General features: G+C 49.2%; 4 protein-coding genes across 4 annotated transcripts; 1 reads left to right on the top strand and 3 right to left on the bottom strand.

Moving 5' to 3' along the window:
• The first annotated feature begins 1,870 nt into the window (after positions 1–1,870).
• On the top strand, positions 1,871–9,408 carry LOC131564517 (solute carrier family 22 member 13-like). The gene is made up of 10 exons (XM_058814975.1): positions 1,871–2,242; positions 3,231–3,334; positions 3,672–3,826; positions 4,151–4,319; positions 4,750–4,870; positions 5,680–5,774; positions 6,071–6,285; positions 6,744–6,852; positions 6,978–7,188; positions 7,924–9,408. Exons 1-10 carry the CDS (start codon positions 1,871–1,873, stop codon positions 8,017–8,019), a joined length of 1,647 nt encoding a protein of 548 aa, XP_058670958.1. The 3' UTR covers positions 8,020–9,408.
• Positions 9,409–16,229: 6,821 nt separating this feature from the next.
• LOC131565904 (solute carrier family 22 member 13-like) lies at positions 16,230–23,876 on the bottom strand. Its single transcript, XM_058816991.1, has 10 exons — positions 23,505–23,876; positions 21,949–22,052; positions 21,357–21,511; positions 21,085–21,253; positions 19,913–20,033; positions 19,007–19,101; positions 18,285–18,499; positions 17,427–17,535; positions 16,509–16,719; positions 16,230–16,384 (listed from the first exon to the last, which is right to left on the bottom strand). Exons 1-10 carry the CDS (start codon positions 23,874–23,876, stop codon positions 16,358–16,360), a joined length of 1,578 nt encoding a protein of 525 aa, XP_058672974.1. The 3' UTR covers positions 16,230–16,357.
• Positions 23,877–26,954: 3,078 nt separating this feature from the next.
• LOC131566831 (solute carrier family 22 member 13-like) lies at positions 26,955–40,485 on the bottom strand. Its single transcript, XM_058818253.1, has 10 exons — positions 40,114–40,485; positions 38,558–38,661; positions 37,966–38,120; positions 37,696–37,864; positions 37,144–37,264; positions 36,237–36,331; positions 35,522–35,736; positions 27,769–27,877; positions 27,443–27,653; positions 26,955–26,960 (listed from the first exon to the last, which is right to left on the bottom strand). Exons 1-10 carry the CDS (start codon positions 40,483–40,485, stop codon positions 26,955–26,957), a joined length of 1,557 nt encoding a protein of 518 aa, XP_058674236.1.
• A 1,786-nt stretch (positions 40,486–42,271) lies between these two features.
• Positions 42,272–46,911, bottom strand: LOC131566871 (LIM domain and actin-binding protein 1-like). Its single transcript, XM_058818320.1, has 3 exons — positions 46,805–46,911; positions 45,107–45,398; positions 42,272–42,442 (listed from the first exon to the last, which is right to left on the bottom strand). Exons 1-3 carry the CDS (start codon positions 46,879–46,881, stop codon positions 42,272–42,274), a joined length of 540 nt encoding a protein of 179 aa, XP_058674303.1. The 5' UTR covers positions 46,882–46,911.
• Between the last annotated feature and the right edge of the window lie 4,613 nt (positions 46,912–51,524).

A 51,524-nucleotide genomic window follows, 5' to 3' on the forward strand; every position in this document is an offset into this window, starting at 1 on the left:
CTGAGGAAGGTTAGGACTCAAACTGCTCAAATGGAACAATGCAGTATCTATTTATTGTTATTCCCCATTTTCCCAAAGCCAGGACTTAGAGAGCTTGAGCTCACGCTAAGCCAAGGTTCCGTAGTTCTTTAATGGAGAAAATAAGCAAGGAAGAAGCTGATGGGTTTTGCTCTATGGATCTCCAGATCTTTTGGGTAGGGATCCAGAATATTTACTTGGGCTATTACAGTGCTAGACAACTGTCTTTTCTGATGTTGTTCCAGTAAGTGCCAATGCTGTTCATAATTGTTTTCCAGTGTCATTAAGAATTTGGTTTTTGTGCAAATTTCTGATCTGAACCTGGAAGCAGGTGGTAATTTTAAGTTAGTTCCTACTTTTAAGGACAATGCTCTGTTAATGAAAACGGATCCTCTTCACAACTTTGGTGTATTGTAGATTATAATGAAAGATGTAAAATAGTCAGGCTTTTTTTCCTTTTTTGGACTTTGTATTTTACTGCATGTGTCTAATTTTTAATCAATAAAGAACAAATTGTCCATTGCCAGGTGTGTGATGTGTGGTTTGCTTGTCACTGGGTTGGTTGGTTTGTCTGAGTGATGTCTGCAACCCCTGGAGCGTTTGGTTGGGGTGGTGGGAGGTTTGACAGCCCCCAGGAAAACTCTGTAGGGAAAGGGAGATCAAGTCCAGGCTGGATGGGGCTCTGAGTAATGTGGTCTGGTGGGAAGTGTCCCTGCCCATGGCAGAGGTGGAACTGGATGAGTTTTAAGGTGCCTTCCCACCCAAACCATTCCATCTCTGTGCATCAGCTGTGTGCAGAAATGGAGCCTGGAGGGCACTCAGGATGGTGCCCTGAGAGCTTGTCTGTAGCCAAGAGGTTTGCTTCAAGCTCTGCATGCCCTGTGCAACTGGGAATGAGCTTCCCCTGTCCAGGAAAGCCTCAGGATGACACAGGCTGGTGTGAAAGTGGGAGGATTTGTACCCTGACAGGTGGTGAGAGCATGAACTGCACTCCCTCCTCCACAATAATTGTTCTTAGTGGGTGCCCTGGTCAGCCCCAGTGGGGCATCCGTGGTGTTTTCCAGCATGCTTTACAATGCCCTTCTCATGGATTTGTGGGCAGCAGGAGTATCCAGGTGGCTTTTGGGCACCTCGTGGACATTACTAAGGGGTCCCAGGCAAATGCTTTACCTCCATAAGGGATGGGCTGAGCAGTGCTGGATTTGTGTTCTCAATGATCATTTTAGGCATTTCAGCCTCAAGCACCATTGCCCTGTTTCAGATTTCTCCATCCCTTTGCCCTTTCCCCAAGTCCTTTCTGCATTTAGCCCCCAGCAGCTGCAGGGTGGCCCAGAACTGGTGGGAAGGGGGGACATCCTGTGCCTGGCTTTCTTGTGTTGCAAAGGGAAGCTGCAGAAGGTGAAGGGAATGGCATCTCCATCCCCTGGAATCACAATGAACTGGCTGCCCTTCCTCATTTCTTGTTCTGCCCATCATTAACATCATTCCCTTTATTCCTCTGGGCTTGTTGCCAGCTCTGCATCACTCTGGTCTCATTTTGGCCCCTCTGAACCTGGCTTTCCTGAGTGGCTCAAATGCAAATGCAGCTGTTGTAATGACTGTGGAGAAGAGTCCGTTCCCTGTCCATGCCACCTGGCCCTGGCACAGCAGCTGGCCCAGGTTCCCTGAAACAGGGGTCCTTCTGCCCCAGCCAGCACTGGATGTTTGTGGGTGGCACAGGGATGATTAATATATTACATGGTGTACTTCTAGTGACTGCCTATTACTGCAGAGCTTATCTGAGGTTTAAACATTAATTCCAGCCCTCTGAGAAGTCTGTCCCAGCACTGTCCTGTCCCAGACACAGCCACCAATGTCAGGTGTTGGGGAAATTTTGAAAGCAGTTGGTGATTTTGGGCGATTCCAGAAATGCCTGGTGCTGCTCTCTGTGATCCCCTGCCTCAGTGTGGCTTTCCACCAGTTTTGCCAGCTTTTCATGGTGGTGGAAGTGCCTCACCACTGTGACACCAGCTGGATCCTCGCCGTGGGCCCCAACCTGACAGAGGAAGAGCAGCTGAACCTCACCCTGCCCCGGGGCCCCGACGGGCACTTTGAGCAGTGCTCCATGTTCTCCCCAGTGGACTGGGACCTGGATTCCATCCTGGCCTATGGGCTGAACCACACTGAGAAGTGCAGCAGTGGCTGGGTGTACCCCTCCGAGCAGCCACCGTCCCTGCTGACCGAGGTCTGTACCTGCTGCTGCATCTGCTGGGCTGTGGAAGGGATGGGGCACCAAATGGCCACAGCTCCCCCAGAGCTGGTGCCTGACCATGGTGCAGCTGGGATTTACAGCAGGTGTGGGTAGGGGACCTTGGCTTCACCACGCAAGCCCCAGGTGTGATCCTGGAGAGGGTGCAGGCTGTGCCAGAGGTGCCAGTGGGGAGATGAATCACTCCTGCAGGGACCTCCTGCCCCTGGGATTCCCCATCCCTCTGCATCCAGGGAGTAACCTTACCAATTTAATATCATGGAATGGTTTGGCTCAGAAGGGTCCTTTAAAAGTCATCTAGTCCAACCCCCAGCATCACAATTGTTAGCTGAGAAAGATGCTAAATTAACATAAAGGTGAGTAGGTTTAGACTAAATGTTAGGAAGAAATTCTTCACTGTTAGGGTGGTAAAGCCCTGGCACAGGTTGCGCAGAGAAGCTGTGGCTGTCCCATCCCTGGAAATGTTCAAGGCCAGGTTGGATGGGGTCTGATTTATCTGATCTAGTGTAAGGTGCCCTGCCCATGGCAAGAGAGTTCAAATTAGATGATCTTAATGTCCCTTCCAGCCCAAACCATTTTATGATTCTATGATCCTTCCTATGTCACTCCTTCCATTGATGCCCTCTGGGTGCTGGCAATTGCAGGACATCTCTTTAACAGAAACTGCTTGTCCCAGGAATCAGCATTGCATCTTTTCTCCTCTGGGAGCTCAGGTGGTCTGAGGAAGCAAGCTGCTGCTTCTGTCCCCAGGCCCACCTAAAGCAAAATTTGCTGACCAGGAGGCTCCCCTGGGCTGGCTGGGCTGGACAAGGGGGACTCCTGCAGGTCCCAGTACATGGGAGAGGGACCCCAGTGAGTGCCCCAAGGGCTTGTCCCACCTCTGCCTTGTGTGCCCTCTGCATACAGTGGGGATTCACATCCTTGGAAGTGGGTTTACCAAAGCATCTCTTTCTCTTTTCTCCAGTTTGACCTGGTGTGTGACAGGAAGGACCTCAATGACATTGCCCAGGCCATCTACATGGCAGGGCTGCTCCTGGGATCCATGATCTTTGGGCCTCTGAGTGACAGGTGAGGAGCCACAAGCTCCTGCCCAGGGTCTGTGCAAAGGCAGGACAGCACAGACCAGGTGGTGTGAGCCCATCTGGACTGTGCACCCTGTGCATTTTGTTACCGCTTCTCACTGCAGGGACCCTGACCAAAGTCCTCGGGTCCCATGAGGACATGGCCACACAGGGAGGTGGAGGGAGAGAGACACAGCATGTGTGCACAGTGCTTCCCTTGTTACCCCACAGTCTACTCTGAGCCTTATCAGGGTGATAAGAATCACTGTCTAACTTGCTGGGCTCCTTGCCATCTCCATGGGGTCTCTCCAGACACCGATTTTGTGTTCCCTGTTTCTCCCCAGGATCGGCCGCCGCCCGGTCGTTCTGATCTCCGTCTTCCTGCAGGGCTTGTTTGGCCTGGGAATTGCCTTTGTGCCCCATTTCTATGTGTACATGGCCTTCAGGTGTGTGGTGGGGGCCTCCGTGTCAGGGATCACCATGACATTACTGGCCTTAGGTGAGTAGGATGCCCTTGCACTGGGGCATCTCAAGATGCAATAGATAAGTCTTCAAAGAAATAAAAATATCCGTGTTTAACTAGAAAAACAACATGGTGAGGACAGGTCTTGATCTTCACTGTACTTTGGCAACTTCTCAGCCCACAGTTAGAGCTTTGGGGAGCATCTCTCTCCAGCCAGTGCTCAGAGGAGGGCAATGGGAGTGTCCCAGAACAGGAGGTCAGTCTAATCCTTACCTCCAGAATAATTCTTCTCCAGGGAAATACCTGTTTGCCTCAGGGGAAATAATTTGGATGACTCTGAGCCTTCCTTCTTCCTTTCAGCTACAGAATGGATCGGTGTCTCCTCCCGGCCAAATGCAGTGCTCACCTCTCACTGCTGCTTTGCCATCGGGCAGATGATTTTGGCTGGTTTGAGTTATGGGATTCGCAACTGGAGGCTGCTGGAAATTGCAGGATCTGCTCTTATATTTGCCTTTTTCTTCTGCATGGGGTAAGCAGGATGTGGACAGAGCTCCTGCAGATGTGACAGCAGTGTGAGGGTATGAGTGAGGAGGAGGCAGCAGCTCAGAACCAAGCTGGGTCTTTCCCATCGGAGTGCAGGTGCTGGAGGAGCTGCTGCAGAGCTCAGCACATCTCCCTGGGCCCTGCACTGCTGAGAGCAGCAGCTGCTCTGCTTCAGGTCCCCACATGTGGCCTTTGGACCCTAAATTTAGGGTGTTTAGACCCATTGATCCCTGGTCCATTCACTTTAGAGTGGGGCTTGATGATCCTTGTGGGTCTCTCCCAAGGCTGAAGGTTCTGTGGTTCTGGGATCTGATCCTGTGGTGATTCCAAGGCTTGCTGGACATGGTGCCAGAGGAAGGGGCTGTGGGGGATCTCAGCAGGACACAGCAGCATGTGCTGGCCTCCTCTCGTGGCAGGGTGCTCCCAGAGTCAGCTCGCTGGCTGGTGACCAAGGGCAGAATCGAGGAAGCCAAGAAGGTGCTGCAGAAGGCGGCAGCCACCAACAAGCGCAGCCTCCCACCAGAGCTCCTGGAGCAGGTACTGGGGGGTCCTGGCCTCAGACACTGCCCTGGGCCTGGCAGCAGCTCCTGGAGCAGGTACTGGGGGGTCCTGGCCTCAGACACTGCCCTGGGCCTGGCAGCAGCTCCTGGAGCAGGGACTGGGGGGTCCTGGCCTCAGACAATGCCCTGGGCCTGGCAGCAGCTCCTGGAGCAGGGACTGGGGGGTCCCGGCCTCAGACACTGCCCTGGGCCTGGCAGCAGCTCCTGGAGCAGGTACTGGGGGGTCCCGGCCTCAGACACTGCCCTGGGCCTGGCAGCAGCCCCTGGGGCTCAGCTCATCCCAGAAACCTCTCTGCATTCCCACTGGGGCTGCTTGGGCCATGGGCTCTGGGGAACTTCAGCTCCAGCTGAGTTCCACAGGGACCAGGTCAGGCAAGAGGCCCAGCCTCTGCTGAGGCTCAGCCTGGGGCTTTCTGGGCTCCCCCTGGGCATGTGGGAAGGACTGAAATGCTTCCCTGGCTTTTCTCCTGTGAGCATTCCAGGAGTGTGACTGATGAGCACAGAGTCTCTCTTTAGTCTCTGGGTTTGCACGCAGAAATGCCTGAAGGGGAGTTCCCTCCTTGCCCACCCCAAAGTCCCCACACTGGGGAGATGTTCATCCTGAGGAACCTCTCAGTCACCACCCCCTGTGCTGGGCACACAGAGGGCAGTGGGGCTGCCCTCCCTGCCACAGCACTGGGGTCACAGGCCTGCCCCACTGAGGCTTTCCCTGGTCTGCAGGTGGAAAAGGAGCTGGACATGGGTTTCTTTTTGCTGCTCTGACTCCTTGTCTTCTGTGTTTTGAAGTTGAAGCCTGAGAAAGAGGTCAAGTCTGGAAGTTTCCTGGATCTCTTTTGGAAGAAGCACCTGCTGAAGGTTACTTTAATCATGTCATGTGCCTGGTAAGTCACTCCCTGGTGCATTCTTCCAAACTTTTAGGTGAAAGAAAAGAAGGGATTGACAATTAGTTATCAGGAAATTCACCTTGTGGCTTTTGAGTGTTACTTGATGGATATTTCTTCTTCTGCCTGTTTAAAATTCTTTGTGGGAAAGGTTATATCATTTTCAGCTTTGGCAGGCCTGTGGTATTCCTCTGATTTTATATCTCTTGGGAAATGCTTGGTCCAAATAATTGGAGATCAATGCAGCATTTCCTCGTGGCTGACACCTGCTCAGTGCCACCCTGCCTGGCTTTCAGGTTTGTGAACAGCTTTGTCTACTACGGGCTGAGTCTGAATGTGACAAATTTTGGCCTGGACATCTACCTGACTCAGCTGGCCTTTGGAGCAGTGGAAATCCCAGCCCGTTTTGCTTGTATCTTCACCCTGCAGAGGTTCGGGAGGAGGAAGACGCAGGCTGTTCTCCTGGTGCTGAGTGGCCTGGTGTGTCTGATCATCTCTGGCATCCCTGAAGGTGAACAACCTCATCCCACACGGAGAGGACATCCTCTGGGACAGGGAGGCACAGAGCCTCAACCCTTCTCTTGCTCTTCTGTCCTCCCAGCCAGGGTGGCTCACATCCCTCTAGGCCTCAGCTGACCCTGGCCACATGGGCCTGGCTGAACCCACAGGGCCCAAACGAAAATTTTTCTGTTGATAGCACACAGCAGAGGGCAGAACTGAGTCCAGTGGGCCCCTTGTCAACAGAGCTGTGCTCTGGGAAAATTAATCCCCTGGGGAGGTGAGATGGTGGGTGCAGAGCACACTGAAAGTGGCCACCAGGCCAGAGCAGCCTGGCCCATGCTCAGACACTGTCAGAGGCCACGGCTCCCTGCAGGTGACACAGTTGTCCCTGCAATCCCCAGTCACCATCTGTGAGTGGTGCTGAGCCCTCCCCCATCCCACACCAGCCGTCTCTCCTCCTCCCCTCAGACCAGCCCGTGGCAACCACCGTCCTGGCCACCATTGGCAAGTTTGCTGCCTCGGCCTCCTTCTCCACCTCCTACGTCTACGCTGCTGAGCTCTTCCCCACGGTCGTCAGGTGAGCTCTCCCCACATTTGGAGTGACCAGGAGTAATGGTGGTGGGGCAGGAGTTGTCCCCATGGCTCATCCCCGTGGTGGCCTGGGGGTGCTGACCCCAGCCCACAGCTCCCTCTGTCCCACAGGCAGACGGGCGTGGGGCTGTGCTCCGTGTCGGCGCGGGTGGCCGGGATCCTGGCCCCGCTGGTCCGGCTGCTGGGCCAGCACCACCGGGCCATCCCCATGGCCGTCTTTGGCAGTGCCCCCGTGCTGGGGGGGCTGCTCTGCATCCTGCTGCCCGAGACCTGTGGCACCGACCTGGCAGATGACACAGGGGATGGCCACCCTCCAGCTCAGGTGGGTGCTGGTGCTGCCTCTGGGGTGGGGACGTGGGCAGCCAGCGCTGGGGGAGCCCCTTGGATGTGTTCTTTAGGAGTTACAGAGGGAATTCATGTGGAAGTCACCCATTCCTGCATGTCGAAGTCATCCATGTCGCTATAGGACATGAAACAACATGAGTGCACACACCGCTGCTCTCAAGGTGAAGAAAAAGGGAAGTTTATTTTCTGACTCCAACATTTATAGTTTCCCAAAAATGACAGTGGATTGGAGGCTGAAAGTGCCACCTCTCCAATGACACTGGACAAACCAACAGTCTGTCAAATTTCTCCTCCTCCATAAAAAAATGCAAAGCAATAAGTTATTTACAGACAGTGTGTGAGAAAGTTCATTACAAGAATGTAAACATCAGAAGGCTTAGAAAATCTTAAAAAATCAGTGTGACACATCCCTTTATTCCCATCCATGGGATACAACAGCCAGTGCTTCCTCCCTCTGCCCTCCTCAGGGAAGTGCTAGTGCCTTGTAGCCCCATCCTCTGGCTTTCACCCTCTCATAGCTCCCAGCCCTCATTCCCCATGGGGCCAGCTGGAATTGCACCCCAATACTTCTGTTGTCTTGCAGGGAGAAGGGTGTCCACAGGGACAGTCAGGAATGGGATCCAAATTGCTGAAGGCTGCTTGTCTCAGGGCCAGCTGCCATCAGCCCATGGCACACCTTTCCTTGCTTTCACACCCTTTTCCCTTTCACCAGGTCTGTGAAAATGCCACCAGCAGCTCTCAGAATGGGCAGGTGAAAGGAAAAGGTGCTGACCAAGACAATGAGAGCACGAAGACCACCTACTTCTAGCTGGGTCTGCAGGTGGCTGTGGATAAAGGCAGCCCAGTGCTCTGTGGGCACAGAGGACAGGCAGGGTGTCTCCTCCACAGGACACCACCTTTGCCTGGGCCATCACTGCCAATTCTTGGGTTTCCTTGTCTTTTTTGCCTTCCTGTATCTCCCTCTGTAGCTTGTCCTCAGGCACTGCAGGCTGTCACTGGTGTCCAACTGTGCTCTCACTAGGGAAAATTAGGTGCTTTTTACTTGAGGGGAAAAGAGAAAGAAATCAAGAATTAGAATGGAGGCACTTCCTCTTCATTTTTCCTGCTATGTCTCCAGGAAGGTGAGACTGTAAACTTTGTCCAGTGAAACACCCACTAGAGCATTGAATAAACTTGCAAGAGAGAACTGGGCTCACTAACAGGAGAGCTGGAGCAGATGCAGCACTGAAAATAATCTCACACTTGCAAGGAGTGATTTATTGTGGCTGTCTAGCAAGATCATCCCATCATCCCGTTCTCTCATCAAAACACTCCTTTTTATTTTTTTGTAAATTTGAGATACTCAGCTGAGAAAAAGAAAAAAAAAGTGACGGAAGAAACAGCATGCAGGGAGCAAGGATGTCTAACAGGCAGCAGAATTTTCCTTTCAGTGCTGGTGGCTTTGAATTGATGCCTGTCATGATGCTTAGGGCATGGAAAATGGTGCTGTTGGGCTGCAGTGTGGGACCAAATTGATTTGTCCATTCCAGGAAACCGAGGGATGCTGTGGCAGTTGGTCTCTTAGAAAAAAGTACAAATCTTTCTGGGAAATGTCAAGTCTTTTCTACTCTGTTCTAATCTATTCATTTTTTGCTGGACCCATTTTGTCTTTAAGAGATTTAGGACCGCTTTTGTCTTATACTGTTAAGAAAAAAAAAAGTGTTTTTTCCTGTGCTTCCTTTCATATTATCTCAGGCCCCTCAATCCAACTTTCTTTTCCCACTGGATGGGTACAGAAGAAGCTTGGGACCTGCACATGGTGGTTCTTCCTCTTTGACTGTAAAACTCAAAGGTTATTTTCTGGTAGTGTCAAGAAATGTTAAACCACAGTATTTCTTCTCTCCATTGTCATGACTACCTGTTTTCCATGGACCAAAGTACCTCATGGATGTTCAGTTTGATCAAGACAGAGTTTTGGATAAAATCAGTGCCAGTGACATTGTCCTGCCAGGAGGGACTGGCTGTGGTGCTGTTTGTTCTCTGCCCTGCTTTTCAGAGGATTTGCTGTGGTGCTCATCTTCAGTACCCTGAGAAAAAAGGAGTTCAGTCCTTTGTCCTTTCCTTGGAAAAGGCTGGGGAGTGCCTCCTTCAGGCTTTTATGGAAAACAAGGCATTGAGGGCAAAGGCTGAGGGAAGAGCTTGGAGCCAAATGTGCAGTTATTGGAGGAACCACTTTGGGAATTGTACTCAGACTCTCTGTTTTAGCTCATTTCATAAATAAAGGCATCCAAGCACAGCTGATGTACTTCTGCGTCCTGCTCATTTGTGCCTCCAGTGGGCTGAAGATCCATTTCGTGGAATCTTGGATGGTTTGGGTGGGAAGGGACCTTAAAGATCATCTCGTTCCATTACCTCCCTGCCACATGCAGGGACACCCTCCACTGTCCCAGGTTGCTCCAAGCCACATCCAACTTGGCTTTGGACACTTCCAGGGACAGGGCAATGTCCTGGTTTAGGGCAAATTTGGCGGGAAACTTCCGAAGGGGTCCCTCTAGAAAGCAGATTCAAGTGGCCCCTCCCACAACTGGTTCAGGAAAAGATTTCCTTGGAGAAAAGTGAAAAAAGCTGATTTTATAACAAGCAAACTATTCACAAGCATAAAAATGGAATAATTTTAAACAATAAAACCTCTCACTGTTCTGAAGAGATGGCAAATTTAGAAAGTCCTTGTCGTGGGGCGTAACTTGGCTCATTCAGTCTCTTATCAGTCCCTCCTGTGCTGGAAATGCCACATCCTGGGCTCCAGTGGGCCACAGGTGTGAGCTCCCAGTGCTCTTTTTCAGTCCAGAGAAGGGCTGAACAGCTCCAAGAAAAAGAAAAAACACAGCCTGAGGAACCATTTCTGCCACAGCTAGCTAAAAACTAACTAAAAGCAAAGGAGAGCTGTGGTCATGTTTGCAGGGATCCCAGGATGAGGGAAGAGATGAGAATCCTGACTCCATGTTTCAGAAGGCTGATTTATAATTTTATTATATATATTATATTAAAAGAAAATTATATACTAAAACTATACTAAAAGAATAGAAGAAAGGATTTCATCAGAAGGATAGCAAGGAATGGAAAGGAATGAATAACAAAAGCTCGTGACTCTCAGAGAGTCCGAGCCAGCTGACTGTGATTGGCCATTAATTAGAAACAATCAACACGGACCAATCAAAGATGCCCCTGTTGCATTCCACAGCAGCAGATAATTATTGTTTGCATTTTGTTTCTGAGGCCTCTCAGCTTCTCAGGAGAAAAAATCCTAGCAAAAGGATTTTTCATAAAATATGTCCATGACAGAGAGCTCTCTGCCACTGTCTGTGCTGCAGATGACACAGTCCAGGAGAAGGATGTGGGGGAGCAAGTGCAATTTCTGATAAAAAACTATGCTCTTCTTCTCTCCCTCTTTGCTCTCAGAACCAGTCTAAAGGTGCAGAACTTAATATCCAGCATAAACAGAACAGACAGTAAAGCCACCCTAGGACAGGCAGCCACAGCTTCTCAGGGCAAACTGTGCCAGGGCATCACCATCCTCACAGGCAAGAATTTCTTTCTGTAATCTAATCTGCATCTCCCTCTGTCAGTTTTAAGCCATTCCACCTTGTCCTGTCACTCCATCCCTTGTCCCAAGTCCCTCTCCAGCTCTCCTGGAGCCCCTTTAGGCAATGAAAGGGGCTCTGAAATCTCTCCCTGGAGCCTTCTCTTCTTCAGGCAGAACAATCCAAACATTCTTCATAGGAGAGGTTCTTCAATCCCTCTAATCATCTTTGTGGCCTCCTCTGGACTCACTCCAACAGCTCTGTATTGTATTTTATCTGCTCTTCTCTGGATCACTGAATCTTGTGAGTTTGAATACCCCTGCACTTGAAGAGCACCTGAACAGCTTGACTCACGTTTTGCCCAGCTCAGCACAAGTGGGACGATGTCCAATGTTTTTGCAGTGCCTCAATGGCACTCCTAGCCAGCCCACACATGGCCTTGCACTGAAATGAGCAGAGGTGACAGCACAAAGTGGAGCCAGGGGTGCTGGAACAGCATGTGGGAATGCAAACATAAACCTGTGGGAATGCAAATACACTTCTGCATGCACACAGTGGGGAGTTCTGGGCTCTCATGATTGTGAGGCCATGGGCAAAGGGTAAAATGGGACCTAAGGAAAAACTAAGAATGATTCCATATTGAAGGGAGGGAGCCAAAAATTTGACAAGGTGATGAGGACAAAAGGGGGTAGAGAGGTTTAGCTGGGAAGAGGAGGTTTTCTCATTTTAGAGACAAATTTAGGAGAAAATGCTCTGGAATGAGTGTTTCTGCTAAAGAAAAAATGCTTCAGTAATCCCTTTTGCTGTCAATGAGAAAATGGATACCAGTGGGTGAAAGTGAAAAAAACCAATTGTTCATTGACAAAGTGCCCATGTGGCAAAGGAAAAAAATTGAACAAATGCTAGATATTTAACCATCAGAACCTTACCCCCAACACACACAAGCACCCACCCCACAGCAGACCAAAAAACCCCAAAATTCTGGGGAAAGAAACAAATAGACCAGCTGTGTGGCAGGGGGAACAAAATGGCACCAGCTTTTTTGTCTCAGGGAAAGACAAAAAGCTCATGCAGCAGCTTGGGCAAAGCAGATGGGAACCTGTGGAACCTCTGGTGTTGGTCTCTTCCTCACAGCAAATGAAGCTGGTGGATTTTGGTGTCTTTTCTCTTGTTGGTTCAGCTTTTCCTGAGGTGTCAGGCCAGGCAGAGCAGCTCCTGCCGGATTGGCTCCTGGTGATTGTCTGTTCTTGGACCAAAACCAAGGTGAACAATTAAAAAAAAAACCCAGAAGCTGCTGAAGGATTGCTGCTGCAGTCTCTTCAGGCCAGGAAAAGAGAAAAAACCCCACCACTTTCTTGCTTAAGTTAACAAAAAAGCCAAGCTAGCCAAGCAACAGTCCTGGGGTGATTTTATGATGATGCTCTATTTCCTGTCTGTTTTATGCCCAGAAATGGCATAAAGCATTGCAGCTTTAAGATGGATCTGGGGGGAGGATCAGGAGCCTGGGAGCCCCGGTGAGGGCTTTGTTCAAAGACTGTCTTGGTTTGAACAGACAGGTGTCTGCTGAGGAAGGCAGGAGCCTGCCCTGAAATGGAAAATGTAAACCCTCTCCCTCTGAATTATTATAATTTTGAAATTAAGGGGCTCTCAGGCCCTTTAAGAGATATGGGAGTAGGAATAACAGTTCTTTATTAGGGAAATTAAAATAAAAATGCAATGATACAAAACAACCCTGCCAGAGTCAGAGCAGTCCCTGCCCCCTGTGTGTCAGGGGGTGTCCCAGCCCCATCCCAGGGGGGCTCAGCCCTCCTGCAGTGCCAGCTGTGGCTCTGCTGCAGCAGGGATCCTGCACAAGGGGGGAGTTTTCCTCTGCAGCCCCAGGGCTGCTGCAGATGGGCCTGGGCTCCCTCTGGCCATGCAGGGCAGCAGAAAGCTGCTCCTCTGGCAGTGCAGGGGGCAAAGGCTGCTGTGCTGTGCCAGGCCCAGATTGGATCCAGGTAGGAATGCTTGGCTCCTCCCCTGGGCGGAGCATCTCCCCATGGGATGCTGGGATTGGATCAGCCCTGCAGGGACACTCAGTGGCCATGGACAGCAGAGATCTCCTGCAGGGAGGGTTGGCTGTGGGAGAGAGAAAGAAAAAACTGCCCCATGAACAGAAGAGAACTGCTCCACCTGGTACTAAGAGATGGCAATAGAATACACATGCCAGCCACATCTTGTGTTGCAATTTAAGGCTCACTCCCAGAACTGCTCAGTGCCCCTCTGTGGACATTGGCAGCTACTTTATTGCTTAGCTAACTTTTTTTTCTTTTGGTAGCTTAAGCAAGAAGTTTCTTTTTTTATTTCCCTACTCTTTTCCCTGATTTGCAGCAGCGATTCTCCATTTTTTATTCTTGAACTCTTTTGGCTTGGTTTTTGGTCTGAAATCAGACAATCAGTGAGATGGACCAGGACCTGCAGGGGACCGACAGGAGCTACTCTGACCCCGAGACCTCAGAAAAAAAAGCTGAACCAACAAGACAAAGGACACCAAAATCCACCAGTTTCTTCTGCTGTGAGGAGGAGACCAATGCCAGAGGTTCAGCAGGTTCCCATCTGGCTGCTACGTGAACTCATTTTTTTTTCCCTTCCCTGAGACAAAGGGGCCACTGCCATTTTTGCCTTCCCAGCCCGTTTATTTCTTCCCTGGGCATTTTGAGGTTTTTTGTTGTGTGGGGGGGTAAGGTTATGAAAATAAATATCTAGCATTTATTCAATCTTTTTCTGTGCCTTGCAGGCACCTTGCTTTGTTGATAAAGAGGGGTTTTTTTTTCACTTTCACCCACTGGTATCCATTTCTCTCATTGGTAAAAGGAATTACTGAAGCCCTTCTCTGGAGGAAACATTAATTCCAAGGTGTTTTCTCCTAAATTTATCTCTAAACCAAGACAGCAGCAAAGTGACATCCAGTCTGCACTGCACCCAGCATGCCCTTGAGTGAGTCTTTGAACAAAGCCCATGCAGGAGCCCCCAGGGCTCACACTCATCCCCCAGACCAACCTTAAAGTACAGCAGCCATTTCTGGACATAAAGGAGATGATCAAGAGTGGAGTATCATCATAAAATCACCCCCAGACAGAGAAGCAGGACCAAACCAGCTCCTGTTGTCAGAGGAGCCCCACGGGGACCACTGAGATAATCAACACATTTTCAGTGTCAATGACACCAACAAATTGTGCTGAAATCCTGGCTGTGGGGCAGATGTGTCAGCATCCTGGACCTTCCCCTTTACCTAGAGGACATCACCCTCTCCTTTCACCTGACCCCATGCTGGGAAGCCCTAGGTCCATGAGAAAGCAAAAAGGGACCCAGCAGGGAATGGCTGAGCAGGTGAGGAGGTGAGCATTGAAGCTGCTCTCCTGACTGAGCAAGAAGCCATAGAATCATTGGTTCATTTAGGGTGGAAAAGACCTCTAAGACCACCAGCTCCAGCCATCGCCCCAGACCCACCATGAAAGCACATCCCTAAATGATGCAGCTGTGTGTCTTTTACATACCCCCAAGGTGGTGACACCACCAGAGGCCTGGAAAGCCTGTTCCAGTCTTGGACAACCCTGTGGAGAAGAAGTTTTCCCTATTATCATATTTAAACCTCCCGTGGTGCAACTTGGGACCATTTCCACTTGTCCTGTTATTTGTTACTTGGGAGAAGAGACTGAGCCCCACCTGGCTGCATCCTCCTGCCAGGGATTTGAAAAGAGTGAGAAGGTCCTTCCCGAGCCTCCTTTTCTCCAGGCTGAGCTCCCCCAACTCCCTCAGCTGCTCCTGGTGCTCCAGCCCCTTCCCCACTTCCTTTCCCTCCAGTGCCAAAGCCCAGATCTTGCAAAACACCTGATCCCATCTCTAGACCAAGTTCCACATGGCCAAGTTCCACATAATTGGGGTGATTTTGTGCACCAAAGCCAAAGCACAAAATGAATATCAGCTCCAGGCACATCTGGCCTGGACTTGGGACACCCCAGCCCTCAAAACACCATTTACTAGAGCACAAAGGGGCTGGAAACCAAAGGGTGCAGCAAATCTGAGTGAGCAGCCTTCTCCTTTGAGAGTAGTGATGTGCTTGAGGAGATGGATTCATCAGAGGGCACTGAAATATGTCCTCTGCTGGCAAACAAATTAGCAGAGAACAGGAGCCCACCCTTCTCTTCCTTTTGCATGACACTAGATGACACTAAAATGTCATGACTGAGCTGGCAGTAGCCAACTAAAGGTCGCTGTAAAAGGCTCACCGTGACTGAGGAAAACTGCCCAAATGCCCACACAGTTTGGCATCAAATTGCAGCATTCCCATGCAATCCAGAAAGCTTCTACAGCTGCTAGTAGAGAAAATAAATGCAGATTGATCATTGGAAGACTTTGAAAAAAGTCCTTATCAAACTCAGCCACTCTGCTTTAACACTCTGTTTTTGCATTGTTTGTGTCTGATTGAAACAAAGCTCGTTTCCATCTGCATGTTAAATTACAGACTTACAACTTCTGTGTAGAAAACACTCCAGAGCCAAGAGCAGTTACAAAGGCCAACTGTGAAACAGTAGGAAAAAAAGAGTCAATACTATTTATTATTCACATATTGCATTACAAGTGTCTCTTATCAAACTCAGAGCATAATTTATATTATTCATGTAGAAACTCAACTTCAACACCACATGGAAAGAAAAGCTAAAGAAGAAAAGCTGTGTGTGACAGGGGTGCAGTGACATCCTGATCAGATGTCAAGGCTTGGGCTGAGGTGCAGCCCGACGACCCAAGGGATTGAGAGCAGGAGGGACAAACCCAGTGCCCGCTTTTGCCCAGTACAGCCACTCTACTGGTGATTCTTTATTGCATTTGGGTAAAACCTTACAAAAGAAAGTCCTTGTAAAATCATAGCTCAGGCCTACTGCTTCTTATGGGTACAGCTAACAGCTGGTCTGACAGGTGAGATTCAGCCTGGCAGCCTTTACCTGTGAGAACCATCTGACACCTGTGAAAATAAGAAGTCTGAACTTGTGAGAATCCGTGAAGAAAAAAAGGAAAAATCTGTAAAGAAGAAAGCCTTTATCATGCACGGACATGAGCAACTACAAACCAATGAACTGAGTTGCAATAAGTTACTAACCAATTAGAATTAAACACAATGCTTTTAGAAAATCATATGAATGAGCTGTGAAGAATAAGGTTTTGATATGGTGGATGAAGAAACGTGTCTTTACTGCAACAGTGATTTTTATTGCTGTAAAACACGACAGGGATGGTTCCACCGGTACCAGCTTGCAAAGGACTGGGGAACACATTGGGACGCCAGCCAGGCATGACCAAACTGGGTTTCAGGGACACTTGGAAGTGCATCTGTTCCAAAGGCAGAGTAACATAGATCTCCTCTCCCTGTGCCCATGGATATTGCGTTCACCATGTGAAAGACCAGTTTCCAGGCAGCAATGCCTCCCTGGTCTGCTTCAAGAATGATGGACTCAGACTAGATTGCTAGTGGCGCCTGTCCCGTCATCACTTGCTCTCTGAGCATTTGCAGACATCCTTCTCCAAGTCTCTGTCATCATCTCTGGTGTCTCAGAGAGACACTTCAGTTTTCTGCTCCTGAAGACAAGAAGGAAAGAGGATGAGATGAGACTGTATTCATCCCTGATTCTGATAATTTCTTTGCCTTAAATTTGCAGTTTTGGATATTTTTTCGCTTAAATTCAGAGTTTCCTGTACACACCTCATCTGGAGGTTCTTTGTTCCCTGTGTCATCTGCCAGGTCAATGCCACGGGTCTCGGGCAGCAGGATGCAGAACAGGGCCACCAGCACAGGGATACTCCCAAAGATGGCTTTGGGGATGGCCCGGTGGTACTGGGCCAGGGGAATGATCAGCGGGGCCAGGATCCCGGCCACCCTCGCCATGGTCGAGCACAGCCCCACGCCCGTCTGCCTGCAGGAGAGAGGGGCACAGGGAGGGCAGGGATGTTGGGGAAGATGAAACAGGTAAGCTTTATAAATATGATTGCCTGGCAAAAGATTTTGAGAATATGGAAACTATAAGCGAGATTGAAATGAAAGCAAGCTTTGAGATCCCTCAGTTACTGAACAACTGAAAAACAATGGTGTGTGGCCAGCTGCACACCCTCTGCTTGCAGACAGGCCCAAGGGTCAGAGCAGACCCTGCCAGCTTGGCAGAAGGGGCCCAAAGGGGAGTTTTTAGGGTTTAAAATGTAACACAGTATGGTAATGTAATGATTCTTATAGGCTGTATCTAAATGCTATAGGATTTGTATCTTGTACTAGATTGGTTAGTGAGAATTAGAATATTCAACACAGAAGAAGATTTATTGCATTGTAATGGGAACCTCTCTCTCTCACCCTCTTACTCTCTTACCCTCTCATCCTCTCTACCCCTCTCATCTCTCGGGCCTGCTCCGAGCTGTGCCTGGCAGCTCCCAGCAGGGCCCTGCACCCAGGCCCTTTGCAATAAACCCACAAGTTCCACGACCTGGCTTCAGAGATCTCTCATCTCTGTCCATCCCAACCATCCTAGCCCCCGATGCTCGTACAAGGGGTCAACACTCCTGCACTGAATGTGGCCCCATGGCCACCTCCAGCCATGGCAGAAGGAAGCTCTGATTTGGGGGGACATCTCACCTGAGGATGGTGGGGAAAAGCTCAGCGGCGTATACGTAGGAGGTGGAAAAAGCAGCCGTGGCTGTGAACTTGCCGATGACAGCCAGGACAGTGATTACCACGGGCTGTTCTGAGGGGAAGAGGACAAACAACCAATGTAATCTCCAGGGGAATGGTTCACTTGGGACCAGAACTCTCTGAAGTGGGATTTCTTGGGACAGCCCTTTCTAATAGACTTGCTAAGCAAACCTACCACCTAACCCATTGGAAATGATCCCCAGTGTACCCATACCTTGAAAATACTCTCTGGCAAAGAGAACTCAGATTTCTCCTGAGGCCTTGAGCATTTTCTAGATGTGCAATTGAAGTGAGCTGCTGAGTCAGCTCACTTCAGTGCTTGGTTGGAAATGCCATGTCCCTGACCTGGAAAGCATTGGGAAGCCCCACTGTTATCTGCAGTCTCACTCACAGCCCTGGCAAAGCAGCAGGATGGGGTATGGACTGGGGCACAAACAGATGCAAACTCATGAAGGGGAGTGGGCATTTGCTTTTTCTCTTCATCTAAGAAAGGGAAACATGGTGGATTTCAAAGCACTCCTTCTGCTATAGCTATCTGCCAGGGGGTGGTGGTGTCCAGTGGGTGGGTGGTGGGCAATGGACACTGCCTGCCAAGGGCCAGGAGCTGTGGAGAACCAGCACAGCCCCGAGCGAGAAGGAATCCAAGGTGAGGGAAGCCAGAATGCTGGGGATGAAGCAGCCTGGGCTGTGACAGTGGGGGCAGCTGAGGGGGGGGCCTACCAGGGTGGGAGGATGGCTCTGAGCAAGGGTAGGGATGTTCAGGGCACTGCCCAGCCCTGCTCACAGGCTGGGAAGGTTCACCTTCAGGGATGCCAGTGAGGATGAGGCATATTGTGCCAGCCAGCAGCAGGAGAATGCCCTGCACTTTCTTCCTCCCAAACCATTCCAGCAGGAAAATGCAGGAAATTCGAGCTGGAAGTTCCACTGCCCCAAAGGCCAGCTGTGTCAGGTAGATGTCCAGGCCAAAATCTGTCACGCTGAGGCTCAGCCCATAGTAGACAATGCTGTCTGCAAACCTGAAATTCAAGTAAAGCAGGATAGAACATGTCATCAAATGGTTTTCTGGGGGTTTATCACCAAATATTAGAAAGGTTAGAACACATGCAAATTACTTAAATTCCCAGCAATCTCTGTTTTGGTTCTAGTCACATCCTTTGACAGTTGTATGGGTCATAGTAGCAGGAAATAAAGCAGAATGAATCTCAATATGGTCAGCAAATTCTAGATTGAACCCAAAGCTCCTAGATAGGTGCAAAAGTCCTCCAGGGCCCAGGGATTGCCAAAGCTGGAATTACTCAAGCCTTTCTAACAAAACCCACAGTATCCTGGATAATCATCTTTTTCCCATGCCCAGACATGGTAAATCGGTATTTACCATGTATTTGGAGTATAGAATGACAGCAGATCAAGACATTCACAGGTGTATTACCAGAAAAATCACTTTAATTTACAGTTCTTGTCAACCATCAACTTCTTTTCTTTCACCTACTAGTTTTAACAGAGGGGACCAGGGAATGTCTTACCAGACACACGGCATGATTAAAGTCACCTTCAGCAGGTTCTTTGTCCTGAAGAGATCCAGGAAACTTCCAGACTTGACCTCTTTCTCAGGCTTCAACTTCAAAACACAGAAAGACAAGGAGTCAGAGCAGCAAAAGGAAACCCACGTCCAGCTCCTTTTCCACCTGCAGACCAGGGAAAGCCTCAGTGGGGCAGGCCTGTGACCCCAGTGCTGTGGCAGGGAGGGCAGCCCCACTGCCCTCTGTGTGCCCAGCACAGGGGGTGGTGACTGAGAGGTTCCTCAGGATGAACATCTCCCCAGTGTGGGGACTTTGGGGTGGGCAAGGAGGGAACTCCCCTTCAGGCATTTCTGCGTGCAAACCCAGAGACTAAAGAGAGACTCTGTGCTCATCAGTGACACTCCTGGAATGCTCACAGGAGAAAAGCCAGGGAAGCATTTCAGTCCTTCCCACATGCCCAGGGGGAGCCCAGAAAGCCCCAGGCTGAGCCTCAGCAGAGGCTGGGCCTCTTGCCTGACCTGGTCCCTGTGGAACTCAGCTGGAGCTGAAGTTCCCCAGAGCCCATGGCCCGAGCAGCCCCAGTGGGAATGCAGAGAGGTTTCTGGGATGAGCTGAGCCCCAGGGGCTGCTGCCAGGCCCAGGGCAGTGTCTGAGGCCAGGGCCCCCCAGTACCTGCTCCAGGGGCTGCTGCCAGGCCCAGGGCAGTGTCTGAGGGCCAGGACCCCCCAGTACCTGCTCCAGGGGCTGCTGCCAGGCCCAGGGCATTGTCTGAGGCCAGGGCCCCCCAGTACCTGCTCCAGGAGCTGCTGCCAGGCCCAGGGCAGTGTCTGAGGCCAGGACCCCCCAGTACCTGCTCCAGGAGCTGCTGCCAGGCCCAGGGCAGTGTCTGAGGCCGGGACCCCCCAGTACCTGCTCCAGGAGCTCTGGTGGGAGGCTGCGCTTGTTGGTGGCTGCTGCCTTCTGCAGCACCTTCTTGGCTTCCTCGATTCTGCCCTTGGTCACCAGCCAGCGAGCTGACTCTGGGAGCACCCTGCCATGAGAGGAGGCCAGCACATGCTGCTGTGTCCTGCTGAGATCCCCCACAGCCCCTTTCTCTGGCACCATGTCCAGCAAGCCTTGGAATCACCACAGGATCAGATCCCAGAACCACAGAACCTTCAGCATTCGAAGGGACCCACAAGGATCATCAAGCCCCACTCTAAAGTGAATGGACCAGGGATCAATGGGTCTAAACACCCTAAATTTAGGGTCCAAAGGCCACATGTGGGGACCTGAAGCAGAGCAGCTGCTGCTCTCAGCAGTGCAGGGTCCAGGGAGATGTGCTGAGCTCTGCAGCAGCTCCTCCAGCACCTGCACTCCGATGGGAAAGACCCAGCTTGGTTCTGAGCTGCTGCCTCCTCCTGTCTCACACCCTCACATCAGGGCTATGTTGTCGGAACTCAAGACATCCCTCTGGCTGTCCTGGATTTCTAGGACCCCTGCCAGGGGCCTCAGAGGCCCTGGCACAGAGCCCAAGACTCCTGTGGGTTTGATTATGACCCATGTAGCAAGTTGCCAACCTTATATGAAGATCAGCAAGCCACAAAAGTATAAGTAGAATAACAATTAGTTTGTCGCGGGGCGAAAAATAGATTTTTGAGGTTTTCAGGATGGGGGTTCAGGGGGCAAGATGGAGGGATCTGGACATTCCCAGCCTTTCTCCTTCTTATCCTCCATCTTCTGCTGTGATGTTGGCACTTTTAGATTGGGTTAGAGTAGAAGCTCACTGTCTAACATAGGTGGTAGGTATTGGACAATAATTGTAAATATTTTACACGTCATTTTTAGTATAAAAAGATAACACTATCCTGCAGGCAGGCAGAGTGCCTCTGTCTGTCCTGCTGAGCAGATATCATCAGGCCTGGAGAAAGAATTTAATAGATAAGATACAATAAACAACCTTGAGACCGAGAAATGAAGAGCTCTGACTCCTTTGACACACGGGCTGGGAAAAGAGACTTTCTAACAGCTCTCGGGGTCACTCTGACCAGCTAAACACCCAGGATTGAGTCTTCCAGAAGCTCTGCCCTTCTCCTCCTTACCAAATGTAGAAGAAAAGGGCAAACATAGGAGCAGATCCTGCAATCTCCAGCAGCCTCCAGTGGCGAATCCCGTAACTCAAACCAGCCACTGACACCTGCCCGATGGCAAAAGCTGTGTGAGTGATGAGCAGCGCCTTTGTCCGGTGGGAGACACCAACCCATTCTGTAGCTAAGAGGAAAATCAAAGGTTCAGGCTTTGTTTTGGGTTCTCTTTTGTTACTGTGTCTTGTGAGGTGACATCTGCTCCCTCAGGGCAAGGGCCTCCCACTCACCCAGGGACACGACTACAATCATAATTCCTGACACGGCAGCTCCCACGACACACCTGAAGACCATGAACACATAGAAGTGGGGCACAAAGGCAGTTGCCAGGCCAAAGACGGCCTGCAGGAGGATGCAGATGAGAAAGACTGGCCGCCTGCCTATCCTGTGGAAGGAGAGGGAAGAATCAGTCAGTACTGGGAGAGACCCCAAGGGGAGAGGGAAGAGCCCAGGAGGGATGCAAAGTCATTTGAGAACCAGAGGAGATTTGACACCCATGTGAACATAGCTCCTCTTTACACCTCAAGAAACAATGTGCAGAAAAATCAGTGTCTCCAGTGTTGACCCATCATGGTTCTGGCAAAGCCTGAGACACCATCAGGGGCTAAACTTGTGATTGCTGAAGAACCCCCCCACAATGCTGTATCTGCCTCTCTTTTCAACCCTCAGACATTTCCAGAGCTCTCATGTGAGCCCAGATGCCCAATCTCAGGCAAGGGGATTGCATCCTGTGAAGGTTCAGTGCATGGACAGTCTGCCCCCTGATCTGGGCTGTCCCTGGGTGCTGGGCAGTGTCTGTGGGAAGGAGTTGTGTTTCCTCACCTGTCACTCAGCATCCCAAAGACCATGGCTCCAATGAGAAGGCCAGCCATGTAGATGGACTGGGAGACATCATTCAGGACTGCCCTGTCACACACCAGGTCAAACTGGAGGAAGGAAAACACAGAAGCTGTTGCTTTGGACAGACTCCAGCTGCTCTCTGGGCTTGGGCAGCCTTTCTGGGTGGAAAGAGGAGAGCAGTGCTTTTTACTGATAAAGGAGGAATGGGAAGGGATGCAGCTGCTGACACCTGCAGAGAAGCCTTGTCTGGAATGGACTTGGTGCTCCAGGGACACCAAGGAGCTTTTGCAAATGCCAGAAGCTGGACTTTGTCGTGTGTCCCAGCTGCATGGAAGGTACTTGTGAGAAAGTGCTGGAGCTGGCAGGTAGGAAAGGAGGGAGAAGGGATGAGGGAAAGTGAGAAAGGAGCAAAGGTCCACAGAGAGAGCAAACTTGATATTCTTGGAGGTCTTTTCCAACCTATATGATTCCACAGAATCATGGAATCATTAAGGTGGGAAAGACCTCCAAGAGCATCAAGTACAGTGTTTGACAGACCACGACCATGTAAACTAGAAGGTGGGAGATGAGGCAGAATGGAGAAGTTGAGGATGCTGATAAACAAGGCTTTTGCTCTCAACTGCAAAGCCCTGGCATGTCTTGTTGCCTTACTGAGGGTTCCTGGAGGCCCAAGAAATATCAATGACAAGCACGTGGAAGGTAAATGTCTTTCACGGAGATGCTGTGAGTAGAAGCAGGCAGAAGAACAGAGGGTACTGTGGCCGGGATGCCCAGAAGGTCACTCCAGGCAGCTACATCATGAAGTCAAGGGTCTGGAGAGTGGAAAGGGGACAAGTGATGGGCAGAACATGTGCTGGACCTCACACCCCCATAGTCCCTGCTTGTGCCCTCCCCAGGCATCCTCACCATGGCCTTGCTGCAACAAGCTCCCAGGGATTCCAGCTGCCATCTGTGTGATGGAGGCAAAGCCGTGCAGTAAATCTCAACCTGACCGCCCCACAGCTGGCATGGGTTGGCCAAAGCATGGGCCAGGATATTCCACCCCCTCCCAGAAGGCAATGAGGCTTGTGGTCATGGTTAATGTTGGCTTATTGCACTTGTCTTGATTTGTACCCAGGTGAAATGTCAAAAACAGTGCCAAACATCAAACTGAAAATGGATCTCCGGAATCTGCAGATCAAGACATTTACAGTGGAGAAATTACTAGAGCCACTGATATAACACCATTCAGGTATTTTAGAGCTGCAGAAAGTAAGCTGGATAACCATAGAGGGAAGGGCATAAGGCTGAAGAATTTTGACTAAAGAAAGCTGGAGAAACATAGAGGGAAGGCAAAAAGGCTAAAGAACTTTTGACTAAAGAAAGCTGGATAACCATAGATGTAAGGGAAAAATGCTGAAGAACTTTTGACTAAAGACATTATTCTGAAAGTCTCACCCACAGCTCTTCTGCACCACAGCGGGCACTGGCTGACCAAAGCACAGCCCAGGATATTCCCATCCCTTCCACACCCAGCAGATGCAGCAGCAGGTACAGACCTCGGTCAGCAGGGACGGTGGCTGCTCGGAGGGGTACACCCAGCCACTGCTGCACTTCTCAGTGTGGTTCAGCCCATAGGCCAGGATGGAATCCAGGTCCCAGTCCACTGGGGAGAACATGGAGCACTGCTCAAAGTGCCCGTCGGGGCCCCGGGGCAGGGTGAGGTTCAGCTGCTCTTCCTCTGTCAGGTTGGGGCCCACGGCGAGGATCCAGCTGGTGTCACAGTGGTGAGGCACTTCCACCACCATGAACACTTGGCCAACCATTTGGAAAGGGTTGAGAAGGAGTGGGAGGGAGAGGAGCAGGATCAGCAGTTTCTGATAGAGCCCAAACTCCCCCAGAGCCTTTAAAAAGTCCCCAAACTCAGCCATGGCAGCACCTCTGTGGCCAGGCTGTGCCGGTGCCTATGGCTTAAATAGGCAAATATTAATGTTTAAACTGTGTGAGCACTAAAGCCCTAATCCAGTGTGATAAAATGAGCACCTGCACTGGCACACCAGTCCATTCTGATGATACAGTGCAGTGCTGCAGGCTGCACTTTGTCACCAGCCATTCCCTCCCTGCTCTAGAGAGTAGATCAAAGGTGCCAGAGCACTGTCACTCTTGGGGATGGTATAGGGACATCTTGTCCTTCTCCAGCCTGACAAGTGCCACAAGGCCTCCTGAATGCAGCTGTGCTGCAGCTCAGGGTTTGTGTCTGAGGCATGAAGCTAGGATTCTACAAATGAGGGTTAATTTTTCTGGGGGTGGGGATGGAGACAGAGTAAATTTGCTGCTCCCATTAATGGTTTAATGACTATAGAGCGCATCCTGGAGACAGAGATATGTGAGAGAATATGGAAGAGAAGCAGAAGAGCTCTGGAGCAGGAAATATGCCTGGTAATCCAATAGACTTGCTCTTGACAGCTGTGTCCCAAGCTCTCTGTTTTCATTTGTAGAAACCCTGGTTAGTCATAAAACTAGATCTAAACTACTCCTGGGTCACACAATCTGGATTGGTGTTTCAGGAGTGGGAATAGCTCTGTTGTGCTTATAAGAGTCAGTAAAGGATAAGAATATTTTATTTGAAAGCATCATCCCTAAGCTGGAGTGAGAGAGTGAGATCCCAATGGTTAGTGCTGTTCAGAATAAAGGAAGAGAGGAGTAAATGTTACTTAGAGTTGTGTAAAATCACACCAGTGCTGTGCATTTATCATCTGCACACACCACACAGCCAAACATCACTCAGCTCTGCATGCACATCCTTGGATGAGTGGACTTGGTGTTATTCAGAGACATTTCCTGAGCAGGAGGCTGAGCTACACAACTTCCAGAGATTCCTTTAACCCTGAATGCATCTCTGACCTTTTGGTGGGATGGCTTGTCCAAGGAGATCTGCTCTGGCAGAGACATTTGTCCTTGTCCTGCCTTCTCTGCATCAATCTCAAGTCTTCAGGCTCACCCTGTTGTGTGCGGCTCATGGTGTCCCCTCCCATTCCTCCTTTTGGCACTGGTGGGGCAGGGAGATTATTGGGCCATTTAAAAATTTTATTACATTTTATTTTATTTTATTTATTTTATTTTATTTTATTTTATTTTATTTTATTTTATTTTATTTTATTTTATTTTATTTTATTTTATTTTATTTTATTTTATTTTATTTATTTCATTTAATTTCATTTAATTTCATTTGTTTTCATATAATTTCATTTCATTTAGTTAATTTAATTTCATTTTGTTCTGTTTCAAAAATTAAGAATTTTAACACCTTTATCTTTTTTTTACAGACAGCTGATTAAAACATGTGAACTGATATGATTTATGGCCCTTTTCAGCGTGCACGTGTTCATTCTGTGGCCCTCTGGGGTTTCTCCTGAGCTTGTTTATCATGAGTATAATTGTTAACTCCTATAACATTTATGTCATGTAATATTTATGCAAAGGGCACTCAGGGAGGAGCAGAGTGCAGGGGCACAGGGAGAGCAGATTTAGCAATGTCCCCACACCCCAAGACTTCAGGACACCAGGGTTCATTTCCCTCCTCTGCCCTTCCGACCTTGGCAAACTCATTTCACTTTTCTTTGCTTATCATTGTACAGCTGATTTCAAGAATCACTTTTGGTCCTGTATCAGAAAACTTGTGCTTATTTTAGAACGTTAAAAAACCCACACAGCTCTCCCTGTTGGCTTTTTTTTCCACCTATATAAAGAACTCCTTCTCTGAAAGATCATAATTTAACATCCCCAATCTTCAGAAGACAGACTGTCATAATCTTCCTTGTCTCCTGATGTTTTTCTGCCCCTGTTCATTTTTTCAGAAGCATCCTGGTCTGTTTTGGTGGAATCAACATGAAAATTATCAAGGACACCCTGACTGGAGATTTCAGAAGCACAGCTGCTGAACATGTATGTTGAGGGACAATTGTCATCCTGTGGAGGGAGATGCTTTTTTGTGGAGCCTTCAGCACTGGGACCCATCCCAAACATTTCTTCTGCTGCCTTTGGAGCCTGGCGTTGTGGATCCACCTGCAGCAGGAGTACACAGCCCTGAATCCCTTCCAGGTCTCTCACATTATTCTCATCCTGCCTATCAAGAAGCGAGAGGCTGGAGGTGTCCCAGGGCTCTAGTGAGGTGTTTGTTTCTAGTGAGGTTGGTGTGTGGTGTTTCTGGTGTGTTCAGTGACCCACAGACCTTGTTTTGTGTCACTGGCACCTCTGTGGCAGGCAGAGTGCAGCCCCCTGTGCCCCCCAGGTACATCCTGGGGATGGGTTTGGTGCTTTGCTGTGTGGGGTGGGGAGCCAGTGAAGCACCAGGCAGGGCTTTCACAGGCTCCAGGATGGGAGGGAGGGAGGCATAGGCAGGTCCTGTCTTCAGCTGGGCTTGGCCCTGCTGGATTGCAGCCACGCTCTGGGACACCTTCCCACCCTGCTTCCCTTCAGGCACATCCCCATCCTCAGCCTCTGCAGGGCCTCTCAGCTCTCTGTTCTTGGGCCAGGAACAGCCCTGCTCTCTTTCCTTGGTGTAGGTGATTCCAGGTAAGAATCTTCCCTTCTCCACTGCTCCCTCCTGACCCCTGAGCACCATCCTGCCTGCAGCCTGGTGGGATTGCAGGCTCAGTGCAGGCTTTTTCCAGGAACATACTCCAGAGCCAAGAGCAGTTAAAAAGGCCAACTGTGAAACAGTAGGAAAAAAAAAAGCCAACACCATTTATTATTCATATATTGCATTACAAGTGTCTCTTATCAAACTCAGAGTATAATTTATATTATTCATGTAGAAACTCAACTTCAACACCACATGGAAAGAAAATCTAAAGAAGAAAAGCTGTGTGTGACAGGGGTGCAGTGACATCCTGATCAGATGTTGAGGCTTGGGCTGAGGTGCAGCCCGACGACCCAAGGGATTGAGAGCAGGAGGGACAAACCCAGCGCCCGCTTTTGCCCAGTACAGCCACTCTACTGGTGATTCTTTATTGCTGTAAAACACAACAGGGATGGTTCCACGGGTACCAGCTTGCAAAGGACTGGGGAACACATTGGGACGCCAGCCAGGCATGACCAAACTGGGTTTCAGGGACACTTGGAAGTGCATCTGTTCCAAAGGCAGAGTGACATAGATCTCCTCTCCCTGTGACCATGGATATTGTGTTCACCATGTGAAAGACCAATTTCCAGGCAGCAATGCCTCCCTGGTCTGCTTCAAGAAAGATGGACTCAGACTAGACTGTTAGTGGTGCCTGGTCTATCATCGCTGCCCTATCTCTGGGCATTTGCAGACATCCTTCTCCAAGTCTCTGTCATCATCTCTGGTGTCTCAGAGAGACACTTCGGTTTTCTGCTCCTGAAGATAGGAAAGAAAGACGATGAGACTGTATTCATCCCTGATTCTGATAATTTCTTTGCCTTAAGTTTGCTGTTTTTTTTTTTTCCCCTTAAATTCAGAGATCCCTGTACCCACCTCATCTAGAGGTTGTTGTTTCCCTGTGGCATCTGCCAGGTCAACGCCACGGGTCTCCGGCAGCAGGATGCAGAACAGGGCCACCAGCACAGGGATGCTCCCAAAGATGGCTTTGGGGATGGCCCGGTGGTACTGGGCCAGGGGAATGATCAGCGGGGCCAGGATCCCGGCCACCCTCGCCATGGTGGAGCACAGCCCCACGCCCGTCTGCCTGCAGGAGAGAGGGGCACAGGGAGGGCAGGGGTCAATACTCCTGCACTGAATGTGGCCCCATGGGCACCTCCAGCCATGGCAGAAGGAAGCTCTGATGTGGGGGGACATCTCACCTGAGGATGGTGGGGAAGAGCTCAGCAGTGTAGACGTAGGAGGTGGAGAAAGCGGCCGTGGCTGTGAACTTGCCGATGGTGGCCAAGACAGTGATTACCACGGCCTGGTCTGAAAGGAGGAGGAGAAATGACCACTGTAATCTCCAGGGGAATGGTTCACTTGGGTCCAGAACTCTCTGAAGTGGGATTTCTTGGGACAGCCCTTTCTAATAGACTTGCTAAGCAAAGCTACCACCTAACCCATTGGAAATGATCTCCAGCATACCCTTACCTGGAAAATACTCTCTGGCAAAGAAAACCCAGATTTCTCCTGAGGCCTTGAGCATTTTCGAGATGTACCACTGAAGTGAGCTGCTGAGCCAGCACAGGTGTTTGGGAGTGCTTAATTGCAAATGCCACGTCCCTGACCTGGAAAGCATTGGGAAGCCTTGTGGAGTCTGGTGGGCTAACAGGGAAAAAGTCCATAACACCCCCGGGTGAGAAAACTCCTCAAGCTATAACCACCTGGTTAGGGTGAGGAAAAAGACTTCTCCCAGCATGCCTTGCTGTGACATGAAGATTCAGTGTATCCCATTGTCCCTTCTCCCTTGCTCCACCCCTGTGCCCTCATCCCATTGGGCTGGGTGTTCTGCCCCACCCCTTAAAATCCATATATACATCCCTGCTTTCCCTTCCTGAAAGGCTTTTCATTCCTGTATTCTTTCAAGGAAGAAGCTCAATAAGGACTGTCCTTGGAACCCTACACAGAGACCCTGTCTCTCCATCTGCATACCTTGGATTACTCAGCGTGAGCACAGATGTGCCTGTGCTCCTGAGTTGTCTTTTTCAAGACACTTCTTTGGGACGGTTGTGGCACTCTGAACAATGCCCTCTGTGAGTAGTGGCGCCCAATGTGGGGCCTTTGCAAAGATGTCCCCGAAGATGCGCCTCCTGCAGCTTCCCGCTGCAGGAGAAAAGTCGCTGTTGGTGCAGCCACTTCCCCAAGGAGACCCTCCTGCATTTTGGTGAAGGCTCTCTGAGGGGTGACTGGGACCCTCTGAAGACCTCGAAGAAGAGGCTGGAGGCCGGTCAATGGGCTGACCACCCATCCAGCAGGTTTTCATTGGCCCCCTGGGCATTGCTAGCCCAAAGAAAAGTTTGTGCATTTATGTTGGGGTCTTTTGCCTTTCTTTCTCTCTTTTGCTGCTGGATGTGGGATAGAAGTTTGAGGATGGTCAGCAATCTTACTTGCCCTAAGCTGAGCCCTTCTCAAAGAGACATCTTTTTCCAAGTTGTGGGTGCCCATGTAGCGGGGAAATTTAGGTTTTCTATGGGGAATCTTAAGAGATTTATAACCTTAACCATGATTTTGTTCTTTCTAATTAGTTTTGGAAATTGTACCCTTTGTTTCACATTATTGTTTAGTCAATGAAGAAAATGGGGAATGATTTGGGAAAAGTTTCGGGTCCCCAGTTCAAAACCAGTTTTTCTTCATCCTCTCCCCAAGCCCCTAAACCCTCTTCCCCGCCAGAGGGGCAATTGGCAGGCGGATGTCACTATTCAGCAGAGGGTTGCTGCTGTCTCCCTGATGCCTCCCCATCTCTCTCCTCCCCTTGCCAGGATGGCACAGGCCATGCTGCTCTGGACTTTCCCCTCAACTTTCTTCCTATACCTGCATACCCTGTTTTGTCTCTTCCTGTTGTTGTTACCCTGCAAAATGGTGCTGGTAACATGGCCAGCCCTGCCATTTTATCCTCTCCTTGCCCAAGTTTTCCCACCCTCACACCCCAAAATGGCCACTTTCCTGCCTCTCCTCTGCCTTTTTCTGTGCTCTCCAACTTGATCAGCTTCTCCGTTCCCCCTGCATCGATGGGTGTAACAGTGCTGGGACACTCAGCTTCTGTTGGGAATTCCCTCCCCATCCTGGACCCCATCCTTTCCTGTACCCCATCTGTTTTTGGCTCCTCCCCAGATGGTCACTCCCCTTCCAGTTCCTACAACACTGGAGCCAGAAGTAGCAATGACAGTGACCACAAGGAATCCATATTGGCCTCCATTGCTGCTCACCAACTGGAGGATTCTGGTTGCCCAAGAAGGCCCCATGCAGTCATAAAGTGCCCTCCATCCTCCTTGGAGGATGAGTAGCGATTCCTCAGACTCAGATTCCAGTCCCAGGTCTGAGTATTGCTGGGCCAAAACCCAGAGCAACGCCACTTAGGAGTAGAATCCAGAACTGGCCAAAAAATCTTGGCCTTCCTAGTTGTGTGTAAACTGGGGAGAAGGACAACATCACCCAGCTTCTGGGAGACCTTTCCCTACGGGGAACTTAAAGAGCTTTGTGAGGCAGCCAAAGAGCATGGCCAGGGGTCACGTTTCTTTAAGAACCTACTTGAAGATACATTCTGTGCTCATGTTTTAGTACCCCAGGACATTAAAAGCATCATAAACCACCTCCTCTCCCCAGCCGAGTACATGCTGTGGGAAAGCCAGTGGAAAAAATATCTAAAGTCATTGGCAGATACATATTCCAAAGATGCGAACAAACCAAATTTAACAATTGAACAAATGGCAGGAGAAGGTAACTTCCAAAAACTCATGGACCAAGCAAAAGACTTACCAGAAGCTGCACTTAATGATATTGCCACAGCTACCAAATCATCACTGCTTCTCACTCCCGACGGCACCATTCCAACACAGAGCTTCATGAACATTAAACAAGGAGCGAATGAGACTTTCATAAAATTTGTTGATAGACTTAAGGTTGCACTTGAAAGACAAATAAAAAGTCCAGAAGCCTGAAAGGAGGTTTTGAATAAACTGGTCATGGCCAATGCAAATATAGAGTGCAAAGCAATCATAAGAGCCCTTTCCCTTGACATTGAACCATCCATTGAGCAAATGGTGGAAGCCTGCACCAAACACAATTCTACGGAAAACACTGTTGCCCAAGACGTTGCAAAGGGCATTGCAGAAGGCATATCAGGAGCCTTTGCAGCAATAGCTTCAAAAGAAAATTGTAGATGTTTCAACTGCAGCGATTTCAGACAATTTCTAAAGCACTGCCCCGAGAGACTACTCATCAAGGACAACTGGAAAAGCCATCAGTGGCTCCAGAATCAGCCATGTTACTAACAGAGTCCAGGAAACTGAAGGAGAATGTGGGACAGCCCCATGCTACAGCATCAAATCAGAGGCCGTCCCGTCCTGCTCTCCCTACCACTTGTGAAGAACAGGAGAAGCAAGGACCACCTCTAAGTGTTCCACCCCACATGCAGGAGATTCAACATAAAGAAAGATACAGGTGGGCACCCAGCGCCAGTTGGTAACTGTGCTGTCAATTGACTTCACCCGTGAAGGTATTTATAAGATCCCTACAGGAAAAACTGGTCCTTGGAACATCCTAATCATAGGACATACTTTGAATGGACTGGATGAAATTCATGTCATATCAGAAGTACAGACTATAGAATCCGAAGATGAAATTTTGGTCTCAATCTGTTGCACTGAACCACCTTTCCCCCTTTCCACTGTGACGCCAATTGCACAGGCTTTTCTATTACCCAGAGACTGCCTGGAACAGGTTCCCCTCAACCCCACCATCATGTGGGTGCAGGTTGTGGGCTCAAACAAACCCATCATTGAGTGTGGCCTGTTCTGCAAGGGGGAGAAGATCTACCGGCTGGGCATGCTGGACCCTGGGGCTTATGTCACCATCATCGCCTGCTCTGAGTGGCCAGCAAATTAGGAACTACAGCCCATGGTGGGGATGACCTTGGGGATTGGAGGTGCAGCAGCTTCCATGAGAAATAAAATAAATATTGTCGTAGAAGGTCCTGTGGGCAAGATGGAGACCATCAGGCCATTTGTAGTGAAGACACCAACCACCCTTTGGGGCAGGCACCTCATATCCCAGTGGGCAGCCTCTCTAAAAATCCAGTAGAGATTTTTTAGTTGGGGCCACTGGCAAGTACACCAGTCCTACCATCCCTCAACTCATCTGGAGACAAAATTGTCTGGTGAGGGTTTATCAGTGGCCCATCTCTAATGAAAAGTTGAGCACACTAGAGGCCCTTGTGGAGGAGCAGCTTGCCAAGGGCCACATCACTGAGACCAATAACCCCTGGAATTCCCCTATCTTTGTTTTGAAAAAACCTGGCAAAGATAGGTGGAGGCTCCTCTCTGAACTCAGGAAAACAAATGACGCAGCTGAAGACATGAGTCCCCTGCAGCCCAGTTTGCCCTCACCTTCTATGCTGCCCTAGGACTGGAAACTTGCTATCACTGATATTAAAGACTGTTTCTTTAATATCCCCCTCCATCCTTGAGATGCCCTCAAGTTTGCGTTTTTGATCTCATCCTCAAACAGGCAGGCCCCTCTAAAAAGGGGCCACTAGCTGGTCCTCCCTCAAGGAATGAAAAACTCCCTGACTATATGCCAGTGGTATGTAGTCCAAACCCTGTCGCCCATGAGGGGCCTGGTCCCTGATGCGGTCTTCTCTCACTACATAGATGACATCCTCATCTGCCCACCTGAAGAAAATTGCCTTAAAGTAACTTTAAAAAGAACTATCAGAGCCATTGAGGAGGCTGAGTTAGAGATCCATGAAGACAAAATCCAGCATGCCTGCCTCTGGACTAACCAGGGACTCTGGATCCATGAGTGGACCATTGTGCCCCAGCAACTGGCCATCCAGGATGACCTGAAAACCCTGTGAGACCTACACCAGCTCTGCAGGTCCATCAACTGGGTATGTCCCCTGCTGGGGATAATGATGGAGGTCTTTGCACCACTCTTCAACCTGCTCTGTGGCAGTGAGGACCTGGATTTGCCATGCATCCTCACGCCGGAGGCCTGGGAACCCGTCATCAAGGTCCAGGAGGCCCTGTCTTTGTGTCAAGCCCACCATTACGAGCCAGCCTGCCTTTCCAACTGATTGTCTTAGGTAAGGCCCCAAGGTTCCATGCCCTAATTTTTCAATGGGATGCAAGTTTGAAAGACCCCCTTTTAATTAGTGAGTGGGTCTTTCCCCATAATCAACCTACTAAGACCAATACCACTCCTCAAGAAATTATGGCGAATCTAATCAAAAAGGCTAGGACTCACCTCTGCATGCTTGTGGGGTGTGAGTTCACATACATTTACCTTCCATTGATGACTGGGGATCAATGAGATCTTCCAGTTCACCCTAGATAGCTTCATGGGCTAGATTTCTATTCATCTTCCAAAACACAAACTGTTCAATTTGGCTGTCAGTCTGGTCCCTAAACTAACGCATAGTAGAACATCTCTCAAAGCTCTAATGGTTTTTACTGACAACTTAGGAGGATCCCACAAGTCAGTAATGACTTGGATGGATCCCAGGATACAGAAGTGGCAGTCTGATGTCCAAATGGTGGAAGGATCCCCACAAATTGCAGAATTAACTGCCATCGTTAGAGCTTTTGAGAAATTCCAAGAACCTTTTAATCTGGTAACAGATTTGGCCTACATAACCAGAGTAGCTATGAGGGCAGAACATACTCTTTTAAAACAGTTCTCCAACCCAAATTTGTACCGCATGCTTTCTAAATTAATATATCTCATCTCCCACAGAAAGCAACCATACCACAAAATGCATGTGAGGTCACACACTGACCTCCCAGGGGCCATCATGGAGGGAAACAAGAAGGCAGACTCACTAGCCATGTCTGCTAAAACTGCCAATGTTCCTGACACCTTCGCCCAGGCAAAGTTGTCACATGGTTTCTCTAATCAAAATATCCCAGCTCTCATGAGGATGTTTCACCTGTGCGGAGAGCAAGCAAGAGCTGTGGTAGCCACTTGCTCAAATTGTCAAGCCTACCAAATTCTATTGTCGGCTCCAGGGTCAACCCCAGAGACCTCGAGAGTTGCCAATTGTTGCAGACCGATGTGACCCACTTCCTATCTTTTGGGAGGTTAAAATACGTTCATGTATCCATAGATACCTTTTCTGGTGTGGTGTTTGCCTCAGCACACGCAGGAGAGAATGCTAAACATAGTGTTCAACATCAGGCGCTTCCTCCTGGTGCTCACAACTCTGGGAGTCCCAGAAAGCATCAAGACAGATAATTTCCCTGCTTATGTCTCCAACAAGCTAAGAGTTCTTCAACCAATGGGGTGTAAAGCACAGTACAGGCATACCACAATCTCTCACAGGGCAATCAATTGTAGAAAAGACTCATGGCACCCTTAAAAGGGTCCTCAATCAGCAGTGGGGAGGAACAGAGATTATAGCTCCCATTGAGAGGCTCTGTAAGGCTCTTTACGTTATTAATTTTCTAAATTGTTCCTTCTCAGAGCCAAACATCCCCCGTACCTCAGCATTTCTCAAATTTGGCCAGAGCTAAGCTTGAAGAGAAACCGCTGGTGCTGATTAAGGATCCTGAAACCCAGCAAATATCTGGACCTTTCTAACTGATTACCTGGGGAAGAGACTATGCCTGTGTCTCAACACCATCAGGCCCAAGATGGCTCCCAAAAATGCCAAAAACTTAGGCACAGCAAACACCACCTCCACGGACAATAACAAAAGTTCTACTGAGACAAATACAGGTCTACCAGAAGACCAGAGGAACAGCACTTGGCGACGAAGATGGCGTCATCAACTACAACACCAAGTCAACCTTCCCATCACCAGATAACAGACGATGCAAAGTACCAGACAAGTTTAAACAAGTTATTTCCCCAGAATCACACTTACCTTCATACTTATCTTGGTACCATGTCCCCTCCTCTGTCTTCCTCCTTCCCAGTTTTTTCCCTGTTTTCCATAACCTCCTCCCCATACTAATTTCTCACCTCCTCCCGCAAGGCTTTTTATTAAATAAAGAAGGGGGAGTTGTGGAGGCTGGTGGGCCAACAGGGGAGAAGCCCACAATGCTCCCCTGGAGGGGAAACCCCTCAAGCTATAACCACCTGGTTAGGGTGAGGAAAAAGGCTTCACCCAGCATGCCTTGCTGTGACATGCAGATTCACTGTATCCCATTGGCTGTTCCCCCTTGCTCCACCTCTGTGCCCTCATCCCATTGGGCCTGGTGTTCTGCCCCGCCCCTCAAAATCCAAATATAAATCCCTGCTTTCCCTGCCTGAAAGGCTCTTCATCCCTGCATTATTTTGAGGAAGAAGCTCAATAAAGGTTCTTCTTAGAACCCTGCACAAAGACCCCATTTCTCCATTTGCGTTTCCCAGATCACAAAAGTTCTGAAATCACTCAGCATGAGCACAGACATGCCGGTGCTCCTGAGATGTCTTTTTCAAGACACTTCTTTGGGACGGTCACAAGTCTTTGAACAGCGACCGCCCTGACAAAGCCCCACTGTTATCTGCAGTCTCACTCACAGCCCTGGCACAGTAGCAGGGGATATCTACATGGATTAGGGCACAAACAGATGCAAACTGATGAGGGGGAGTGGGCATTTGCTTTTTATCTTCATCTAAGAAAGGGAGACATGGTGGCTTTCAAAGCACTCCTTCTGCTATAGCTATCTGCCAGGGGGTGGTAGCGTCCTGTGGGTGGGTGGTGGGCAATGGACACTGCCTGCCAAGGGCCAGGAGCTGTGGAGAACCAGCACAGCCCCGAGCGAGAAGGAATCCAAGGTGAGGGAAGCCAGAATGCTGGGGATGAAGCAGCCTGGGCTGTGACAGTGGGGGCAGCTGAGGGGGGGGGGCTACCAGGGTGGGAGGATGGCTCTGAGCAAGGGTAGGGATGTTCAGGGCACTGCCCAGCCCTGCTCACAGGCTGGGAAGGTTCACCTTCAGGGATGCCAGTGAGGATGAGGCATATTGTGCCAGCCAGCAGCAGGAGAATGCCCTGCACTTTCTTCCTCCCAAACCATTCCAGCAGGAAAATGCAGGAAATTCGAGCTGGAAGTTCCACTGCCCCAAAGGCCAGCTGTGTCAGGTAGATGTCCAGGCCAAAATCTGTCACGCTGAGGCTCAGCCCATAGTAGACAATGCTGTCTGCAAACCTGAAATTCAAGTAAAGCAGGATAGAACATGTCATCAAATGGTTTTCTGGGGGTTTATCACCAAATATTAGAAAGGTTAGAACACATGCAAATTACTTAAATTCCCAGCAATCTCTGTTTTGGTTCTAGTCAGCACCTTTGAAAGTTGTATGGGTCATAGTAGCACGAGATAAAGCAGAATGGATCTCCACATGGTCAGCAAATTCTAGACTGACTGCAAAGCTCCTAGATAGGTGCAAAAGTCCTCCAGGGCCCAGGGATTGCCAAAGCTGGAATTACTCAAGCCTTTCTAACAAAACCCACAGTATCATGGATAATCATCTTTTTCCCATGCCCAGACATGGTAAATATGGTCCAGTATGTGGAGGTAGAAAGATAGCAGATGAAGACATTCACATATATACTACAAAAATATCATTTTAATTTATGGTTCCTGTCAATCATCAAATTCTTTTCTTTCACCTACTAGTTTTGACAGAGGGGACCAGGGAATGGCTTACCAGACACACGGCATGATTAAAGTCACCTTCAGCAGGTTCTTTGTCCTGAAGAGATCCAGGAAACTTCCAGACTTGACCTCTTTCTCAGGCTTCAACTTCAAAACACAGAAAGACAAGGAGTCAGAGCAGCAAAAGGAAACCCATGTCCAGCTCCTTTTCCACCTGCAGACCAGGGAAAGCCTCAGTGGGGCAGGCCTGTGACCCCAGTGCTGTGGCAGGGAGGGCAGCCCCACTGCCCTCTGTGTGCCCAGCACAGGGGGTGGTGACTGAGAGGTTCCTCAGGATGAACATCTCCCCAGTGTGGGGACTTTGGGGTGGGCAAGGAGGGAACTCCCCTTCAGGCATTTCTGCGTGCAAACCCAGAGAATAAAGAGAGACTCTGTGCTCATCAGTCACACTCCTGGAATGCTCACAGGAGAAAAGCCAGGGAAGCATTTCAGTCCTTCCCACATGCCCAGGGGGAGCCCAGAAAGCTCCAGGCTGAGCCTCAGCAGAGGCTGGGCCTCTTGCCTGACCTGGTCCCTGTGGAACTCAGCTGGAGCTGAAGTTCCCCAGAGCCCATGGCCCGAGCAGCCCCAGTGGGAATGCAGAGATGTTTCTGGGATGAGCTGAGCCCCAGGGGCTGCTGCCAGGCCCAGGGCAGTGTCTGAGGCCAGGACCCCCCAGTACCTGCTCCAGGAGCTGCTGCCAGGCCCAGGGCAGTGTCTGAGGGCCAGGACCCCCCAGTACCTGCTCCAGGAGCTGCTGCCTGGCCCAGGGCAGTGTCTGAGGCCAGGACCCCCCAGTACCTGCTCCAGGAGCTGCTGCCAGGCCCAGGGCAGTGTCTGAGGGCCAGGACCCCCCAGTACCTGCTCCAGGAGCTGCTGCCAGGCCCAGGGCAGTGTCTGAGGCCGGGACCCCCCAGTACCTGCTCCAGGAGCTCTGGTGGGAGGCTGCGCTTGTTGGTGGCTGCTGCCTTCTGCAGCACCTTCTTGGCTTCCTCGATTCTGCCCTTGGTCACCAGCCAGCGAGCTGACTCTGGGAGCACCCTGCCATGAGAGGAGGCCAGCACATGCTGCTGTGTCCTGCTGAGATCCCCCACAGCCCCTTTCTCTGGCACCATGTCCAGCAAGCCTTGGAATCACCACAGGATCAGATCCCAGAACCACAGAACCTTCAGCATTCGAAGGGACCCACAAGGATCATCAAGCCCCACTCTAAAGTGAATGGACCAGGGATCAATGGGTCTAAACACCCTAAATTTAGGGTCCAAAGGCCACATGTGGGGACCTGAAGCAGAGCAGCTGCTGCTCTCAGCAGTGCAGGGTCCAGGGAGATGTGCTGAGCTCTGCAGCAGCTCCTCCAGCACCTGCACTCCGATGGGAAAGACCCAGCTTGGTTCTGAGCTGCTGCCTCCTCCTCACTCACGTCCTCACATCTTCGTTGAGTCTTCCACAATCTCTGCCCTGCTCCTCCTTACCAAATATAGAAGAAAAGCGCAAACATAGGAGCAGATCCTGCAATCTCCAGCAGCCTCCAATGGCGAATTCCATAAGTCAAACCAGCCACCAACATGTCCCCGATAGCGGCAGCTGTGTGAGTGATGAGCAGCGCTTTTGTCCGGTGGGAGATACCAACCCATTCTGTAGCTGAAAGGAAAAACCAAGGTTCAGGTTTTTTTGGTTTCTCTTTTGTTACTGTGTCTTGTGAGGTGACATCTGCTCCCTCAGGGCAAGGGCCTCCCACTCACCCAGGGACACGACTACAATCATAATTCCTGACACGGCAGCTCCCACGACACACCTGAAGGCCATGAACACATAGAAGTGGGGCACAAAGGCAGTTGCCAGGCCAAAGACGGCCTGCAGGAGGATGCAGATGAGAAAGACTGGCCGCCTGCCTATCCTGTGGAAGGAGAGGGAAGAATCAGTCAGTACTGGGAGAGACCCCAAGGGGAGAGGGAAGAGCCCAGGAGGGATGCAAAGTCATTTGAGAACCAGAGGAGATTTGACACCCATGTGAACATAGCTCCTCTTTACACCTCAAGAAACAATGTGCAGAAAAATCAGTGTCTCCAGTGTTGACCCATCATGGTTCTGGCAAAGCCTGAGACACCATCAGGGGCTAAACTTGTGATTGCTGAAGAACCCCCCCACAATGCTGTATCTGCCTCTCTTTTCAACCCTCAGACATTTCCAGAGCTCTCATGTGAGCCCAGATGCCCAATCTCAGGCAAGGGGATTGCATCCTGTGAAGGTTCAGTGCATGGACAGTCTGCCCCCTGATCTGGGCTGTCCCTGGGTGCTGGGCAGTGTCTGTGGGAAGGAGTTGTGTTTCCTCACCTGTCACTCAGCATCCCAAAGACCATGGCTCCAATGAGAAGGCCAGCCATGTAGATGGACTGGGAGACATCATTCAGGACTGCCCTGTCACACACCAGGTCAAACTGGAGGAAGGAAAACACAGAAGCTGTTGCTTTGGACAGACTCCAGCTGCTCTCTGGGCTTGGGCAGCCTTTCTGGGTGGAAAGAGGAGAGCAGTGCTTTTTACTGATAAAGGAGGAATGGGAAGGGATGCAGCTGCTGACACCTGCAGAGAAGCCTTGTCTGGAATGGACTTGGTGCTCCAGGGACACCAAGGAGCTTTTGCAAATGCCAGAAGCTGGACTTTGTCGTGTGTCCCAGCTGCATGGAAGGTACTTGTGAGAAAGTGCTGGAGCTGGCAGGTAGGAAAGGAGGGAGAAGGGATGAGGGAAAGTGAGAAAGGAGCAAAGGTCCACAGAGAGAGCAAACTTGATATTCTTGGAGGTCTTTTCCAACCTATATGATTCCACAGAATCATGGAATCATTAAGGTGGGAAAGACCTCCAAGAGCATCAAGTACAGTGTTTGACAGACCACGACCATGTAAACTAGAAGGTGGGAGATGAGGCAGAATGGAGAAGTTGAGGATGCTGATAAACAAGGCTTTTGCTCTCAACTGCAAAGCCCTGGCATGTCTTGTTGCCTTACTGAGGGTTCCTGGAGGCCCAAGAAATATCAATGACAAGCACGTGGAAGGTAAATGTCTTTCACGGAGATGCTGTGAGTAGAAGCAGGCAGAAGAACAGAGGGTACTGTGGCCGGGATGCCCAGAAGGTCACTCCAGGCAGCTACATCATGAAGTCAAGGGTCTGGAGAGTGGAAAGGGGACAAGTGATGGGCAGAACATGTGCTGGACCTCACACCCCCATAGTCCCTGCTTGTGCCCTCCCCAGGCATCCTCACCATGGCCTTGCTGCAACAAGCTCCCAGGGATTCCAGCTGCCATCTGTGTGATGGAGGCAAAGCCGTGCAGTAAATCTCAACCTGACCGCCCCACAGCTGGCATGGGTTGGCCAAAGCATGGGCCAGGATATTCCACCCCCTCCCAGAAGGCAATGAGGCTTGTGGTCATGGTTAATGTTGGCTTATTGCACTTGTCTTGATTTGTACCCAGGTGAAATGTCAAAAACAGTGCCAAACATCAAACTGAAAATGGATCTCCGGAATCTGCAGATCAAGACATTTACAGTGGAGAAATTACTAGAGCCACTGATATAACACCATTCAGGTATTTTAGAGCTGCAGAAAGTAAGCTGGATAACCATAGAGGGAAGGGCATAAGGCTGAAGAATTTTGACTAAAGAAAGCTGGAGAAACATAGAGGGAAGGCAAAAAGGCTAAAGAACTTTTGACTAAAGAAAGCTGGATAACCATAGATGTAAGGGAAAAATGCTGAAGAACTTTTGACTAAAGACATTATTCTGAAAGTCTCACCCACAGCTCTTCTGCACCACAGCGGGCACTGGCTGACCAAAGCACAGCCCAGGATATTCCCATCCCTTCCACACCCAGCAGATGCAGCAGCAGGTACAGACCTCGGTCAGCAGGGACGGTGGCTGCTCGGAGGGGTACACCCAGCCACTGCTGCACTTCTCAGTGTGGTTCAGCCCATAGGCCAGGATGGAATCCAGGTCCCAGTCCACTGGGGAGAACATGGAGCACTGCTCAAAGTGCCCGTCGGGGCCCCGGGGCAGGGTGAGGTTCAGCTGCTCTTCCTCTGTCAGGTTGGGGCCCACGGCGAGGATCCAGCTGGTGTCACAGTGGTGAGGCACTTCCACCACCATGAACACTTGGCCAACCATTTGGAAAGGGTTGAGAAGGAGTGGGAGGGAGAGGAGCAGGATCAGCAGTTTCTGATAGAGCCCAAACTCCCCCAGAGCCTTTAAAAAGTCCCCAAACTCAGCCATGGCAGCACCTCTGTGGCCAGGCTGTGCCGGTGCCTATGGCTTAAATAGGCAAATATTAATGTTTAAACTGTGTGAGCACTAAAGCCCTAATCCAGTGTGATAAAATGAGCACCTGCACTGGCACACCAGTCCATTCTGATGATACAGTGCAGTGCTGCAGGCTGCACTTTGTCACCAGCCATTCCCTCCCTGCTCTAGAGAGTAGATCAAAGGTGCCAGAGCACTGTCACTCTTGGGGATGGTATAGGGATATCTTGTCCTTCTCCAGCCTGACAAGTGCCACAAGGCCTCCTGAATGCAGCTGTGCTGCAGCTCAGGGTTTGTGTCTGAGGCATGAAGCTAGGATTCTACAAATGAGGGTTAATTTTTCTGGGGGTGGGGATGGAGACAGAGTAAATTTGCTGCTCCCATTAATGGTTTAATGACTATAGAGCACATCCTGGAGACAGAGATATGTGAGAGAATATGGAAGAGAAGCAGAAGAGCTCTGGAGCAGGAAATATGCCTGGTAATCCAATAGACTTGCTCTTGACAGCTGTGTCCCAAGCTCTCTGTTTTCATTTGTAGAAACCCTTGTTAGTCATAAAACTAGATCTAAACTACTCCTGGGTCACACAATCTGGATTGGTGTTTCAGTTGTGCTTATGAGAGTCAGTAAAGGAGAAGAATATTTTATTTGAAAGCATCATCCCTAAGCTGGAGTGAGAGAGTGAGATCCCAATGGTTAGTGCTGTTCAGAATAAAAGAAGAGAGGAGTAAATGTTACTTAGAGTTGTGTAAAATCACACCAGTGCTGTGCATTTATCATCTGCACACACCACACAGCCAAACATCACTCAGCTCTGCATGCACATCCTTGGATGAGTGGACTTGGTGTTATTCAGAGACATTTCCTGAGCAGGAGGCTGAGCTACACAACTTCCAGAGATTCCTTTAACCCTGAATGCATCTCTGACCTTTTGGTGGGATGGCTTGTCCAAGGAGATCTGCTCTGGCAGAGACATTTGTCCTTGTCCTGCCTTCTCTGCATCAATCTCAAGTCTTCAGGCTCACCCTGTTGTGTGCGGCTCATGGTGTCCCCTCCCATTCCTCCTTTTGGCACTGGTGGGGCAGGGAGATTATTGGGCCATTTAAAAATTTTATTACATTTTATTTTATTTTATTTATTTTATTTATTTTATTTTATTTTATTTTATTTTATTTTATTTTATTTTATTTTATTTTATTTTATTTTATTTTATTTTATTTTATTTTATTTTATTTATTTCATTTAATTTCATTTAATTTCATTTGTTTTCATATAATTTCATTTCATTTAGTTAATTTAATTTCATTTTGTTCTGTTTCAAAAATTAAGAATTTTAACACCTTTATCTTTTTTTTACAGACAGCTGATTAAAACATGTGAACTGATATGATTTATGGCCCTTTTCAGCGTGCACGTGTTCATTCTGTGGCCCTCTGGGGTTTCTCCTGAGCTTGTTTATCATGAGTATAATTGTTAACTCCTATAACATTTATGTCATGTAATATTTATGCAATGGGCACTCAGGGAGGAGCAGAGTGCAGGGGCACAGGGAGAGCAGATTTAGCAATGTCCCCACACCCCAAGACTTCAGGACACCAGGGTTCATTTCCCTCCTCTGCCCTTCCGACCTTGGCAAACTCATTTCACTTTTCTTTGCTTATCATTGTACAGCTGATTTCAAGAATCACTTTTGGTCCTGTATCAGAAAACTTGTGCTGCAGGGAGGGTTGTGTGGTTTTTTTATAATTTTTTTTTCACCTATATAAAGAACTCCTTCTCTGAAAGGTCATAGTTTAACATCTCCAAGTCTTCAGAAGACAGACTGTCATAATCTTCTTTGTCTCCCAATGTTTTTCTGCCCCTGTTCATTTTTTCAGAAGCATCCTGGTCTGTTTTGGTGGAATCAACATGAAAATTATCAAGGACACCCTGATTGGAGATTTCAGAAGCACAGCTGCTGAACATGTATGTTGAGGGACAATTGTCATCCTGTGGAGGGAGATGCTTTTTTGTGGAGCCTTCAGCACTGGGACCCATCCCAAACATTTCTTCTGCTGCCTTTGGAGCCTGGCGTTGTGGATCCACCTGCAGCAGGAGTTCACAGCCCTGAATCCCTTCCAGGTCTCTCATATTAATCTCATCCTGCCCATCAAGAAGCGAGAGGCTGGAGGTGTCCCAGAGCTCGAGTGAGGTGTTTGTGTCTGATGAGATTTCCTGGAATAAATCAAAAGGATTTGGATCAAAGAAAGGTGGAGTTTCTGTCTCTGAGTTTTGCATATCTGAATTTGGAGTTTCATTTGCTACACTGGGGAAATCTTGTTGTCCAGGAAAGAATAAGTTACTGCCCCCCAGAAAATCCATGTTGCCAAAATGAATCTCAGCATCCTTGGGTAACTCTTCTGAATTTCCGGGTGAAAAAAATATCCTGTCCTGTGCCCCTGTGTCCTGGACATCCAAGCTCACCAGGTTCTGGGTTCCTGGCATATGAGCACCATGGTGATTCCCTTCCCCAGTGAGATTTTTGCTGTTGTCAGCTGCAGGCACAAGCTCTGGAGGAAGCTGTAGAGGATTTGGTCCATGGTTTGAGCTTCCTGCAGATTCTTTCTGACTCTTCTGTGCTGGCATGAGAGGGGGCCAAGAGCTGTCGTGTTGCTGCCAAACCTGACTATTTAAAGACTCTTGGTCATGAATGTCAAGTTCAGTTCTCTCACATTCATCATCACATGACATGGGAGCTGACAACAGGACATCAGCAGAACCTGAGGATCCTCCAGAGCCCTCCTGGGTGTGTTTAGGGAACACCTCCACCTTTCCAGGCTGTGGCAGCTGATCATTCTTGGAGGCATTTTGCTTTGCTTGGCTGGAGGAGCTGAGGAGGCCCTGGACCTTTTCTGTGCTGCCATCAACATTTGCTGGTTCTGAGGATCCTGCAGGTTTTTCTGGTGGACTCTGCTTCTTCTCTAAGGAGTGACCAAACAAAGTGGCAAGGGCTGATTGGGGTTTTGTGGGTTTCCTTGGGGTTTTTGCTTCTTTCCTGGGAGTTCTGCCTTTGTCTTCAGAGCCAAAAAGGGTAATGAAGGGGTTTTTCCCAAGCCTGAAACCTTTACCTGGTGTCTCTCTACAGGCTTGGCTGTTTCTGGCCTCCTTGCTCTGGGCCCCAGCCTGTGACACAGGCCCAGTGCTTTCCCTTGGAGGTTTCAGATCCACTTTTTCTTCACCTACTGGATGGCCTCTGCATTTGTCCAAGGATGTATTTGGTTTGGAATATTCTGATGTCTTGTCTGGTTGCTCTGAAATGTGCAAGGTCTTTTCACTAAGAACTTCCCTGGATTCCTTTGACTTGGACTTGTTGACTTCATCATGTGAGGGGCAAGGGGCACGAGTTCCTTTCAGAGGTGTGTCTGTTGACACTAGAAAATCCTTGCCAGATGATTTGGTATCATGTCTCCAAATACCCTCATGGGTGTCACTTTTCAGTGGGCCAAACGTGTCCTTGGGTTCTGTTTCTTGTAAAGAGGATGCATTATGATCATCTGTCCTATCTGGACAACCAGCTGAGGAGACTATGCTCTTTTCAGCTTCATTTTCCTGAGGTGTATGCTCAGGACTAGGCTCTTCCAGAGAAGCTGACATAGTTACTGGTTTCTCTTCTTTTGTCTTCTCAAATTCTGCCCCTTTGCTCTCAATTCCAGGCAAATCACTTCTGCTGGATGGCTGCAGAGCTTCCCCCAGAGTTAATGGCATCTGTTTGCCAGGGATTTCTCTGGTGTTTGTCTTTGATTTCTCATTCAGCATTTCAGACATCTCAGGTGACACACCTGGCCCTCCTGGCTCCAGGGAACCAGGAGATACAAAAGAGGTCCTCAGAACTCCAGAGGGGGAATGGGCTTCTTCAGCTTCATCTTCAGGGGGATCAGCATCCTCAGCTGTATATTTTACCTCTGTATTTGTGGTGTTTCTGGTTTTGGGCTCTCCTGGCACATGAGTGGCTTGTGTGCTATTCATCCCCTTTCCAGGGTGATGCTTGGCCCCTGCAGTATCTGGGGTGGCTGTGGTCAGCTCCGGTTTGTCACCTGTGATTGTGCCTCCTTCACTGGGTGTGCTCAGTGACCCACTGACCTTGTTTTGTGTCACTGGCACCTCTGTGGCAGGCAGAGTGCAGCCCCCTGTGCCCCCCAGGTACATCCTGGGGATGGGTTTGGTGCTTTGCTGTGTGGGGTGGGGAGCCAGTGAGGCACCAGGCAGGGCTTTCACAGGCTCCAGGATGGGAGGGAGGGAGGCACAGGCAGGTCCTGTCTTCAGCTGGGCTTGGCCCTGCTGGATTGCAGCCACTCTCTGGGACACCTTCCCACCCTGCTTCCCTTCAGGCACATCCCCATCCTCAGCCTCTGCAGGGCCTCTCAGCTCTCTGTTCTTGGGCCAGGAACAGCCCTGCTCTCTTTCCTTGGTGTAGGTGATTCCAGGTAAGAATCTTCCCTTCTCCACTGCTCCCTCCTGACCCCTGAGCACCATCCTGCCTGCAGCCTGGGAGGATTGCAGGCTCAGTGCAGGCTTCTTCCAGGAGCACACTCCATTTCCAGCTTTCCCACCTACAGCCAAGGCTGGTTCTGAAGGTGGCCAGACTGCTCTGAGCTTGTTCCCTGTCAGGACAGCCCTGCTGTTCCTGTGCTCAGCCAGCTGCAGGTCACACTGTGCACTGAAGGATGTGGGTTTCTCTCTTGTTTCAGTCCTTTTGGCCCTGTTACACCAGTCCTGGGGCTGTGGTCCATGCTGAACCTTGTGGTGCTCCAGCCTTTCCATCTCTCCTCTGCTTCCAGCCCCAGCCATCAGCTTGTAGTGGACTTGGCAGTAGAACACCCCATGGAGGGCAGCATAGTTTTGCAAGCTGGAAAACACAAATTGGCACAGCTGTCAGTGGCCGTGAGGGAGGGGAGCTGTGGCTCTGATGGACAGGCTTTCAGCAAAGCCATTTCTCACTGGGGAAGGGAGGGAGGGGGTTGAAGAATGAAACCTTTCAAAAGTGGTGTTGGCTTTCTCAGGATATGTTTGATTTTTCTTTCAAACACCAAAACAACGTGAAAAATTAAACATTTCCTTGCAATACCTCTGGGGGCTGTAGCCCAGGTTGTGTGCAATCCCCTTCTCATTTATAGGCCAGGGTACACACCAGCACTTCATCTCTGCCCCTGTATGCACAGAGTGAACCTTATGGGTAAAAGTGCCCAGGCCTCCCATGTTACAACAACTGCAGGATGGGAGGAAGTGTCTGCAGAGCTGGGGGCAGCAGGATTTCAAGCAGCCTCACAGGGGTGGCTGTGTCAGCCACTGACAAGCTAAAACAAGTCAGCTTTGTGCCCTGGGGATAGGGAAGCCAATCATCCTGAGCTGCATGGCAAAGAGAAGTGAATGTTCCTCTATATTTGACTTTTGTAGGATTCCATGTGGAGTACTTCATCCAGTTTTGGGCTCTTCACAGCAAAAAAGACTGCTGTACTGGAAGGAATCCAGCAAAAAGCCACTGAAGTGGTGAGGGACCTGTGTGACCTGAGGAGAGGCTGAGAGCTGGGTTAGCCAGGAGAAGGTTAGGAGGGAGAAACTCACAGCTGTGTGTTTCTGTTTTATGGGAGGTTATAGAGAAGACGGGGGTGGAGTGATCTTGGAGGGGGGCAGTGACAGGTTGAGAGACAATGGGAACAAGTTGTGACACAGGGAGTTGAGATGAGATGCAAGAAAAGCCATTTTCTCTGGTGGTCAGATGTTCAAAGGGGCCCCCAAATGAGATTGTGTAACCTCCAGCCTTGAAGCCATTCACACTTTCCTGGGCATGCTCCTGAGCTCCTGCTCTCCTTGGGCCTGAGAAGTCTGGGTGCAGGCTTCCAGAGGTGCCTTCCAACCTACCTGGCTTGATGTGAAGCTTGGGGACGTGATTTGGTGCTGGACAATGCTGGGTAAATGGTCGGACTCAATGATCTTAGAGGTCTTTTCCAACCTTAATGATTCTATGAACATAGGAGGCACCCAAATGACTCCTCCAACTACATCTCCTGTCAGTATTCCCAAACTGTGAGTATTTATTGTAGTTCCAGCTCACCCTTGCACCACCATCCATGCAGATTCCTGATCCAGAGGTGGGCATACTTCAGCCTCCACGATGCAGAGGCAGATGGAATCAGGGAAACTGCCTGGCCCTTTTCCTCATTTCCTGAGTCCTGCTCTGTCAGAATCACCCTTGGACAAATTTGATGGGAGCTACTTGGGCATCCCTTAGAAAGAAATGCTCTGACCACTCACCTCAGGTTCCTCCCGCAGATGCGGCAGCAGAAACATGAGCGGTGCACACAGAGCTGGTCAGTGCCCACACGCTCCATGGGGTACACAGGCTTCAGGCAGGAGGCACACATTTCTTTCAGCACAGGCTGAGGAAGGAGAGACTGAGGTTAAATAACTGAGTCATGACCAGCTGGAAGTGCATCTGCGAGGTAATTTACTGAATCTCCTGCTTCCGTTGAGTTTTCTTGTTGTTCTCTTGCAGATCTATTGGGAGAGTTGAGATTCCTGTCTGACTCTAATTGCCTGTCATCTTGGATGGGCCAGTATTGATTTTCAGTCAGAACAGAAAGACAGAACACCCTTGCATCTCTGATGAAAAAAAATATGTTCATTTGATTGAGAGTAAATGATTCATTCAGTTGAATTATTTTAAAACCTTGAGCAAGGTGAGAAATGTTGCTCTGACTCAAAAACTCTGTGCAGTTCCTGGAATCACTGGTATCTCATGGCTGCTACACAGACATAGTCTAAACCCTGGAAAGGCAAGCTCATTACAGTGTAAAGCTTCCACAGCTCCATGGATCTGGTGTTTTACTGCACTGTGTTTACTCTCTGGATTGTGTTGTGTGCCACAGCCTGATTCCCCAAACATCTCTTTATGTGAAAAGCCCAGAGAATATCTCTGGAACTCATTGCCAGCACCAGCCACACTAGTGGAGAGAGAGAGGGGAAAAAGAATCTTGGCTGTCAGCCCAGCTGTAGAAATAGCTCCAGGTATTCTGCACGGCCAAGTGAGCCAGAGCAGGCAGGTGGCAGTGGGGATGTCTCTGTGCACCCCTCACTGTGGTGCAAAGCAGAGGCTCAGCTGGTGGGTTAATCTGAAGTGCAGGTCTTTCCAAAGCCCCAGAAGAGCACAGCTGGGCCCAGCCTAACTCTGACAGATCAATGCTCTAAGTACTGATTTTGTATTTGCAGGGAATGTCCTGATGAAGGCAGGAATGATGAATCTGACTCCATGTCCTCAGAAGGCTAATTTATTACTTTATAATACTATATTATATTAAAGAATACAATGAAGATACTTACAGAATGCTAAAAAGATAATAATGAAACTTGTGACTCTTTCTAGAGTCTCAACACAGCTTGGCCCTGATGGCCAATGAGTCAAAACATCTCACAGCAGAATCCAATGAAACAATCACCGGTGGGTAAACAATCTCCAAACACATTCCACATAAGCAAAACAGAGGAGAAGCAAATGAGATAAGAATTGTTTTCCTTTTATCTGAGGCTTCTCAACTTCCCAGGCGAAAAATCCTGGATGAAGGGATTTTATCAGAGAATGTGAATGCCGCATACTGACACTCCCTCACATGAGGACAGCTCTGCCTCTTCGTAGGGAGCTTATTTGCCACAGTTTTGCTGGGGCTCTCTGATCCCTCTCTCTGTTTTTTCCCCATATGTTCCTACCCTGGTTTGCAGCATTTTCAGCTCAAAGAAAAGACAAGTTCACTTTCTGCCCTCATGTGGAAGGGCTGATGGCCAGATTTGAGCTGTGACCAGAGTAAACAAGTTGTCATCCAGAGAAGCTGTGGGTGCCCCTTCCCTGGAAATGTTCAAGGCTAGATTGGATGGACCCTGAGCAACCTGATCCACTGGAAAGTGTCCCTGCTCATGGCAGGGCTTTGAAATTAGATGATCTTTAAGGTCCCTTCCAATCTAAAACATTCTCTGGCTCTGTGTTTCTATGAAACAGGAAAGATGTTTCTGTATCTCAAGAGATGAGTGGACATGAACAAGAATGAGACAGGGAACAAAACCTCATCTTTTACTTGCAACAGACACCTGGAGAACCAATTTTTAACTTTTTAACTTTTTAACTTTCAACTTCTATTTGTCTGAACATGCCATTAAGACCAAGTCATCTTTGTTTTCCTGTGACAACATTTTCAAGAAGATGAGTTTAACATCTTGAGGAAGGAAACATGTAAACATAATCCCTGTCTTGCCTTCAGTCTGAAATGATCCCAGCACCCCTTTGCTCTTCCAGTCCTTTGCAGAGAGCAGACCATAGGTGTGTAAGTGAATACAGAAGTAATGGGTGTCTAAACTCCCACTATTCTCAGTGGAGGTCCAGTTAAGGGAATCCAAAGATTCTAAAGAATCTAAAACATCTACCCTGAACCAGGCCCATGTAGTTGTACAAAACTGATCTGCTTGCAAGGTGAATTTCACCAATGTGACTGCACAACTTCCTCTGCTGGTGATGAGCTCTCACCCAGCACAAGCGGCTGTGCCCTGGCAGAGAAGAGTAAATTAACATGTCTGTGTTATATAACACAAAAAAAAGTGCTTTCCTTTACTCATGAGCAAAGAAGGAAGCAGAGCTGTTTAGCAAACAAGCAGGATCTCTCCTTTGAACTGGGAATGAAGGTCTGAACCCCTGGGGTGTCTTTCCAAAGTGGGGTAACCTTTTTAGGGGATACTGGTCTCTTTCACAGGGGGATTTATCTTCAATGATCCTTGTCTGGCATGTGGCAAACACTCCTGCTCTTCAGAGCTTGTCAATGGTCTGGAAGATAGAGAGGTGATTGGAAGCAATTGAATGGCACTGTGGGCAAGGAAATTATCCTAAGGCTTCTGTGGAAATCATTTACAGGGCGTTCCTGGAAGGCTCTTCCAGCACACTGCTGATTACTGCAGTGCTGAAAGTTACAGCTGGATTGTGGTTTATCAGCTGTTGCCTTTTTTTCCTTGTGTGAATGAAAACCTTTAAATAGCAGTGGAGGTCAGACTGAAAATGCCCGTGTTATTGATAAGGGGCGAGGTTGGGGAAGGGTCAGGAGCACAGGGCTTGTGAGGAGCAGCTGAGGGAGCTGGGGAGGCTCAGCCTGGAGAAGAGGAGGCTCAAGGGGCACCTTTTCACTCTCTACAGCTCCCTGACAGGAGGGTGCAGCCTGGTGGGGCTTGTCTCTTCTCCCAAGTAAAAAGTGATAGGATCAAAGGAAATGGCCTGAAGTTGTACCAGGGGAGGTTTGGATTGGGTGTTGGAAGATATTTCCTCACAGAAAGGTTTGCCAGGCATCAGAACAGGCTGTTCAGGGCAGTGGTGGAGTCACCATGCCTGGAGGGATTTAAAGGATGTGTAGATGTGGCACCTGGGGACAGAATTTAGTGGGACATTGGTAGTGCTGGGTTAATGGTTGGATTCCATAGTCTTAGAGAGCTTTCCCAGCCTCAGTGATTCTGTGATTCTGTGGTGAGCATGAATCCTTCAGACTGAAGGCTGAATGCCCTCAGGGAGGCCCTCAGTGACCGACAGAGCTGGGAAGGGCAGTGCTTATGGTGGGCACTTCAAATGAACCCTGTTTCCTGTCCACTGCTGCAAAAGAACCAAACCTGGTGCTGAACTTGTCCTTTGAGCCTTCAAGGAGGTACAGTTCTGACAATAACAGCTGTCCTCTGCCTCCTGGTGCAGACAACTCTCCCATCCTGCTTACTTTTGAAAATATCTGCTGTGTGAGAATGCAGAGACCCACCAGGGCAAAGAACAGTGAACAATGTCATGTCTTGTACCCCAAAATCACATAAAACCTGCGACAACTCATTTGGGATCTGAAAGTTTGTATGTGCTCTGCTGGTTTATTATTGCAAAGTCTGAAGTGCAGGGAATGTGAACTGATCCTTCAGCTTGTGTTTGAATTTCAAATCTTTGCATTTGTTTTTTCTCTTCAGCTCTTTCAGTGTCTCAAGTAGCCATGTATGGTGCTGAAATAATGCAGCATCTGTCTCCTCATCATATTTCAGTTCCTAGCTGATGGAAATACCATGAAAGAAACATGTCTTAAATGATTTTAGCCTCATAAATGGCTCTTTGAGACATTTAGAAACCCTGTAAAACCAGAAACACAAACAATAGAATTGGCATTTTTAAGCAGTGGCAGTGCAGGATATTTGGGTTTATTTGAGTTTATGTGGAGTAATTTTCATTACCCAAATAACCTGTTTGCAGCTTACTAAAATTGCTCCACAGCTGTCCTTCAAGAGAAATGAAACAAACCTATGATGGAAGCTGAGATGGAAACAAACAGGGAGAAGAAAGGAGTGTTGAAAAAATTTTGTAGTTGATCTCCAGATGACAAAGTCTCCCTTATTTTTGCAACTGTCCTACTAAAGGAATGAGAAAGGTCTAAGTAGTTATTTTTTCTCATTGCCTGAAAATAGATCTGCTCAGTTTATTATGATCTGCTGTTCCAGCTTAGCCTTCAGTGTGGAACTGAAAATTATGTCCCTATTCTTCTTTTGGCATGTCATTCAAATTCATGGGGTTCTAGATGTAAATCAGTGCATTCTGGCAATGCATAACCTCTTTTCTGGGGAGGAAGCAGAACTCCAACATGGTCTGGAGCACCTCAAACAAGGTGTTAATAATGCAAGATGACAGCTGCTATTTAAAACCTAACTATGGGCTTAGAGATGTGGAGCGGTAGACTCTGAACTGTCCCTTCCTCTCCAGTGTCCTGCTCCTAATTCATTACTGGCGGCTCTTTTTCCTCAGAGGAAAAAAGGCAAACATTAACTGTAACAACTTATTTTTTAAAATGAAATTATCGTCTGATTCTCAGATAAACTGATGGACTGAGCAATGAGCTGTCTGCCTGTAGATCAATCAGGAGACCTCCAGTCAGACCCAGAGGCTGGCAGCCTAAGTCTGAGCCAGGCTCTAGGACACAGCTCCACA

The sequence above is a fragment of the Ammospiza caudacuta genome, chromosome 1, assembly GCF_027887145.1.
Source record: "Ammospiza caudacuta isolate bAmmCau1 chromosome 1, bAmmCau1.pri, whole genome shotgun sequence".
Taxonomy (NCBI): Eukaryota; Metazoa; Chordata; class Aves; order Passeriformes; family Passerellidae; genus Ammospiza; species Ammospiza caudacuta.

Bases quoted from the DNA above. Each gene is read 5' to 3' on its own strand.
- LOC131564517 (XM_058814975.1), top strand. From the start codon at position 1,871: ATGTCAGGTGTTGGGGAAATTTTGAAAGCAGTTGGTGATTTTGGGCGA. The intron at 3,827-4,150 runs GTGAGTAGGATG...TCTTCCTTTCAG, and splicing joins CATGACATTACTGGCCTTAG to CTACAGAATGGATCGGTGTC. The intron at 4,871-5,679 runs GTACTGGGGGGT...TGTGTTTTGAAG, and splicing joins CACCAGAGCTCCTGGAGCAG to TTGAAGCCTGAGAAAGAGGT.
- LOC131565904 (XM_058816991.1), bottom strand. From the start codon at position 23,876: ATGGCTGAGTTTGGGGACTTTTTAAAGGCTCTGGGGGAGTTTGGGCTC. The intron at 18,500-19,006 runs GTAAGACATTCC...CTTGAATTTCAG, and splicing joins TTAATCATGCCGTGTGTCTG to GTTTGCAGACAGCATTGTCT. The intron at 16,385-16,508 runs GTGTGTACAGGA...TCTTGTCTTCAG, and splicing joins ACAAAGAACCTCCAGATGAG to GAGCAGAAAACTGAAGTGTC.
- LOC131566831 (XM_058818253.1), bottom strand. From the start codon at position 40,485: ATGGCTGAGTTTGGGGACTTTTTAAAGGCTCTGGGGGAGTTTGGGCTC. The intron at 27,878-35,521 runs GTGAACCTTCCC...TCCTCCTTTCAG, and splicing joins CCTCACTGGCATCCCTGAAG to ACCAGGCCGTGGTAATCACT. The intron at 27,654-27,768 runs GTGAGATGTCCC...TCTCTCCTGCAG, and splicing joins CTCTTCCCCACCATCCTCAG to GCAGACGGGCGTGGGGCTGT.
- LOC131566871 (XM_058818320.1), bottom strand. From the start codon at position 46,881: ATGGAGCGTGTGGGCACTGACCAGCTCTGTGTGCACCGCTCATGTTTC. The intron at 45,399-46,804 runs GTGAGTGGTCAG...TGTGTTTTCCAG, and splicing joins ATCTGCGGGAGGAACCTGAG to CTTGCAAAACTATGCTGCCC. The intron at 42,443-45,106 runs GTAGGTGGGAAA...ATCTCCAATCAG, and splicing joins CTTCAGAACCAGCCTTGGCT to GGTGTCCTTGATAATTTTCA.